This window comes from Henckelia pumila, chromosome 3, assembly GCF_033568475.1.
Source record: "Henckelia pumila isolate YLH828 chromosome 3, ASM3356847v2, whole genome shotgun sequence".
In the NCBI taxonomy this organism is placed as follows: Eukaryota; Viridiplantae; Streptophyta; class Magnoliopsida; order Lamiales; family Gesneriaceae; genus Henckelia; species Henckelia pumila.
Window position 1 is genome coordinate 88178487 of NC_133122.1, and position 72089 is coordinate 88250575.

Here is a 72089-nt window from a genome sequence, read left to right on the forward strand (position 1 = left end):
AACTGGTCAGACATATTGTTCACTACTTTATGTGAAATGATCAGGGGAAAAGGGCAATCCGAGGGATTTGCTCTGCAAATTTGCCACACCTTGAGCGTCCTTGGAGTAGACTTCTCCAAGACTGAGCCTCTGCATCCCACCAAATGGCTCAACAAGTCTACAATCTTCAAGTTTCTGAACAAGAAAGAGGTTGCGGTCGACACTCTGCCTTCAACCGCAAGTGTTGTTGCTGTCACTCAAACGCTTTCAACAGTCCCGGTAGCGGCCAAACCAGCCCATACCAAGAAATCTGCCAAGCGTCAACTTATCATAGAGTCTGACTCTGAAGAAGAATCATGTGAGAACGTTCCACTGATTCAAGCCTTCAGCAAGTCATCTCCTTCTGTCTCCAAAGCAGCTGTGCCATCCATGCCTGCAGGCGAGAAGAAGAGGCAGCACAAGAAGTTAAAGTCCCTTTCTGGACTTGCTCCTACCATTCCAACACCAATTCTGCCAACGGTCGAGACTACTACCACTACTGCTACTACTGCTCCACGTCCTACCAAGGGTGTGATAATCATGGAAGGTGCCTCATCAACTCCAAAGGTCACTCTCGCTGATCCCAAGGACAAAGGGAAAGGTGTGATGATCTACTTACCTAAGGCTCAACCAGCAGCTACTGTAGAGCTCAACTTGATCATCTCTCACGTTCTCCGCACTATCAAGCGTCACCTACAGCGCTTTGACAGATGGCATCATTCCCGTACTCACCTGACGCTTGCTCAAATATTTCCTAAGTGGAAAGCTCTGAACGTTATTGAGCAGAAGATGCTTCTTTTTGCTGACACTGAAGACATCGTGGAGGCTCTGGGAAGAAGACAGCTCATCGACTTGAAGCTTCGAGGAAGCCTGATATCTCTGTTGATTACTGAGCGTGTCAAGAACTTCAAATCCAAGAGTCCTACCGCCACCGATGACTTTGTGATTTTTAATGGACTACAAAATAGTCTACGTCAAATCACTCAACTACTTCAGCACTTCCAAGCTCTTAACAACGTAAAGACGACAGCTTCAGCAGCTTGTATACAGGCTTATGGACTGGAAGCACAGGTGATGATGAAGACTTTTCTTACCCAAGATCAGGGTGAAGAAGACGTCTCTGCTATTACTCTTTCAGATGGGATTCTGACCGGTCTCATCACTGCTGACCTGTTTCAGTCATCCGCTCTAAGATCGATTGTGGCAGCATCTTCATCGGTCGACCCCGCCTCAACCGTAGTCCAAGCAGTAATTCAACCGGAAGCAGCTGTGACTGCTCACTCATCTCCAGCGGAGACCGCTCACACCTCTCCCAGTCGTCTACAAGATTTTTTAGAAGTGATTGAACAAGAAATTCCTGTCACCTCTGTGACAGAGGATCCTTGCAACAGTGAAGCAGTAGTGCCCCCAACAGAGATACCAAGCACTATTGTATCACTTGCACCTCCAGAACAGCCAGTGACTGAAGCTGACCCAACACTTCAATCGTCTCCATCTACTAAAAAGTTTGTGGAAGATCTCCTAATGGATGAACCGAGTGCTGATCCTGCTACTCCACCAACCATCTTGGCTGCAGTCGAGACCCCTACATCTCCAACTGTACCACTATTGGAAGGTACATCAGCTAGCTCACCAGCCAGATCACCAGCATCACATCATCTTGAGTCTGGCCCGGCTTCACCAAGGAATGACACACAGAGTCAAATGCTTCAGACTGATGACTCATATATTGAAGCCATGGCAGCAGCTCTGGATCACACATTGATGAATAGGCTTCATGAGCTCCTGCAAACAGTTCGATCCTTTTCACAAGACATCACAAACACATCCTCATGGGTTGACAATTCACGCAAGACGATGATTCGGCATTTTGAGACCGTGTCTAGAGACCTTGCTCATCTGTCCAAAGAGATCACTGCCCATCATCGCACTCAAATCAAAACGCTCTCTACCGTCTCCGAACAAGTTGTCAGATCCGAAAACCGCCTTCATAGGCAGTTGAATGATCGGATGGACACTATGCAAGCTACTCTAATTTCTCAACTAGATGCAAAAATTGATACTATGCAAGCCTGCCTTGGCACTCAACTCACTGAGATCGTCCTTCGACTCAACCAAGGTGATGCCAAAAAGGGGAAAGAAGAGCAACGAAGAGCAGCAGAGGCAAGAAGACGTGAAGAAGAATCCAGAAGAAAGGAAGAAGCCGACAGAAGAAGAAGAGAAGGCGATAGGTCAGGAGGAGCCAGTTGGTTCAAAAGATGAACAACTTGTCTCTTCTTTACTTATCGCAGCTGTATCTAATTTTGTTTTTCTTCAGTAGGTGTAATAAGAATGCTTATTGTAATTAATGAAATTCATTCTCTCAATGAAGTTCATTTTAATGCTTTCATATTGCTTTCGGAGAACTTAAGTTTTGTCATCACCAAAAAGGGGGAAATTGTTGAATCCGACATTTTGGTGATAACAAACAACAACTTATTGTATAGGAATGTGCTGCCAATCTTTTGTATTTCAGAAATCTACTACAACTCCTACTGCAACCGTCTAAACCCTTCAAGTTATCTACCGGAAGCTTGTCAACCGCCTTTGTCTCTCGACCGGTTGCAGTCACAAGCCTATCGACTGGTTATTCAAACTAGCAGAGGATAAATCTATCTACCGGTAGAATGTCAATTGCTTATCAAGATATCTCAAGACAAATACTTGAGACAAGACGTTCATTGCAAGATCTTGTATCAAAAGAAGAACCGGTGTATCAGAAGATCTGTTGACTCTTGCATCGAGACAACAGGTTGCACTAAAATGGCAAAAACGCAGAATGGCTACAGATAAAGCATTCGACCGTTTATACCAGTTTTGGACCCTGGAAGTTGTCTGCATTTAAAGAAGTGTACGATCTTCATGCAGAATCATCAATGCATTTATGAAGCATTAAATGTGCATTCAATGCAGCATCAGAACGTTCAAAATAAAGACGTTGATGATTGACCTATATAAAGGAAAGATTGCTCAAGAAGTGACAAGAAGACAAGCAACACGAAAAATCTCAATCAACTCAATCACTTGAATACTATCAGAAGTCCTCATCTGATATACTGAGGCAATACTTGAGCACACTTACAAGATCATTCACTTGCTGCTCAAATAAACCCTCGCCTACAGTTTACATATCTGATCTTCAAGGATCATCCTAGGGTTTCCAAGCCTCTCGACCGCTCTGCAGTTTGAGAAGCTCAACCAGACTGTATTCATTATTGAAGAGACTTGAAGCTACTCTGAAAGCTTCCACCAGTCTGATAAGAACTGAGAATCTTATCTGTGTAAATCTAGGAGTTTCGGATTAGGAATTGGATAAGTCCTAAGTCTGAAGTGGGTGTATTGCAAGACGTTGTAATAACCAAAGTCTTCTAGTGAATTCCTTCCTAAGTGGAAGAAGGGGAGACGTAGAAGGATTAAGCCTTCGAATTTCCATAAATCGTGCCTTAGTCTTTACTGCATATTTATCTTATATATTGCTCATACATCGTGTTATAACTTGTCTTTGCATCACTAAAACCTCTGAACTATTTCCGCACTATTTAAGTTGTTCAAACCGTTTTAGAAGTTGAGAAAACAGATTAAGTGAACTAAACTTCACTTGATCATTTTGAAAAGAAAAAAAATAAGTTTCAGAGTGTATTCACCCCCCCCCCCCTCTACCCTCTGAACCGATCCCAACAAAGACCATGAAATCTGGAACTCTAAAGGAAAGAAAACTCCATCTCACCTCATCCAGTGATGCCAAACCTCGTCCGAATCGAATAACAGCAAAATACATCGCCAATCACAAACTTCGTATGTGCTTGACTCAACTTCCTTCCAACCCAAGAGTTTTAGTGACCCAAATAGGGATGTTCACATCACATCGCAGAACCAACCGATTGTGCTGGATATTGACACCCACGAAGGTGTAATAGTTACTTGCCAAGAATCACAGGAGTTGGTTGGGTATCCTCGATGTATGAACCAACTAAAAAAATGAGGCATCTATCATTTACATGTAAAATTTAATAATCAATAATCATGCATAACAAAATTGCATAAGACTGAATGTGGAAACAATAGATCGGAATACCTATGGTCATTGAATATTTTGAAGAATGCAATGAGCAACAATTTAACGTTCTTTCTATGGTTTAGAGTAAGAATTACAAACATCACTACAGATGATATGGTGAAACTTAGGTGTGTATTCTTAGGGACCCAAACTCACTATTTATAGACAACTCGTTTTCATCACTAAGTCAGTTTGAATTGAATGTGGCTTATTATGATTTGATATTTTGGAGTTCAAAAACCGATAAACTTATCCCAATAATATTTAATTTCACGTTTAAATCTCTACAAATATATTGTCAGTAGATAAGATAGAGTTGTGTAATTATGAAAAAAATTTCCACAGTTCGGGACCCCGTGAGGAAAACTCAAAATAAGACGGGTTTGAAGAGCTTTTTCTGGTATTGGTTCGGGTTCTACAAAGCATATTGTGCCGAGTATGGGGATCTCAATCCCCCAACCCGCCCCTATGATAATAAGAATAAGAATAATATTGAAATGTAAATATTTTCATTATTAAATTTTTTAAATCTCGAAATAAGATATACATTATACAAAATTTTAAAATAATAGTCTTTAATTATTTGAATTATTTTTATGTATTATATATAATGCATTATTTGTATGTACTAAACTTCATTTATGTCACATAGAAATAAATTAATTATTATGATTAATCACGTATATTTATTATTTATTTGAAAAAATTATATAATTCTTACTAAATTTTGATATATAATATTTGATTTTAAAATAATAATTTTTTCTAGCTATCAAAAAAATAATCTTGATTGGTATTGATATTTTTTATTTAAGATATTATGATTAATTTAAAAATTTTATTTTACAGTCAAAAAATGGGGCGGGAATGGTGAAGTCATCCCCATGCATCCCGCCCAGTCTCAATATCATCTCAAGAATAATTGTGTATAAATAAATCTTTATAATTATAATATGAGTCATTTTATGTGAATAACTTCACCAACGGTTCCAACCTGATACAGGGGCGGCCCTGCCCAAGGGTGGACAGGGCCCTTGCCCAGGGACCCACCAATTTATTAAAAAAAATTTATTATATATATAATATAATTATTATGTATTAATAATATCAATTAATTATTTAAAAAATATTATATTATAATTATTATTATAAAAAAATCTCAAAATATCGTGCATAGCCTACATCAAAACTGTTCCTTTAACATATATATTCAATCTTCACTATGTGTCTATGTTTATTACCTCTCATTCTGATTTTGTTGTCGTCGACTGTCGCTCCTCATTGTACTCCGTGAGCATCAACGTTTCAAGCCTCAAGTTCTTAGCTTGAGTTGTTCGAGAATCGAGTGATTCATTCTCTGCCTCGAGTTACACTAAAATAATTGACTTATTAGTTCAATTTAATTTAAGTTCATTTATATATATGCTAATACTTGTTGATTTCATGTAGGGATCGAAAATTTATGGATTGGGGCATGAATTTTGAAACCTAATTTTGAAAATTGAAACTTTTGTTGAATTTAACTTTGAATAGCTAAATTAAGTGCTTATAAATGAAATTTGTACCTTAATTGTGAATTTTGATAGTTTTTTGGTAATTTTTTTGGGATAATTCATGATTACGAAATACGAGAGATAATTCGTTATAGATTAATTGTATTTGACTTTTAACGTTAATAAGAGACCACATATTTTAATTTTCGTCTGGGGCCTCATTTTCTGTAGGACCGCCCCTGCCTTGTAACGATAAGTATTTTGGTTTTCTCCGGCAACATAAATATCGAGTGTCATTTGGACCGGTATTTTCACGTTTATCGAGCCTTGTGTCCGCTTTATGGAAAACATAAAAAAAATAAAATTCTATCTTTATTTATTGCGGGTAAATGCACACTCGTTGTGATTTAGAAGTTTCTTTAATTATTTTCAAAATATTTTTTGATTTATAAAAATTAAAAACTATTTATGTCTTATCTTTCTTATTTTTCTACTGATTTTAAAATTTTAAAACTTCAATTATATATGTATATATTATTATTGTATAAATAATTAATTATCGTTAGAAATTAAATTAACACAAAAACTTCTATTAGATTGTCTCATACGATTTAATTTTATGGCATGAATCTCCTACTCAATCATACTTATGCAAAACTACCCTCAAATTAATTAATTAATTTCATATGTCAACATCGATTCTTTACATGGCGATTGAGTCCTTGCGGGGACTGGGATGAGGAATCTCAATTAAAAATAATATAGAATGGGCAGGGATAAGAAAGTCATCTCAGTCCTCTCCCCGTCCCATTGTCTTCCCTAAAGTTGCGTATAAATAAATATTTATAATTTTAATATAAGTCACTTTATGAGATAATAATATTTGATATTAAATTTTCTAACAATACGCAGAGCTCCAACGTGGCATAAAGGATTTCATATTGGTCGTAATGTACATTGAGGCCCATGAGGAAGTTATGGTGTTGCGCGTTCTCTGATAACCCGAATCCAATCGGTGATAACATGAGGCTTGATGGTGAAGATGGTGTGAATAACTGCACCGGCTGCTCCAACTTGGTAAAGATAGGTATCCTGATTTTTTCCAGCAACATAAATATTGAGTGCTATTTGGACATGGTATTTTCACGTTTATGGGGTTTTGTGCCATTTTGGTTTTCTTCGTTGTTAAATTTTATACTTGATTAATTAATTAATTTGCTATTATTTTTTTTTTGGTAGTTTTAATCATTTTTCCAACGTGGTGTTGATGTAATATCTATCACTTCTCGAAACTGAGTCTAGTTGATATCGACGTTATTTAACGTTTTCACATTAAACAATAAGCATACGATTTTCAGAAATTCAAATATCAGTCTATTCATTCATAAAAACTTAAAGGCATTGTCATTCATAAACTGACTTTATAATTTCTTTACAATGCATATTAAACGAATAACATAATTCAATCCATAACTGATCAATAACAGAGTCATAACGCAATCGGACATAATAATAATTATAAAACTAACCAATACTCTTCTTCTTCTTCTTCTTCACCAACCTCGGAACTGAATTTGCTCATTATCTTCTAATTCTTCCTCGTTTTTATTTGAGATGGTTTTGGGTGGGTGGGTGATATGGATGTCACTCAGTAAATGGGAAAATCATCTCAACTTTTAAAATCATTTTAACAGTAATCTCATATACTGAAATATATCCAACAGAATAAAACAAAACAGAGTACGTAGACAGAACAATAATTCAATAGTTCAGTAATCCAGTAATAACAGAAATCAGGTTGATGCACTAAATTGTATTATGAATTAGTGGTAACTGATATCAGTCCCTTATATGTTAACCTCTAAAGGTTGAGGCTAGTCATCAGTAATCAAAGTTCGGTAGTATTCAAAATATACTCCTACCACTAATTCACAAGATTCAGTGCATCAGATATCAGTAGTTTAGTTTTCGTAAAATCAGGATTTTGAATACAATAACACGCTGGAATCAGTTTTAAATCATATAAACATAAATTTGGTACTTTAAAATGCCCACTTACAGTATTGCTAAATTATTTCGGTTGCCTTGGAGTTTTTCATCACTTTCCGAACTGATCGCTGAACTGGACTCTCTCAAATGATTTCTTGATTGCCTACTTTCTCAATTTATGTTGTCTTTTTTCTTAGAGTTTGTGTAACTTGTATCAGAATCTGACTGATATTCATAAGCAGAATTCTAGCTGTTAAGTTTCTTATTTATTGCCCTTAATTGACATAATTGTCATTAATCCGAGTTAATGTGTCAGTTACAAATCTGGAGCAGCTGGACTGATCTTAGTCAACTGGTCAACTCAGTCCGCCTCGGTTCAGTTTACCTCAAATTAGCTTGCCTCATCCAGTCTACCTTAATTCAGTCTACCTCGGTTCAGTTTACTAAATTTCAGTTTATCCCATTTTAGCCAACTGAAATTTCGGGTTCTCACATTATCAATGCAGAGCTAACATGTTTTTTGCATATCAGCATTACTGAAGAAAAATGTGCCAAAAATCAAAAGATACAAAACTAATATTAAAATTTAGTAGCATATATATAAGATCAAATTAAATCACCAAAAACATACATAATCAAAAATGTAAAATTTCCTTAAACTTGTGAACAAGGTTAATGAGATTAATTATTATATTCTTGAATTGAAATATATATATATATATATATATATATATATATATAAGTTAATTAATTTTGTGAATATTCAAGAATCACCAAATAGTTTAATATTCGGGGCCCGGGTGGGATATTACATATAAGTGAAATTGATGTGAATGTTCACGAAATCAATGGCAATTGAATTCAAGATTAGTTTGAATGCCAGAGAAGCTACTAATATGATATATATTAATGTACATATAATTTTGAAAAACCATTAAATTGTTTTTAACATTCCACATCATTACACTAAAATATAAATACTAAATAGTAAGTTTATGCAAGATAAATCTTCAAATTAAAGAGGAGTTGTTCGTATGTGTGTGTAAATGTATATATAATTTATTATTTTGTATATTAATGCATGAAGGGCGGAAATTACGTTTCAAACTACCGAAATTATTTTAAAAGAAAACAATCAAAATATTTGATCGTCAAACAGCGTATAAGTAAATTTGCAATGTCCGAGAGTTGGGCGACCAAAGAACCAAATTAAACTTTAGGACTAAAATTTTTAAATAAAAATAAAATACTCTTTGACCTTTAAGGCTCTCAATCTATGTCGTCAAATAGTTGCTGATTTTCACGAAGTTTCTGAAAGAGTTAATATTTTATTATAGTAATTTGATAAACAATTTGTTAAACAACGATAATAATGTATTGTAGCAATAGAATGAAATTACTTTTCAAACTTTTTAACAATAATAATTAATTATACATATATGTTGTGAACAACAAAATCTCGTCCTTAATTAGTCGAGGCTTAAATTCCTTGGAGCTTCGAATATTTTTTTGTTTTACCTTTTATTCTCATTATCATATCAACAAGAAAATGTATTGGCTTAATTTCGAGTTAGATCGTATCGATGCTACCTAGCTCATTAAGTCTTGACTCACATGTGATTGTTGTAGTCATAACATATTGTTTCGATTCAACAATTTGAACTTATGTCACATGTAGTTTTGATTACCTCGAAAACTATGTTAGCTCTTCGACATTATATTATAGGGAGATTTTCTTAAATGGCCTCCATCAAATTACTATAATCAATTTTGGCCTTCAATTAAGTTAATTTACTAAAATAATCTTTTTTTTTTGTGTCAATTACAATGATATCCTTTAACCCTATGCATCCTTAATTTCCCCATTTCAGACTCAAACAACTTTTTCTCTCATCAATTTCGTGACGGCGTCAGAGCTTGAAGGGCATTCATTCTATTTCTTCGAACAGGTACATATTTCACTGATTTGTCTACTCAATTTCTTTCACACGTTCATTACTTTTATATTATATTATTGTAGATGCATAGACATAGGACAAACATATTTTTGTTTCTGTCATATTGTTAATATATTGACCCAGTAAGTTTCTATAACTTTGATTTTAATTATATATATATATATATATATATATATATATATATATTTGACTTGATTATTGTCATGATTTTTCCATAATTTGTATGTTTTTTTTTTGTTGAAGGATATTTTGAAGTTGAATTAACTGGATATTTGTGATTTAATATTGTAGTTGAAATATAAGTGAATTTTTTGAAGTTTAAATACGTGTGAATAAGTTTGAAATATGAGAGTTGTTTGTTTGAATGTATTATTAAGTGGATTATTTGAAATATATTGATTCCAATAAGAATATTTTGAATATGAAATATGTTTGAGTTTTTTTATTTGTATGTATGAAAGTGTATACGCAGTACACTTATGTGTTTGCAATAAAATAATATATACATGTAAAGATGTAATTTACGTAGAGAGTACAATATTTTAACAAAATTTTGCAGGTAATGAATTCATTCAAAAGACTCATTATTTCTTATTTCGGAAAATTTACAAAAAATGAGACTGGTATTTGGGTTTGGAATGGAAAAGATACAAAGTCTTTGCTTGTACCAGCTACAATTTCATACACGGAGTTGTGCAATAAGGTTCAAGAGATCCTGAGCGTTAATTGTTTGACTCAAAAGATCGTGATGCAATTTGTTGTCCCGGGTATGCTACATGTTCCTATTTCTCCAGTTGAAATCACATCAGAAGATGACCTACAATGGTTTATTTCTATTCATGAACAAGTTCCTCTTTGTATATCTCTTGAAGAAAAAACATCAATTGATTCAACTCCAAATGTTGAACCAATTACTGTTGGTAATCATTCTTCTCCTTGTGTGAATGGTGCATTACAAGATTCTGAAATTGAAAATATTGTGAATTGTTTGGATGTTGAAGGAAGAGGGGTGTCAAATCATGTCTTGGACAATGATCAATTTGTTGAAATGCAACAGGATTATCGAGAATTAGAAGGTGAATTTATTAACTGTGGTAGTGCAGACAACTATTTTACTGGTTATGTGATTGTTTCAGATGCCCACCGAAATTTCATCTCTACTTCTATGCCGATTTCAGGAAACGAAAATGGCATTGATGATTTATTTAAGAATAGCAATGAAAATGCAGCACACGGTTCTGTACCAATATCAATGAATGAGAACATCATTAGAGCTTCATCAAGTTGCTCAAAAACTCATAGAAGGTTAGAGAAAGTGTTGCCATCTGAATCATTTCATGATGAATCTGATGTTCAGGCGGATCAGTTGTTTCAAAACAAAAGAGAGCTGCAATCAAAGTTACACATGCTTGCCTTGAGGAAAAAATTTGAATTCAAAGTTAAAAAGTCTAACAAGTCAGTAATTTCAGTTGTATGTATTGATGATAACTGCAAATGGAGTATGAGGGCAACAAAGCTACAAGATTCGGACTATTTTCAGGTTCGTAAATATACATCTATGCATACATGTTCATTGGATTTTCGGCATAATGGACACAGGCAAGCAAGTAGTTGGGCAATCAGTCAGCACATCATGTCAAGATTGCAAGATCTTAACCAATCATATAGGCCATCTACCATAATTGGTGATATACGCAGAGAATTTGGCATAAACTTGAGTTATCGCAAGGCATGGAAGTCCAAAGAGCATGCACTTGAGCTGATTAGGGGGTCACCTGAAGATGGTTATGGGAATTTGGCGTCATATTGCTATATCTTGGAGAAGAATAATCCTGGAACAACTACATATATTCAAACAGATCAAGGTGACCGTTTTTTGTACTTCTTCTTGTCTTTAGGACCAAGTATACGTGGTTTTCATTCTTCAATGAGACCTGTTATATGTGTTGATGGTACTTTTCTAAAATGTAAATACAAAGGGACCTTGATAATTGCAACATGTCAAGATGCCAATGGACAAATTTATCCGATTGCTTGGGGTATTGTGGATTCTGAGAATGATTCATCATGGTTGTGGTTTATGTCAAGACTGAAAGAACAAATTGGTGACTCCAATCGATTGGTATTTATATCTGATCAACATAAGAGTATTACTAAAGCAATCAGAATGATATTTCCACAATCTCATCATGGTCATTGTATTTGGCACATGGAGCAAAATATTAAGGTAAAGTTTCATACAAAAGGTCTCATACCTTTGTTCAAATCTGCCGCTGAAGCTTATCGAATGTCCGAGTTTGAAAATTATATGACAGAAATATACAAAAAGAATGAGAAACTTGGAAAATACTTGGAGGATGCAGGTTATGATTCTTGGTCAAGAGCTCATTTTAAAGGGAACCGCTATAATATTATGACATCAAAAAATGCAGATTCTATGAATGCTCTGTTAAAATCTCAAAGGGAATATCCGATCACTGCTTTGATTGAACACATACGATCAGTTATGCAAAAGTGGTTTTATGAGCGTCTTGAAGAGGCAAAAGCATGCATGACGCAGTTGACCCCAAAGTTTGAAGAAATCTTACGCAAGACACTTGATGCTTCTTCAATTCTCAAGGTGAACCCTGTAACAACACACGAGTTTCAGGTTGGTTTGGATACAACTAATATGGATGTTGTGAATGTTGCACAACGTACATGTTCATGTAAGAAATTTGAGATATTAGAAATTCCATGTAGACATGCACTTGTTGCTGCAATGTCAAGAGGGATTTCGATTTATAGTTTATGCTCTGAATATTATAAAACTACATCTTGGAGAACCTCTTATGCCGAACCAATTCACCCTATAGATAAACAGATAGATTGGTTGATTCCAGACGAAGTTCAAGGAAGGGTTATTTTACCTCCATGTGTGAGGCGACCGTGTGGAAGACCACGAACAAGAAGGATGAGATCTATGGGTGAAATACCTCGTATGCGTCATTGCTCTACATGTGGTTCTACTGGACACAATAAAAAAAGTTGCACAAATTCTACTCCTACTTTGACTTGACTTGATTACGTTTAGAATTTTTCGAACGGGGTGATTGTTTCACTAGGATTTTGTTTGTTTTTTTAAATTTTAATTTTAATTTGAATTTTGCACATTAATCTTATGAATTCAATTCATCATCCATGCATTTTGACATAGAGTGAAGATTATTTGTCCACGTTAAAATCAGCATAAATTGCTTGGTGGCATGCTCCTATTTTTTTGTTGGTTCTCAATTTCATTTTTGGATAGTAAATGAAGCAATAAATATTGAATGAAGCGAGCCTAAAAGGGCATAAAATTGAGATTAGGGATTGAACAATGATTTTAAAATAAATTAATTGAAATAATGAATAAAAATGTGGAGCAATGGCGAAGAGGAATCAGGTCCACGGAAATTGGCATGCTTCTGCCTTTTTAGAGAAATGGAGCAAATATTTTTGAATTTTAAAAAGGGTATTTTAGGATTTTTTAATTATATAAGACATAATGGTAACTATTTAGTAAAGAAGGCCATTTTTAAAATTTTGACTTTGAATTGGGTTAGAATAATCAATTTCCCTATATTATATGTAAGGAAAAAATTGTTTTTTTGGTCCTTTAAGTTTGTCACTTTGCGATTTCGATCTTCTATATATATTATCAGATTTCAGTTTTAGTCCGCTATCTTTATTTTTTTGACAATATTTTAGTCCTTTTTTTGATGTGACGTTGATGTGGCACCAATGCAGTGCTGATATGGAGCTTACGTGTATAGTGTCACGTAAGCATTTTCGAATAAAAAAACTTAAATTGCCAAAAATCGAAACATACATGACTAAAACTGAAATATGAAAACATAGATGACCGAAATCGCAAAGTGACAAACATACATGACCAAAATTGCAGTTTTCTCTTATATGTAATATAACTTTCTAAACTGTATATATAGGAAGTTGTTTACTAGGTTTATGGAAGGGCTCCTCTAATTACTAGGAATTTGTAGTTTTATATATAATTCATGCATGACGGATGGAAATACTCAAATATTTTTAGTGTCATGCAGTGCACACAGCGTAAATGTAAAGTAAAAATAATTTATAGGATCGATTTGGACTAAAGACCATAACGGCCGGCGCCGTAACGGATACATTAGTTATTGTTTAATAAAAATAATTAATTAAATAATATCTAACATAATTAATTATGCTTTTCATCTATGTCTTCAGGCTTGAAATTAATCATTTTCATGCATGAAGTTTCTGGAAGCGTTAATATATTAACTTATAATTTGTTAAATATTAGTGTTAATTGAACAATTAAGAACGTACAACAATAGTAATAATTAATTGGGCGGAGTAATAATATTCTTGAAAGTGATAAGGGGATCGATATTCAAATTTTTTGTCACTCAGTGATATGGAGGGGGGACATGTTTTCAGGTTCAAAAATATCACAACACTTGTATAAATAAATCTTCTAGTCAAAAACGTAAAATTCGTTGGAGCTTTTCAATACTTATTTTTATAAATTCTTTTGTTCTCATTATGATATTAAGAAGAAAATGCGCTCCCGAGCTTATGTTTTGACAACATATATATATATGTAATTGTTGTATCTCACAATTACTTTGAAAGTTTATTGTTTCGATTCAATATTAAAGATTTTCTCAGAGAAATTTCCTCCTAGCTAGTTACAAACTCGTGAACCTCCGTGGTCAATTTACTTTGAAAAACAAGAGTTACAAGAAATTAACCAAGCCTTGGTTAAAAAAAGCGGTCTTCGGAGAACATTTAGCCTCAGCCATTTACAATTAATTAGCTGGCCCTAACTACTGTCCAATATTAATCAAGTCGAGGGGGAAAAAATCCAAATTTTTCGATCTTACGAACCGGAAAATTTCATCCTACCCCATGGATTTTACCCTATGTGCATATAGATGGAAGCAGATGATTAGTCAAATTATGCGGGCCCCCATGATTTAGACCAATGAAAGAGTTCCACCTACCCCATGAAATAATGCCCATAGGATATGATCGAATATCTATTATGAATCCTTGTATAGTTTTACCTCGAAAACTATGTTAGCTCTTCTACGATACATGCATGTAATAATATAACTTACTAAACGGTAAAGGAATTTGTTTACTAGTTTATGGAAGGGTTCCCTAAAAAACGTATATAGGATATTTCAAACGTTATTTTATTCTTTATATTTTATTATATATATATATATATATTTGAAATAAAGTGTGGGGTTATGTAGGGTTTCCCCACACGGCCACACGCTAGCTGTTAATGTTTGGTCGGTCCTCTTAAAATAATTTAAAGTATGATATATATAGCTGAATTTCCCAGACTTTCATGCATGAATTGTATACAAATCAACAAATACAAGCCCACACGCGAAATGTTGGCATATACATTCTCATGCGAAATGTTGGCATATACATTCTCATTTAGATTCGCATAAGGAGCAAATTAACACAAAATATATATAGCTAGGAAGGATATTAACTAATCACTTCCACATAATATACATGAATTAAAAAAATTGATGAATCCCATCTAGGCCATCCATATATATTTGTAAATTATGAACAAGCGAGCTCTCTACTTCCGAGAAATCTCATGCACGGAAATAAAATTTACAATTTCGTTTTAAAAATATTTTTTGTTCATTAAACAAAAGCTCTACCTAGCTAGGTTCTCTATAAATACCCCTTCACAATCACACCATGCACATTGTGAAAAAGTAACCCAAAGCAAATAAATTAAAGCGCTGCCACCAAAACCAAAAGAAAGAATCAAAAAATTTGTAGGATCAAATCGAGAGGTGTCGAAATGGATCCTAACAATGGAGAGAGTAGCAAGCATCGATCTGGGAAGAAGGGAAGCGTTATTCCTAAAGAAAAGGAGCATATTTCAACAAAGATGGGGAAGAAAATAGCAGAGTATGGAGGAAACAATGTCAAGTCCGCTGTTGAGACTTGAGGCTGTCAAATCTCACAAGAACAAGGGCAAAATAAATCCTCAAGATCAGTGAAGACTAATTAAATGTGTAATATGTGTGTGTGCGTGTGCGTGCATGTATAAATCTTGTGTTTAGGCAACAACATATTGAATAATGTCATGGAATGTGCATATCTATCTATCGTCAATGGTTGCATGTTTTATTGTGTTTAATTCTATTTATGTGTTTAGTGAATTTAAATGTAATAATAAAGCAATTTGATTATTTCAGGTAGCTAGTCATTCTTTTCATTGCACTTTTTTGAAGGGATGAGAAAATGTCTTCAATCTTCTAATAATTCTTCGTACTTAGGATTACTTTAAGACATATATATGAGTGTCACCTCATGGTGGACACATTAGGTGGGCACGATGAGTGGGCAAGATATCAAAATTATATATATATATATATATATCATTTGAAAATTGAAATTGGATCCATTACCCCCGAGAAAATAGCAAATTAAATTTATGAATATGATTAACGATTAAATTCTTAAACTGAAATATATTATATAAATACGTTAATTATATCATTCAGGAAATTATTTAGTATTCAAGATTATTTTGAAAGTCAAAGAATATATATATATATATATATAGTTTTAATTCTGTATGTTTGTCACTTTGCAATTTTGGTCTTTTATGTTTTTATATTTCAGTTTTAGTCCTGCATGTTCTGATTTTTGGCAATTTCGGTCCTTTTTATTCGAAAATGCTTATGTGTCACTGTACATGTCAGCACTAAATTGGTGTCACGTCAGCGCCACGTCGGAAAAAAGACTAAAATTACCAAAAAAATAAAGATAGCGGACTAAAACTGAAATCTAAAAATATAAAGGATTGAAATCGCAAAGTGACAAACATACCGGATCAAAAAAGTAATTTTTCCAAAAAACATTAATTAACTTTGTTTCTAATATTCCACACATCATTTTAATAAAATATAAATTAATGTGTGGACCCATATTAAATATGAGTAAATTTATGTGAATGTACATATGAAAATTAATGGCAGTTTGATTCAAGATTATTTTGAATGACATAGAAGTTAATAATATGATATATACATAGATATGTACACACACACATATATATATATATAGAAATTTTCAGCTGCCCAACCAATGATTCCCAACTCATCACCGACAACTAAAACCCGGTAGTGGGTTTTAGTGATACGAAATTTTTTTAAAAAAAATAACTAAAACCCGGTAGTGGGTTTTAGTGGTCGGGGACGAGTTGGGCAGGAATAGTTGGGCAGTTGAAAATTACTCCATATATATATATATATATATATATATATATATATATTAATTCATAGTATTTTGGGGAAAAAACATTAATTATTTTTGTTTCTAATTATTCCACATCATTGCATTAATAAAACATAAATACTCGTTTTATATGTTGCTGTAAGAGAAATCCTTAAACAATTGTTGTCTTCCCACATACAGGTACATGCATGTCGCATGTGAAAAAAATACGAAGTTTCATTTTTTAAAAAAAAAAAATTGAAATTATCAACCAATATATAGTTTCGCCATAAATATACAGTTCATATATAATCTCATAACCATATAATTGAAAAATACATATGCTAATGAAGTTGATTATAAATCTATATATACTAGAAAACAATTGCATTGAATTTTGCTACATTATAACTTGCACTGTCTTATTTTTAATCATATTACGCATCAATCCACAGTTTTTTCCACAAATTTTCACCTTTTCAATTTTAATTAATCATTTTTCTTTGGATTACCAAACCAGACATCGAAAATGATGATGTGCCACCAAGTATTGATGACATATAGGATGTCATGCATAGCAACACTCCAACTAAAAGGGATTAAATTGAATAATAAAATGTAAATTTATAGATTAAAACCCTAAAATAATATGACCAAAAGTGATAGACGTACACAGGGGTGGACCCAGAAATTTTTTTCAGGAGAGGCGCAATTAAGGACAGAGCTATATATATGTTGTTCCACCCGGGTGGTCGCTTGGGTGACCTTATAATTTTGTTTTCTATTTTTTTATACATTAAATTTAGTCCACTATGTCAATATCCCCGTGAACAATTTTAAAAATAAAAGATAAAATCTCAACACATAAAAAAATAGAGAGCTTAGAAAAATTTAGTTTGGATAGAAATAAAAATTTGATTTCGTTATTGGATACAATTTATAAAACAATCATGAATGTGCATTTTATATCAACTAAAAGACGACCAAAAAAGTTAAAACATTATCATATATTCATAATAATTCATTGTACAATTATTTGATAAGTTGCTAAACATATTTTTTTTAGAATATAATAGATCAATATTAATTAAAATTGACATGTATCATATTTTATTTTATTAAAAAAATAACATAAGTATATACTAATGATTAATTTAAAAATTTGACCCTACATGAGTCCGCCTCTGGACGTACATGCAAGTTAAAATAACCAAAATATAATTTTTCCAGATATTTTTTAAGATTGCTCAAGATATAAATAATGCAATATATAAATATATATGTACGTATGTGTAGGTGTAGGTGTGTGTAAATGTATATATAATTTATTATTTTGTATATTAATATATATAATGCATGAAGGGTGGAAATTAGGTTTGAAACTACCGACATTATTTTAAAGAAGAAATCAAAATTTTTGAGTCAAACAGCGTACATGTAAATTTGTATCTCGAGGGTTGGACGACGACCAAAGAACCAAATTAAGATTCAGGGCTAAAATTTTTAAATAAAAATAAAATACTATTCGAATTGTAAGGCTCGATCAATCTATATATGTCGTCAAATAGTTGCTGATTTTCACGAAGAATCTGAAAGATTTAATATTTTCATATAGTAAACAACGATAGCAATATTTAAACTTTATACACTTGTAACAGTAATTAATTTATATATATTGTGAACGTACAAAACAATTATAATGTACTGATCACCTTAATACATTTTTTGTGAACGTACAAAACAATTATATATATATTCCAATTTCTTGGAGATTGGAATATAATACATTTTTTTGACCTTAATTAATTTTATTCTTATAATTATGATATCAACAAGAAAATGCCAAGAAAATGTACTGGTTTAAATTAAATTATCTCTTGAGCTCACGTTTAAATTCTGTGGTCATAATTAAGTACTTATACATGGTCAAAAGTTTTTCTTGTTCCGATTCAACAATTTGAAGAATCCAAACTTTGATAGAAATTAATGAAATTTCTTCCTGATTACGCAGTTGCGAACCCGTCTGGTCGAGTTTCTTGCAACAAATTAAAGACTTGAGTCCAATTAAATTGATTTGTTTTCTAAATATTGAAAATTAAATTTATAAAATTAATAATTGAATATTAGATTTTTATAATAATAAAACACATTATAGTTGGACAAATTAAAAATAAAAAAAAATTAAATATATAAATATTTTAAAGTATAATAACTTATATGTAAAGTCTAAAAAAATAAAATATAAATTATTTATAATTCGTTAATTCAGTTAACTGATTTTTTTTAATGAAACCAATAATCAAGCTGAATTAATCGAAATTTTTTAGAACTAAAATCAAATATTTGAATTAACCAAACTGATCAATTTTCGAATTCATTCAGTGGGTTAATTCGGTTTAACTAATACAATATTCATTCATAATTATCTTGAAATCATTAATTTCAATAATAATGTATCTACTAAATATTTTTAATCAACTGTCTTTCTTTTTGAAATTATAAAAATGTTAGTTGAAATGAAACAACAAAATATTTGAATTATTTACGTGTGTTTTCATATTAAGTATTAACATTAATTCGTTGGTGTATTATTATATAATATTGAAATTAAATTATAAGAAAAAAATGTTACAAGAAAATAATAAGATAAAATAATAAGATTTTTTTTAAAATTAAAATGTATAATAGAAAGACCTAAAAGTAAATTAAAAAAATAAAGAGAGAAAAACCCAAAAATTTTAGAAAAAAACCTAAAAATATGAATAAAAATAAATAATTAAATATTTAAAAACAAAAAAGAATTAAAAAGGAAAAAAAAAAAAAAAAATTTGGCTGTGGGGATAAACGATGCCCCCCACAGCATCCCCTACTGTGGCTTAGCCACAGTAGGGGATCCAAATCCCCAAATGTCAGCATTTACATTCTCATATTGGATTTCACACAAAGAAACACAAGAAAAATGCGAACTAGTTTTAAAATTTCATAAATTAATGTATCTTAGGACGTCTACAATATTCATAAAATATGAGCAAATGAGCTCTGTTTTCAAGAAATTTCATAGAAATTTACGATTACAATTATAATATATTTTTTATTAAAAAAAAACTAGGGTTTCATTTGCCATGAGTCTTCAAATTATACCAAACGTTTGGTATAATTTGAAGACTCATGAACCCTTCATATTCAGAGACAGTACGTACCTCAAAATAAACACAAGCTACTGCAAAACCAAAAGAAAGAAAGCAAAATTTTGCGGGATCGAATCGAGAGCTACTCGTCAAAATGAATCCTAACAATGGACAGAGCAGCAATCATGGATCATTTTCCAAGCAGGGAAGCGTTATACCTAAAAAAGGGGAGAAAGCCTCCACGAAGGTGGTGAAGACACTTGTGGAGTACCGAGAAACCGCGGCGAAGTCCACTGCTCTGATGCCGTCAAAACTTACAAGAACAAGGGAAAAATAAATCCTGATCGAAACTAATATGTAATGCATTTGAATGTGTTATATATATAAATATATATATAGAATGCATTTCTAGCTAGCAATATGCATATATGTGCATGTGTCATCTGTGTTTGCATGATTAATTGTGTCTCAGTTTTAGTAATATATGTAATGACTTTAAATGTAATAATAATTAATAAAACATGCAGCTTGATTATTTCAGGTATTTTTAGTTTTTATTGCACATTTTTAAAAGGATCGTATCGAAATTGACGTCCATCTTTATTCTTTACCATTTCAGTAAATTGATACGAATAATGGAGCTAGGATTTAAAAAAAAAAAAAAAAAAAAAAAAGCACACACACACATTTGATACACCCTTAGTTTTGGAAGTGCATATATATTTTTTAAAATATATTTAATTAAGCAACAATCTTGATGTTTTTTGTTTTGAAAACTGGAAATTTGGGTATGATTTCTGTAATTTTTTTTTTAATTTTATTTTTTGCCAATTTAAGTAATTTTCTACTAGAGACGCTCCACACGATAGTATTACGTGCATAATACATGCACGTCAGAAAAATGTTTAAAATTCCCGAACAAAATAGCATAATCAACCAAAAATAATTCGACAATATAGAAAACCAAAATCACTAAGAAGCAAACGTAAAATACTAAAATTGCAATTATCTTATTAAAACAAACTAAATTGCATTTTTATAACAAATTGAAGGACTTGAGCACCACACATGATTTTAAACATCACAATAAATGTATTTTGGAGTGACGTCGTTCAAGATATAATATCAAATCAAATGTATGAAGATATTTACATAGAATAGTCTCAAATTTACTTACTTACCCTTTATTTCATTAAAAAAAAAATTTGAATATTAGAATTGTAATTTTTGGCAAATACATGAACACGAGATTTCTTAGAAGATCATCAAGAGTTTACGAATGTGGTTGCTTTATATATATATATATATATATATATATATATATATATATATATACACACACAAAATGTAGAGAATCTTGGGACGATTGGTAACTTAATCATGAAAATTCGTCAAGGTCTTAATTCGCCCAGATTTCTTTCGTTAAATGATCACATGAGACGCACGGCTAATAGGGTGGCTCATTCGTTGGTTCGGAAAGCTTTATGTTCTTTGTCTTTCTTAGAATGGTTATCTGGTGTTCTAATGAATTGGTTGTCTGTATTGGTTTCCCAAGATCGGAGAAATTAATTATATGAATGTTTTTATTCTCAAATATATATATATATATACTAGCGACCGAGGCACACGCGATGCGTGTGCGACATTAAAATTTTAAGTTTATTTTAATACGATACAATGACATTTTTATAATGAAAATTTTGTGTGTGATATTTACTTACATTATTTTAATCCGTGTACTTGACAATTTTTTTAGAACAATAATTATATTGAAATCAATATCACCAACTCACCATCACTATGCAAACATAAAAAATGAATAAATGATTAAAATTGAATATCGATCTACCATTATTTAAAAATTATTGTAAAAAGAAAATATTCAACATCACCATCACATATACATATCTATTTATATGAATCAATTTTTCAAAACTTGTCTTCTTATCTGCGACGCTCGTAAAACTGCAGGAATAACAATTATAAACTGATAATTTATTCTATTACATTGAAGTAATATTTAGTAAGAATAATATGTAATTTATGTAGTACCGTTTTTATGTCAATATCATTGGCAGGTCTGATTTTTTTCCTGTCAATATATAAATAAAGGTAAAAATGCGAGAGTATAATGAAATAATAAGTAAGGTTATTATTAATTTTTCCTTTAAACTATAAGCGCATATGTACCTGAACAATTTTGTTTCTTCTATCTGCCTTCGTTTTGCTATGCCTTTCTTTAAAATTAACGGGATTAAAACTTGTAAAACTTAAATAGACATTAAACACACTGCATCTAAAAAATCTTAAAGAGTATATGTTGGCATACCTTCGTTAGATCCCAGCCTTCAATCCAACCAATTCTCTTCATACTATAAAAAAAATTAAAAAATATATAATCTTAACTTTCTACGTTAAAATAAAAGATAGACTGTATAATAAAGTTGCTTACGTATGTCTCTTAATTTTTCGAAATATTTTTAAAATCAAACGTCCGAAGTCAATTATCTTCATTCCAATTGTGATTTTCCAGCCCAAACCAATAATCCGCGTCCTTGTGGGCTTTAAATTTATCAAAGTCAATGTTAGATGAGAATTATTTATAAAATTATATGTAATTAGAATTAAAATAAAAATTAATTAAAATATACCATATGCAACATAGCATTCAACCGCAATAAATTTTGTTGATATATTGTAATAGCATCCACATGCATGAACTGAATATTTCTTGTTGCGCCAGTGTTGTACTGCATCTTGAGCTTTATGATGTCGCCTGCTATTAAAAAAAAAGAGTTGTATAAATTAGTAAATAGATTTTTTAACGAAAATATGAAAACAAAATAATGATATCTCACATTCATGTTTTTCTCATCAATTTGGAAGCAGTATGTCTCTGTACACAATGTTTTTGGTGTACACCCCTGATCGATTTTGTAACTTTCCATCTTTTACTAAAATTTTTGTTGATCTTTGAGAAATTCCTCTAGAAAGTGCGACATACAGTTGACCATGACTAAACACATGATTACGCAAAAAAATACCAACATTTGGTATTGTTTGACCTTGTGCCTTGTTTATGGTAAGAGCAAAACTTAATCTTATGGGATATTGTCTGCGTGTCAGTTCAAATGGCAGTCCTGAATTTTCTTCACTTTTCATAGGCATTCGATGAAGAAAATATCGTGTACCCTTGTGAGGACCTGTTATGATTTCTGCATCTATGAAGTTCCTCCCAAGATTGCGACATATTAATCTTGTTCCATTGCAGAGTCCGAGTTCAGGTGCAACATTCCGTAAGAGCATAATTGGACATCCTACTTTCAATGTGATTCGATGAGGTGGCAAACCACTCGGACAAAGAGAATTCAAAAACTCTTCTTGAAAAAGATTGTTGTTATCATCTTCTACGGAGTCCCAAGATGTGTATAATATTTCTTTTCCGGGAAATTTTAAAATGAGAATTTCATTGATTTCATCAACATCTACATTTTTTGTAGTGATAATAGCTCTGTCAACCATGTAATTTGCATCATGTACATGGGCTGACATATTTGGAAAAACAGAATCAATCAATTGCTGAATTGAATTTTCACTTTCCCATGGTATGATCATCGAATTCGGCAACTTTATAAAATTACCACCTACGTTTTCTTCTAAACCATCACCAACCCGTAAAAGAAATTGTGAGAACTCAATATCTTGGGCAGATCTCATATTTTGTTGTAAGTGTAATATCTTCACTGAATTCCAAAACGATGACCTTGAAATGCTGGCAGCAATTTGATCTCTCATTGATCCTCGTTTAACAACTGGTAATACTTGCCTAAAGTCACCACCAAAAATTATAGTCTTTCCTCCAAATGGCAATTGGTTATCCATTATATCTTGGAAAGTTTGACTGACAGCTTCAAAAGCATAACGATTTGCCATTGGAGCCTCATCCCATACCACAGTTGTTGCACGTCTTATTAACTCTGCAAGATCTGACTGCTTGTTAATCTTGCAAAGTGTTGATGTTGTGGGTCTTAGTGGTATTTGGAGGCGTGAATGTGCAGTCCTACCACCGGGTAACAATGTTGCAGCAATTCCAGAAGTTGCTACTGCAATTGCAATTTTACCATTTTTTCGTAATTGTGCCAAAATTGATCGATAAAGAAAAGTTTTACCAGTTCCACCTGGACCATCAATGAAGAAAAGGTTTGAGTGATTGCACATAATACTTTCCATTATAGTATCAAAAGCCATCTTTTGATGCGCATTTAAATGTATGATAGATCTCAAATCTTCTTCAGGTATTTCGATCGATAGCTCATCCTCGATTATTCTCGGCAGTGGGGAATCTCCTAAGAAGTCGGTACTTATTGGTGGCAAATCAAAGTCATCCAATTTTTTTTTATATTGATGCAGCAATCGTCGTATCTCAAGAAGCAATTTATTTGTGATAAATAAACTAATTCCTGAAATAGATCTACCATAATCTTCAGACATATATAGGTTAAACTCGTCCCAAAGTTCTCTAACTCCTGTTGGTTGGCAGAACACTAATATGGACACAAACAACCTTCTTAATGAAGATGGCATGTTAGAAGAACATGCTTCCTGCAAGCATTGACGAATATAATCATCTTGTTGGAGAAGACCCCTCATTTCAGCTGCTTCTTTGAATGTTGTATATGTAATCCCATTTACTTCTCTAAGTTCCTCAAAAGAACTTGGCCCTTTAACATGGTTCAAAAGTATACGGAGGTAAAACCTGTCGCCTTCAGATGGTGAAACAACATATATCCTTCCAACAACTTTATTTTGACTACGTCGACGTGTCCAATTTTTTCCAGATTGTATCCACGCATAATGTTGTGGAAACTCCCGATATAAGTACTTCTCAACCATGGTAGGATTAGAATTCATTTTGAAAAATTCAGTAAGCATAGTCTTCGAATTGTCGTCATTTGCAAGTATATCGCCTAATGATTGCTCTGGATTGAAACGGATTAACTGCTCATTTGGTAAATGTATTTGCAACCGAATAACTGAAGGATAAATCCTACTGAATTCAAATGAATAAATTCTCCATAGTGCCTCAGGAGGGCAAATCCACCTTCCATCCACATACTGTTGGATTTCATCACAATTTTGTCTATTACGTAACTCTAACGCAACACGATCAGGTCCTTTGTGAATGTATTTGTATATGTATTTGACACATTTAATACCCCCACATACTTCAACATTAATATGGCAATCATATTTCAACAGAAGCCACGGATTGTAAGGGACAACCCAACCATTGTCAATGATGACTTGATCGTTGTTGTTAGATACAACTCGCATACCTTCACGTCTCTGATACAAAGGATATGAGTCATTACCTCGAGAAGTATATGCGACAAATGGTTTTGGGAAGTTCTTTTTGCACTTACCATCTTTCATACATGGACTATGAGGATTGATTAAACCACACGGTCCATGTATCATATGGTGTTTAACAGCTTCATATAGACTGGGTTCATCTCTTTCTGAAGGTATTTCTGCACGCACAATTGAGTCAAAGTCGTTTGGAGAATGTAACTTATCAATGTTGTCAAATATAACCAACATGTGCACATGAGGCAGTCCCCTCTTTTGATATTCGATGACATATGAGTAAGAGCGAACTCTTCCTACAACTCCTCTATCCACCACATCTTTCTTAAATTCATCGAATTTTATTTTGAATATCCTTGTAATCAAATCTGGACGATCTTGGGGAGATTGCCCGGGAAGTAGTTGCTCTTTTATTTCATGCCAATTAGGATTGCATGTCATTGTAATCATTAAATCTGGCTTCCCATATGTTTGTACCAAAGTCATTGCATCTTGGTATCGTTGATACATATCGCGTGGGCTTCCAACGAATGTTGATGGTAGTACTATTCTGTGACCCACATTTCCTGTATAATATATTTGTTAGCACATCAGCAGTAAATATTTTTTAAAAAAAATGTTAGTTTGAAATTAAATTTTTATACCTGCGTTATTCTCTCCCCCATTTAAACAATCTTGTAGCCCTTGATAAAGGTCAGAACGGATGTTGCTTTGATTAGTACGGATCCACCTTAGTCTATGTGTTTCAATCTTTACGTAGTTGTCAACTACGTATTGTTGTAGGAGCCGACCTCCGCGAAGTAGTAATGATGAAGAATTATCTCGTATCTAGAACAAAAGGATGGTTTTCATAACTTTATAGATATATCAATATTTGAAGTTAAGAAATAATTTATTTGTTGATTAAGCATAGGGTGGTATGTTATTCTGCTAACCTGTAGCATATATGCGTAGTAGTTTAAGCATGTAACCCGGGAACCATCGTTGTTTTTGCTGTTTGTATCCCAACCATACGTACCATATGGCAAAAGGAGAGGATACTGTAGGGGATCATAATAACCAACAATATCTTGGATATTCATAAGATGACCACCAATTCCTTGTATAATAATGTCACGACTACTCAAGTTATAGGAACATTCATTGTCAACGATAACAGCAGCAACCTGAGATGCCGTCGGTAAATTGTATTGACGTTGATTAGGTTGTTGTTCCTTTATGATGAGCTTGCAGCTAGGTATGTCTTCACATCTGCCAATTTGCCGAAATACATGCACGAATGGATTGTATAGATCGAGGATGTTTTGTATTTTTATGAGCACCTCTCGTCGTAATCCTTGATTTTCTTCAAGTCTATTATTTATTTCATGATCTGTGTCTACAATCCACATCTGCATGTACCTCGGCCTAGAATTTTCATTTGGTAGAAGACTTCCGATTGAGTGATATATTGACCCATGAGCACGAAATGTATAAATTCCATTTGAACCGGTTGCCAAAGATTCATCTATACTGACTCCCATCGATGTGAAAGAGAAAACATGATTATAAGCTCTAATATGCTGTCTGAAATGTCTACTCTGTTCATTGTTCTCATTATATAGCTCTTGCAATTCAATTGGAGATTGTATAAGATGTAATTTGGTACGGCCATTTCTACAGCATAGTTGAGATGTTTCACTATGGAACAATAAAGCTTCACAATATGGACAATGGGTTGGATTGGGCAAATTCCATTGACCATTATGTTGACTCTCATGGACATTTCTTGCCAAATTATGATATCGACGTGGACGTGAACCTCGTCGATCATTAGCAATTATGTTGTTTTCACTATTTCTTGTTCCTGTAGTCATATATAGCTCAATGTAGTAAAATATACATATATGCAAATAAATTTATAAAATAAATATGTGTGGATCCAAGTATTTCACTTGATTTCTCGCATTAATTTTTATATCTATGTATATATATATATATATATATATATATTGTGACAATGAAAATTAAATAAAATGTAGAGTGATGATAAATTTTGTGTTTCTGATTAGACTGATACTTAAATTAAATAATGATTGATAATTTTTGTTGGTGAGAGCATTATTGTTGTCATTCTATATTTTGTTGTAGCCAATAAATTATAACTGATTTGTTTGATTTATAGTAAATTCAATCATAATTTCAATTTTTAAAATAAAATATAACTTAACTTGTTATTAATTTCATCCCGCGAAACAGTAAATGAGTTTAATTTTGAATATAAGAAAATAAACAACTCAAGTATTGAATTAAAATTTTTATAATACATAAGTGATTAAATAAAATGTTGAGTGGTCATAAATTTTGTGTTTTTTTATATGTAACCACATTTTTAGTAATTAATTTTATTTATTGAAATACACTTAAAGAAGAAATTATGTTTTTAATTAATAAAAAGCATAATACGGTGTAAAATGATACAATTTCATTAAATAGATTAACATATAAAAATAGGAGAAATGAGCACATAAATGCCTGTTGTATTCTGCATCAAACCGCTAGTGGTCAATTGGAAATTGAAAATAACTGGCCAGATGAGGAATAAATTTTCCAGCAATTACAAATGACATTTCCAAAATCAACAATCAACAAACAAAAAAAATCGAGAAATTAGCACATAAATTTTGAATCGAAAATTCAAGAACACCATAAAGTTGAATAACCTAAATGCATATTTAATCTCGAATATCCGGCACATAAGAAGAGAAGCAATGAAATTGTGTAAACATAGAAAAAAACTTAATCCACGTATAATAAACAAACAGAAAAGAAATAAACAGAAAATTAATTCATTATTCAACCACAAATTAGTCAAAAATTAGTGAAAGCTGACTGAAGTAAAGAGAGTAAATGTCGGATTGCTGGGAAGAATCGATTAACTCAGAACAAAAAATGGAGAGGCAGTTGGCCGATTATATGGTTCCAGAATTTTTTATTGCAAGAAAAGGCCGATTAATGGGTTTTTTCAGTGCTACAAAAAAACAGCAAAAAAATAAATGAAAAGAAATTACAAACATCTGCTATGCATCTATCAATCGGGATAAATGAAAACAAATTACAAACATCTGTTACGCATCTATCTATCTGCCCATCGATCAATCGGGATATGATATGAAAATATTTTTCAAATAGAAAATAAATTTAGCAGCTCACACAAATGGCATGTTTAGAAATAAAAAATAAAATGAAAGAAAAGAAAAATAATCACATAAATTTCAAATCCAAAATTGAGAAACACTTGATGTTGAATAACATAAAAGCATATTTATTCTCAATATCCCAGACATGTAAAGAGAATATATCAAATTGCTTTAAAAAAAAAAACAAAAAGCAAACTTATCACTTGACTATCAATCCCCCACTCCCACAACCTCTATCCGCATACAATGAACAAAAAAAGTAGAGAAAAATTAGAAAATAAATCCCATCTCCAGCCATAAATAAGCAAGCAAGAAGGTCGTAAAAGGTCACTGTATAAAATAATGTAAATATCGAAAGAATTGTATTCACAATAGAAGGAATTCTAATTTACCTTGAAATGATTAGAGATTTTTACAATGACGGTTTCCCAGTGTCATTTGAAATTTAATGGAGTGTGTACGTGTTGGTGGTTGCCAGACGATGGGAAGAGAATATGAATGAAAGATATTAGACCTTATTCCTCGGGATTTTTCTGTTGGAAAAATAATTCAAAAGAAAAATGTGAGAAAAAATTGAAGAGATAATGGGTCATCGAAAACGATCAAATCCAAAGTTTATAGCCCATTATCAGATTAATTGAAAAGATAGTAGACATCGAAGTTAACCGGAAACTCAATTTTTGGTGCCATCTAACAAACTTGAAAAGGAATCAAACTTTTTACCTTGAAACTTAATAGAAAATCTCTCCGGGACAGGCCGACGAAAATTAAGCAATGGTATGAAAAATTAATCTGCAATTATAGTCCCTTTTAGAACAGAATGAATTTTTGTTTATAAAACAACGATAATAATTGGCACTTTTAAAATCAACAGAAAGAATCGAAAAATGAGAAAATAACAAACATTTGAAGGAGTAAAATTTAAATTACCTTGTAAACAAATGGAAATTCTCACTATGAAAGATTCTTGAAGTGATTTTGAAACTGTTAAAAGGAAAGGTTCATCACTCGGTGGTTGAGAAATGGGTGGAAGGAATAACAAATGAAGAAGAACCGTTTTTCAAGATAAACGTGGGTAGAAAATCTGATGCACGTATTGTGTAGTGGTGGAGTATTTTTCCTTCTTTAGCCAGCAATCATGAGAAGTTACGTGTATTTTGAAGGTTAAAAAGGTAATAACACTTTGGTGTAATCAAGTCAGACCAAATAAGTTTTTAAAGGGTACGAAAGTTTTATAAAATAGTAAAGATAGTAAAGATATATATATATATATATATATATATATATATATATATAGACTCATGCACGCTTGCGCGTGAGTGTGTAAATATGTCTACAATTTAATTTCATTATTTTTTATAATTCATGCTGAAGGTTGGAAATAATTAGAAGGGGAAAACTGCAAATTTGGTTTTGTATATTTGTCACTTTGCGATTTTGGTCCTCTATGTTTTCATATTTCAGTTTTAGTCCTACATGTTCCGATTTTTTGCAATTTCGGTCCTTTTTATTTGAAAAATGATTATGTGGCACTGTACACGTCAGTTTCACATCAGCACTGAATTGGTGTCACGTCAGCACCACGTCGGAAAAAAGACTAAAATTGCCAAAAAAAAAAAATAAATATAGCGGACTAAAACTGAAATTTAAAAATATAAATGACTGAAATCGCAAAGTGACAATCATACATATATAATAGATATATATTAATTAATGAAAAAAATCGAGACATCCACATTTAATTTGTGCGTAAATTATGAAGAAATGAGCTCATGAATACTTCTGAGATATCTCATAGAAATTAATAATTTTTTATTATTATTCTTGCGTCTATATATAGATTTGAATAATGTCTTGTAATAATTATGTGCATTTGTAATTGGTTGCATGGTTGATTGTGTTTAAGTTGTATTTATATTTATAGTGAATTTGAATGTGATAAATACAGCAAGTTAATTGATTATTTTAGGTTTTAGTTTTTATTGCACTTTTTTGAAGAGATGAGAAAATGGCTTCCACCTTCTTGTAACATTAGGATTACTTTAAGACAAAGATATATGTCATCTGAACATTAATGAAATTGGGATTCATGCCCCAAAGACAATAGAAAATTAAATTTATGAACAATATCTATTATTATATTCTTCAACTGAAATATAAAATATAATAAAAAGTCAATTAGTTTTATGATTCAGAAATAATTAAGTATTCAAGTGGCATGGGGCTATTGCATACGTGTTCCTATTTTCCATGGACGGTGGACGCATACATACTGAGTGAAATTTATGTGAATGTACGTACGAAATTAATGACAGTTTGATTCAGGATTATTTTGAATGTCATAGAAGTTACTTATATGATATATATTATTATTAATGCATATAGAATTTTTGAAAAAAACATTCTTTGTTTTTATTTCCATATCATTGACATGAAATATAAATATATACTCAATCGTGTTATAACAAGTTTCTATTAGAAAAATCTTCGAACAATATAACGTGAAGGTTATTTTAAAAAAATAATTAACTTATATCACGATGATATATATATATATAAGTATATATATCATGCGGGCTTATAATCTCTTAACCATATTATTGAAAAATGTGTATGCTAATGAAGTTTATTATAAATTTAGAGGCTACAAAAATTGCATAGATTTTTGCTGCAAATCCAGCCACAGAAAGTGAGATTATGATATAAATTAAAATGTAAATTTTAGGTCATATATGTAATTTACACAGTCTCTAGTTTTGATTATGTTATATTAGTCCACTCACAATTTTAGTTCATTTTTGTACTTTTTTTCCAATTTTAAATTGAAAAAAAAATGCATGCAAATTAATTAATAGGCTAAAATCTTATATTGACCAACAGCGTGACCAAAGTGAAAATCATATAAGTTACAAGACCAAAAATATATTTTTTTTGTAACGCACGTTTATTTTGATGGAGAAAATTTGATTGGGAGTAATTTTTAAGAATATTTTTTTGCAAATTTGATTGTTCTAGATATAAATATTACTGTAAAATATATGTACGTGTGCGTAAATGTAGGTATCTAAAATTGAATTTATATGATTATAATTTATAAATGCACGCAGCAGGCTGGAAATTAGGTTTGGAAATTAGCTACCCACATTATTATTTGAAAAGGAAAAATATAAAGTGTAAATGTAACAATTTACTAGGGTTGAACGTCCAATTAAAGGATCAAATTAAGGTTTAGGGTTAAAGTTATTAAATAAAAATAAAATATTATTTGACTTCTCAGGCCCTTATAATCTATGTCGTCAAACTGTTGCGAATTTTCACGAAGTTTCTGAAAGATTTAATGTTTTATAATAAAAAATTTGTTAAACAACAGTAATAATAGTTGTAATAGATTGAAACTTTCAAACTTTTAACAGTGTTTAACAATAAACATATATATATTTATTGTCATCAAAGTCGTTAAACAAATTCTCGTCCTTAACTAGTCGATGGTCAAATTCGTTGGAGCTTTGAATACTTATTTTTGACTTCATATTCCCATTATGATATTCTTGACCTCACATGGATCGAATAGTTGTGGTCACATATATGAAACCCTATATATATGGTGAAAAAAGTTTGAATTTTTTATTGTTCCGGTTCAACAATTTGAAGAATTCAAAATTTTCAAAGAATGCCAACTGTCTAATCTTGAAATAATGCCAACTGTCTAGAGTCTCTAGACATAAGTCACATAACGTCCACAATGAAATAAATTCATTCAAATTAAATCGATTATTTACTAAAAATAATTTTTAGCTCGCCAATGCGTTGCGTGTCTTCTATTATCTATTTTTTTTAATTAAAAATAAAAATAATAATAATAAATAGTGAAATTAAAAAAATGACATTTTTTTGTAAATAAATATTAATGAAATGACAAAATATATAACGAAAATGACATATTCGTAATTACATAACCATTGAATGACAAAAATTAAGAGGATGTCTATACCAAGAGACCAGTTGCTCTTACATAATATATACTAGCAACGTGTTGCACGCATTGCGTGCTAAATAATTTGTTTTTATAATAAAATTATATTTCAATTAAAACTGTCAGTTAAAATGATTGTATTATATATTATATACAAAAATTGAGGTGAAAAGAAAAAAAAATAGTTAAATTAAAAAAATAAATAAATCATAATGCAGGGAAAAAAATTGAGATAGTGGAGGGAACCGTTTTTTTTTTTTCAATTTACTGGCATACCAAGAGATCATAAGACCTTCTTACTTAATATACTATCATATTTGCACACACATGACGAAAGTTTTTTTATATACTTAATTTCAATAAAAAAAATCTAATAAATTTATATCAGTAAAAATAAATTTTTTTTTTTTGTTAAGAATGATAACCATAAGTAGTTAAAATATCAATTCTTCTATTAGGTATTTTCTATTCCATTAGTGTTTTAAAATAATTAGGAATTTGAAAATACATAAATAAAATGATTGTATTATATATTAAATAAAACTAATTAAATAAAAAAGAAAAAAATAGAGATAGTGGAGAGAAACAGTTTTAGTGTGTGTATATTTTTTAAATTTTTTTTAATTTCTTGGCATACCAAGAGACCAACTAAGAGTCTCTTGCATAGTAATAGTAATAGATGTATAGATTAATAGAATAGAAAGATGTACATATATATATATATATAGAAGTTTTCAGCTGTCCAACAATTCTTCCCCACTTCATATCCGACCAATAAAACTCTGGATTTTAGTTGTTTTTGTTTTTTATTTTTTTCACCATTATAACCCACCACGTAGATGAAGTGAGAAGGAATTTGTTGGGCAGCTGAAAACTTTTATATATCATTATATATATATATATATATATATATATATATATATATATATATACTAGAAAATCTATATACACACACACATCCACGTACCAATTAATTACTCCACATAATAGATGTTAGTTTTAAAATATCATATACTTTTTTCTAGGGTCGATCTCTACATTTCTAATTGTATGCAAGTGGACTCTTTCCTTCTGAGAAATTTCACAGAATTTGCGATTAAAATTATAATATATTTTTTTCAAAAACAAAAAAATAAAAATAAAAATAACTAGGCTTTCATTCACCTTGAGTGTTCAAATTATACCAAACAAATTAAGGCCTATGGGCTATGATCTATAAATACCTTCACATGCACCATGCATATATATTCAGAGACACAGTACTACCCGAAAATAAACACAAGCTATACCAAAATCAAAAGAAAGAGGCAAATTTTTGTTGGATCAAATCGAGAGCTAGTCGTCGAAATGAATCTTAACGATGGAGAGAGCAGCAAGTATGGATCATTTGGAAAGCAGGGTAGCCTTAACTCAAACACACGTTAAGATTTCGAATTATTCCACTAGAAGAAATGAACGTACATTAATACACACAAAAATAAATTCCATTTTTCACCAACGAAACTACATATGAAAACTCAAGCAAGAGCCAATAGTGTCACCAAGTTCACTGGTACAATGACATCCAGAAATTGTTTTAGTTCTTAAGAAGAGAACGAGAAGAAAAATCCCTTCTTGTTTGGCCTTTCTCCACAAAGCGAGGGATGGGATACCGTTATCTTCAACCTCTAGGGAAAAGTTTTTTAGGTTTTTCATAACTATTAAGTAATGGCAAGGTAGGCTTGTTTACATTGATGGGAAGGATATTATCTAATACAGACACGAATTTGAACATTTCGTTTCAATCGCTTATAGCGCCAGTATCCTCATTGTCACTTATATCACTATACACTTGAGGCTCTCCACCATCTAGAACACTTTCAGTTTCCATGGAATCTTGAGATCCCTCGTCATCACTGTCATCGTTGTCCTCGAATATAACAGGTGTTACCATATCGGTATCTTCTTCTCCATCATCAACAGTCTACAATAAAAAAAGAGCAATGTTACCTAACTCGTGTGTTCTAAAATTACAATGATTCCGCAAGTGTGCCTACCGATGCGTAAAGAATGTCCAGGCAACTTGAGAGTTGCAGAGCCTGATCAAATAATGAGGTTCGGGATTCTATGATCTGCAAGCCCATTAAAAAGTGCAATCAAGTTATTCGGAATCAAACTCTACAATCATGTTGAACTTAAATGACAAGTTACATTACTTATTTAGTCATTTCCAAGTGTATCAATCTGTAAGAAAAATGAACTATTTGAATCCATAAATTTACAGACTGACACAAACACGCTAAGTAGCATTCACAGATCATATCAATTAAACATTTTTTCTATGAAATTATTTTCGAACCTGATATAACGAGTTTAATGCTACAAAAGAAGATTCTTGGGAAATTATACTGGCAGCATGCAGAAGCAGTAAACTTCGGAGCCATGGAAGAGCACAAGCCAACACAGCACCCCTATCAAATTAGATGCACAAGAAAATACACAAATTGATGAGACTGTAATTATGAGTTAAAGAATTTAAAATAGACACTTTTGTCTATTTGACATTTCATATACTAAAATTAAATTCATCCAAGTTACAGCCAGATAATGACATTCAGGAACGAATCAGGTACAGACATCCAAGAGTTTGGCCAGACTCATTTTTGCATATAATAAAAATTTATCAGAACTACTTTTTCAACAGGTTGAAACTTTTTCTGCTCATTCTCAAGTTTCCATCTGATGCCAATTATGGAATTTCTTTCTTTTTGTTACCTCAACCCAACAATTGATAGGAGAGATTGTAGGAGCTTAAGGACATCTGATGGATTCAACGGCGACAGTGAATTTGTAATTACCTGCAGCAGAATAATCCATCATAATCTATTAATAAAAATGAATGTTTTGCATGAATAAATAATGTTGAGAAAAAACTATGACAAACAAAGACCGCATTGACCGAAACCTTCTCATCCTGTCTTTTTAAGCAATCTATAAGAAGTGCCTGATCATCAGCACGAAGTGCTTGCTTGAGTAAGATATAAACTGAATCCACGGTAGGTGGCTTTGTGCGAGAAATATCTACAAAATCATTATTAGTTGCTTCACTGTCTTCAGCCAAGTTGAGGCTCGCGAGTTTTTCACCCATGGTTGGTTCATTCAAGTCATCCGTCACCACCACACCATCTTTATCTCCAATAACTATTACCACAAAGGAGAAGGGAAAGAAAGAAAGGAAATCCTGAATGATTCTTTATGCCACAACTGATTTTATCCATAATCCATAAGAACAAAAAATGATGCTCGGAAGTATGTTAACTAATTGCATGATTGCATACTCATGTCATTTTTTCAATGATACTAGTTATACAAGCACATGACAAGACAAAAAGAAAGTCAAAGGTGGTAAAAATTACTATTTTAAATCAATCTAGTATTGGTTCACAGTTCATTTAAAAACTAAGGAGTGAAATAACACATAAATTTCTCTTCTTTTAGCCTGTGGTAGAAAAGGGAAAGCCTGAGCCTCTGCACAAATTTCTGGTAAATAGACGGCAGAAGCTGAAAATTCAAGGTTCTCTCTCCCATAAATTAGTTGAATTATAAGCATAAAATTCTCAAGTTATCAAGCAGAATACTGCAATTGAAAAGCAAGAACGAAATGTTCAGTATCCATGTAGCTTTCGCATTTCTTTCTTTAGTGTGTTCCCACGATAATTTCGACATCATATTGTTAAAAGCACTGTAAATTAACACAGAAACACGTTTATAAACTACCCCAACTACAACTACAGAAACTTCTGTACAATTTTTCTATTGATGTCAAAACAGAACCAGCGAATAATACATTACTACCTGTATTAAGAAATCGGGAAAATGAGGAAACTTGAATAAAAACCACACCTTTAGACGAAATAACCTCAGATTCAACTCCATTAGCAATAGCTGAATCGTTCTCTCTAGATTTCCTTTTCGAAGATTTATCTTTCCTAGCCATCACTATTCCTGCAACCGCAAAATCGGTCATTGTTTATTAACAAAAGCAGAAGAGTTTATGTAATTTCACATTAAGATATCGCAAAATTATTGCAAACAAATGAAAATTAAACGAAGGGGATACAGTCACTGTTTTCGGAGCTTACCAGAGAGAAATCGACCTTCTTTTCTAAAGCAAGAAATCGACTTTTTTGAGAGATCAACGAGCGCAGAGTGATGAAATTGAAAGCTGCGACAGGGCTGGATGGGTGTGGGCTTTTTAGTGTTTAAGTAATTTTGAAAGCCCATGAGTATTGACTCATTTTATTTAGGGCTGGCTAGCTGTGGGCTTTTAGGGTTGAATTAATTTTGCAAACCCATGAGTAATGGCCGATTTTATTAAAAGCTATATAAAAAGATATTTTTAAAAAAAATAAAATCGTTCGGTTTCGATTTTTATTTTTAAAAATCGACCGAATTTCGAATTAGAGAGTTAAATCGGTAATTGGATTAATGCTCACCCTTAATACTAGACCTGGCCACGGTCTGGTCCAACACGGACCCTTAACTGGCCTATTCGTGGCCGATTATGGTCTGGGTCGCAAAACCGGCGCAGGGTCCGGTTAACCGCCGGTTCCAAGTTCGAACTAGCCGACACTTTTTTTTTTTTGAAAAAATTTAATAAATATATAAAAAATAAAATTTAAAAAAGATTGCAAAGTTGAACTTTTAAAAACACTATCAAATATTTGATTATTTCAATAAAAAATTCGATTACATTTTTTTTTTGACTGAAACCTTATAACTTTATTAATGAAGGATATCAGTCATTACAAGATTAACCAACCAACTATGAAAATTTTCAAGCACCCAACAAAAAAGTGTAGGGGAAGAACAAGCAAATGTCTTGTCACTTGGGAGTATAAGAATTTTTTTTGTTTGATTAGTAGATCTTGTAACTAAATACTTTACTTTGGTTCAATAATATTACAAAATTTACTTGTCAATAAACATTTAATTTAATTAAAAAATATTATAGTAATAAAAAGAAGTTAAAAAATTTAATAATGTTATTAATATTATTTGTCTAAACCATAAAAAATCTAATATTTTTTCCATCTCGATTATATAGTCTTACTTTCTATAAATCTAGAAAATAATATAATATTATATAAATAATCTCTAGTTGTGAATTACTTTTTGGTTATGTTCTAATTAGTTTTCTAAATGAATCTCATTTATTTTACGTACACATAACTATAAATATTAATCTATGTATATTTGTTATTTATTTTGATAAATTTAGAAAAATTATATAATCTTAATAAATTTTTTATACATATTATTTTATTTAAAATAATAATTTTGATTGTTTGAAATATTTGTTATTTAAAATATTTTTATTAATTTTAAAAAGTAATTTTACAATAAAAAAAATTTACTCAAAATATTTTATTTATTTTATCATAAAATTTACTAATATCATATATATATATATATATTATAATAAAATTTATTAATAATATATATTCGGATATGGGGACAGAGATGAGGACTTGGTCCTTGTGGGGATTGGGATAGGGAATCCTCGATAAGAAATTATGGGAATCGGTGTGGGTATGGGGACGGAGATCGAATTCGAGTATGGGGATGGGGAAGACATTCCGTCCCCGCCCCATTGTCATCCCTAAAAACAAATGGTTACATATAACTTATTTATATCTAAAAAATAATCTTCGTGTCACGTCTCTCCTCCCAGTCACATGATTTTAATATTATGCATATTAAACAACATTTCTATTGCTGAGACATTAGTGAGAAATGCACAACTTTCAATAGAACCCTGATCATGAACTAGAGATAAAAATCGTGCTGAAAGAAAAATGTACTCCACGACTCCAATTCCATTTATGAACTAGTATCCAAGCACGTAATGATAGATTACTTGGTTAAAACACCTTAAAAATTTATTTTTTTTAAAAATCAAATATAAGTATAAAAATTATTTAAAAGTAATTTGGGATGACAATAGGACGGGGCGGTGACGAGGATGCCACGTCCCCGAATACAAAATCTATCCCCATACCCGGCCCATTCTCGTTTATTTTTAATCGGGATTCTCCATCCCCTTACCCGAATGAACTTAATCCACATTCCCGACCCCATACCCGAATATATATATATAAGAATATTTATTTTTAGTTTTATTTATATATATATTGTTAGTAAATTTTATTGTAAAATACATTAAAAAAATTTGGTGTAAATAATTTTTATTGTAAAATTAAAATTTAACATTAATCAACCTCTCAAAACAATCATATCAAATCTAGCATAATAATTAATACCTCTCCAAAAAGACCGCAAGATGTGAAATTCAATGTACTAGTCCTTGCTTTCTTTCGTATTGGCTATATTGTGGTACCACCAAATGAAAGATTATTAATTCTTGAATCATAATGGGCAACCAAAACGTTATGAACAAATGTTCACAATCCAACGATAAAAATATAAATCCTTGTAAGCCATTATCCCTGCCATAACTATATATTTTCAGCTATAAGATATTGTCTTAGTACCCCCTTTTCTTTAGTATGGTGATTCCCACGATTAAAATAGAATGTCGACTACGCGGCTTCTTCATTTCACTTGGTGATTGGACCATGATAAATAAGATTACAATTAACATAATATTATGCTATTATATAATCAAAAAACAAATAAATAAACAAATATGTATTTATTTAACTCGCGATAATGAAGGAGACTCCCATAAAAATAAAGCCCTGCAATAACGGGATAGAATTTTACACATTTCAATACGTGTTATTTTTCCAAAATCCTATAAGATTCTATGTCATATCTCGTTTCCTATAAAAACAAAAAATTTAATCAATTAACTATATCTTCATAAAGTAAACTTACTAAAATTATATCATCTCATCGTAATTAGACACCAAATTTTTGAGCAACAAGTTTGTACAAACTATCATTCATCGCAACCCGAAAGTAGTTATATAATTCAGATATGTTATTGAATAGGTCCTAGTGAATCATTGGATCCTGATATAACATGCAGGCGTAGGTAACACCCGTCAACTCTAAATAAAAATGGTTATATTACTTATTTACATCTAAAAAATAATCTCCGCGCGGCCGCGCCACGTCTCTCTTCTCTGTTTCATGATTTTAATATTATATATTTTAAAAAACATTTCTACTGCTGCAACAACAAAGACAAATGCGCAAGTTCCAATAGAACCGTGATCACGAACTAGAGATAAAAATCATGCTGAAAGGAAAATGTACTCCACGACTTCAATTTTGTCTCTGAAATAGTATCCAAGCACATAATGATAGATGACTTGGTCAAAGATTTTTTTTTTTTTTTAAAAATCAAATATAAGTATAAAAAATATTTAAAAATAATTAGGGATGAAGATGGGACGGGGCGAGGACAGGGATGCCCCGTCCCCGAATACAAAACCCGTCCCCATACCCGCCCCATTCACTATTATTTTTAATCAAAAATTCTCCATCCCCATACCCGAAAAAACTTAATTCACATTCCCGAACCCATATCCGAATATATATATATATATATAAATAAGTATATATATTTTAGTTTTATTTTTATATATATTGTTAGTAAATTTTATAGTAAAATTCATCAAAAAAATTTGGTGTAAACAATTTTGATTGTAAAATTAAAATTTAACATTAATCAACCTTTCAAAACAATCATATCAAATCTAACATAATAATCATTACCTCTTCAAAAAGACCGCGGGATGTGAAATTCACTATACTAGTCCTTTCTTTCTTTCTTATTGGCTGGCCCTATTGTGATACCACCAAATGGAAGATTATATTATTAATTTTTGAATCGATAATGGGCAATCCGAATGTTATGAACAAATGTTCACAATCGAACGACAAGAATAGAAATCTTTGAAGGCCCTATCCCTGCCATGACTATATATTTTCTACTATAAGATATTGTCTCAGTATCCCCCTTCTCCTTACTATGGTGTTTCCCATGATTAAAACAACGTGTCGACTCCGCAGTGATGGACCATGATAAATAGTATTACAATTTACTTAATATTATGTTATTATATATACAAAAAAATAAATAAACAAATATGTATTTATTTTACCTTACGATAATGAAGGAGACTCCCATAAAAATAAATCCCTGCAATAACGAGATAGAATTTTACACATTCTATTATGTTTATTTCTCCAAAATCCTATAAAATTTTATGTCATATCTCGTTCCTTGTAAAAACAAAAATTTTAATCAATTAACTATATCTTTATAAGGTAAAGTTAATAAAATCATAATGTCTCATCGTAATTGGACACGAAATTTATGAGCGACGGGTTTGTACAAACTATCATGCCTCGCAGCCCTAAAGTTGCTATATAATTCAAGATATGCTCTTGCATAGATTCTAGTGAATTCATTGGACCGTGATGTAACATACGGGCGTAGTGAACACCCACCAACTTTAAATACAAATAGGTATGAAAATTTTTCCGCGGGTTCGGATGAGAAATTTTGGGTATGGATTCGGGTTCGGAGATTTTTACAAATCCCTGCAACAATCAACATATTGGGGCGGGTATGGGAAAGTTATCCACATCCCTGAATCCGCCCTGATATCAATAATAATAATGTAGTATATAAATATTTTAATTATAAAAATTTATTAAATCTAAAATATTATAAAAATTAAAATGAAAATTATTATTATTCTTTGGTTTCTATATATTTTTTTTATGCATTTTATATAATATATCCGCTTCTGATAAAGTACTTTTTTATAACATAAAAATATTATTTGAATTTCATTCATTTTACATACACATAACTATAAATATTAATCTATGTATATTTGTTATTTATTTTGATAAATTTAGAAAAAAATATATAATCTTACTAAATTTTTTTATACATAGTATTTTATTTAAAATAATAATTTTGATTGATTGAAGTATTTGTTATTTAAAATATTTTTATAAATTTTAAAAAGTAATTTTATAATAAAAAAGTTTACCCAAAATATTTTATTTATTTTATCATAAAATTTAATTATAATTTTTATAGTTTATATAATAAAATTTACTAATATCGTATATATATATATATATATATATATTATAATAAAATTTATTAATAATATATATTTTCGGGAATGGAAACGGGGATGGGGACTTGGTCCCCGTGGAGATGGGGATTCTACGATAAGAAATTATGGGGATCGGGGATGCCTTCCCCCACCCCGTTCTCGCCCCGCCCCATTGTCATCGCTAATTATGACTCTTGTCAAAATCTTCCCGTCACTTTGGAGCTATGCGTGAACCATAGTTGCATCATTTACCAGTTGGTTTATACACCGAGAATTCCCAACAGGCTGCTGCGATTTTTGGCCAGGAACTACTACACCTTTGTGGGCGTCGATATCCAACGCAATTTAATATGTTGCTGGAGTATCAGAAAATGGGTTTCCGATCCGTAGTCGTTTACGTGAGAGATGTAGCTGTTGAGTCTTACCACCGACTGGAGCTGAGGCACGCTCCGGTCAGCCTTCTGTCTCGGTTGTTTCTGCTATGTGATTTGAACATGTCTATCTGGGTGGCTAATAGCAGTTGGGACGGCCTAATGTTGAGTCATCAACAGGTGAAGTTCGCCACTGCTGAGGTATTTGCTTTTTACTCCATTGGAACAATGTTTCATGTCACTGGATGAGGTGAGTGTATTCCCTATAGATTTTTTGTGGTTATTTGCTTTTCCTAGTTAGGCTAGTATGAAAGGTGCAACTGTCAATGCTCGAAAGCAACCTAACATGGTTGCCAAGAATTTCGGAAAATTAGATTTAAATCTTGAGTTTAGCAATGAAACTGAGGAGCTTGCGCCTAAGGTGATTCAAGGAAATGAATCTGACCGTGGTGAGGATGATAAGTAACATTGAAGGGATTGGCTTTTTTGAGGGTCTTCATAAATTTCTAAATAGTCTCTTGATTCTTAATTTTGTTGGTGATAATAATGTCGTAAAGGCTGCTTAGTAAAGCAAGACGTTGTGGTTTTGTAGCATTTTGGTAACTGCAGGTTCTTGAGGACAGTATTTTGTAGAATTTTTTTTTTTTTGAAAAACTCAAATACAAGTATAAATATTATTTTAAAATAATTAGGGATGGCAATGGGACGGGGCGGGGACAGGGATGCCCCGTCCCCAAATACAAAACCTGTCCCTATACCCGCCCCATTCACTATTATTTTTAATAAAAAATTCTCCATACCCATGCCCGAAGGAACTTAATCCACATTCCCGAACTCATACCCGAATATATATATATATATATATATATATAAAGTTTTATTTATATATATATTGTTAGTAAATTTTATAGTAAAATTCATTAAAAAAAAATTGGTGTAAACAATTTTGATTGTAAAATACAAATTTAACATTAATCAACCTTTCAAAACAATCATATCAAATCTAACATAATAATCATTACCTCTCCAAAAAGGCCGCGGGATGTGAAATTCACTGCACTAGTTCTTGCTTTTTTTCTTATTGGCCTTATTGTGGTACCACCAAATGGAAGATTATATTATTAATTTTTGAATTGATAATGGGCAACCAGAACGTTATGAACAAATGTTCACAATCGAATGACAGGAATAGAAATCCTTGAAAGTCACTATCCCTGCCATGACTATATATTTTTTGTTATAATATATTGTCTCAGTATCCCTTTTCTCCTTACTATGGTGTTTCCACATTTAAAACAGCATGTCGACTCCGCAGTGATGGACCATGATAAATAGTCTTACAATTTACATAATATTATGTTATTATATATATAAAAAATAAATAAATAAACAAATATGTATTTATTTTACCTTACGATAATGAAGGAGACTCCCATAAAAATAAATCCCTGCAATAACGAGATAGAATTTTACACATTCCAGCACGTTTATTTCTCCAAAATCCTATAAGATTTTGTCATATCTCGTTCCCTGTAAAAACAAAAATTTTAATCAATTAACTATATTTTTATAAAGTAAAGTTAATAAAATCATACTGTCTCATCGTAATTGGACACGAAATTTATGAGCAACGGGTTTGTACAAACTATCATACCTCGCAGCCCTAAAGTTGCTATATAATTCAAGATATGCTCTTGCATGGATTCTAGTGAATTCATTGGACCGTGATGTAACATAAGGCGTAGAGAACACCCGCCAACTTTAAATACAAATAGGGATGACAATTTTTCCCGCAGGGTCGGGGAAGAATTTTTGGGTATGGGTTCGGGTTCAAAGATTTTTACAAATCCCCGCAACAATCAACATATTGGGGCGGGTATGGGAAAGCTATTCACATACCCGATTCCGTCCCGATAATAATAATAATGTAGTTTATAAATATTTTAATTATAAAAATTTATTAAATCTAAAATATTATAAAAATTAAAATAAAAAGTATTATTATTCTTGGTTTCTATATATTTTTTTTATACATTTTATATAATATATCTGCTTCTGATAACGTACTTTTTTATAACATAATAATATTATTTGAATCACATTCATTTTACGTACACATAACTATAAATATTAATCTATGTATATTTGTTATTTATTTTGATAAATTTAGAAAAAATATATAATCTGAATAGTTTTTTTATACATAGTATTTTATTTAAAATAATAATTTTGATTGATTGAAATATTTGTTATTTAAAATATTTTTTTATTAATTTTAAAAAGTAATTTTATAATAAAAAATTTAACCCAAAATATTTTATTTATTTTATCATAAAATTGAATAATAATTTTTATAATTTTATATAATAAAATTTACTAATATCGTTTATATATATATAATAATAAAATTTATTAATAATATATATATTTTCAGGTATATGGACGGGGATGAGAACTTGGTCCCCGCGGAAATGGGGATGGGGAATCCCCGATAAGAAATTATGGGGATCGGGTGGGTATGGGGACGGAGATCTAATTCGGGGACGGGGATGCCTACCCTATCCCCATTCCCGTCCCCGTCCCCGTCCCGCCCCATTGTCATCCCTAATTATGATTCGTCTCAAAATCTTCCAGTTACTTTGGAGCTATGCGTGAACCATAGTTGCATTATTTACCAGTTGGTTCATACACCGAGGATTCCCAACAGGCTGCTGCGATTTTTGGCCAGAAGCTACTACACCTTTGTGCGTCGATATCCAGCACAATCTGAATATGTTGCTGGAGCATCAGGGAATGGGTTTCCGATCCATAGTCATTTACGTGAGAAATTTAGTTGTTGAGTCTTACCACCGACTGGAGCTGAGGCACGCTCCGGTCAGCCTTCTGTCTCGGTTGTTTCTGCTATGTGATTTGAACATGTCTATCTGGGTGGCTAATAGCAGTTGGGACGGCCTAATGTTGAGTCATCAAGAGGTGAAGTTTGCCACTGCCGAGGTATTTGCTTTTTTAATCCATTGGAACAATGTTTCATGTCGCTGGATGATGTGAGTGTATTCCCTATAGATTTTTTGTGGTTATTTTCTTTTCCTAGTGAGGCTAGTATGAAAGGGGCAACTGTCAATGCTCGAAAGCAACCTAACAGGGTTGCCAAGAATTTTGGAAAATTAGATTTAAATCTTGAGTTTAGCAATGAAACTGAGGAGCTTGCGCTTAAGGTGATTCAAGGAAATGGATCTGGTCGTGGTGAGGATGATAAGTAACATTGAAGGGATTGGCTTTTTCGAGGGTCTTCATAAATTTCTAAATAGTCTCCTGATTATTAATTTTGTTGGTGATAATAATGTCGTAAAGGCTGCTTAGTAAAGCAAGATGTTGTGGTTTTGTAGCATTTTGGTGAACTGCAGGTTCTTGAGGACAGTATTTTGTAGAATTTTTTTTTTTAAAAAAATCAAATACAAGTATAAAATTTATTTAAAAATAATTAGGTATGGAAATGGGACGGGGCGGGGACAGGAATGCCCCGTCCCCGAATACAAAACCCGTCCCCATACCCGCCCCATTCACTATTATTTTTAATCGGAAATTCTCCATCCCTATACCCGAAGGAACTTAATCCACATTCCTGAACCCATACCCAAATATATATATATATATATATACAAGTATATATATTTTTAGTTGTATTTTTATGTATATTGTTAGTAAATTTTAATTATAATTCATTAAAAAAAATTTGGTGTAAACAATTTTGATTGTAATATTAAAATTTAACATTAATCAACCTTTCAAAACAATCATATCAAATCTAACATAATAATCATTACATCTCCAAAAAGACCGCATGATGTGAATTTCACTGCACTAGGTCTTGCTTTCTTTTTTATTGGGCATATGGTGGTACCACAAATGAACAATTATATTATTAATTTTTGAATCGATAATGTGCAACCATAATGTTATGAACAAATGTTCACAATCGAATCAAATGAATAGAAATCCTTAAAATCCACTATCCCTGCCATGACTATATATTTTATGTAAAAGATATTGTCTCAGTATCCCCCTTCTCCTTACCATGGTGTTTTTCCACGATTAAAACAACATATCGACTCCGCGGTGATGTACCATGATAAATAGTCTTACAATTTACATAGTATTATGTTATTATATATAAAAAAAATTAATAAACAAATATGTATTTATTTTACCTTACTATAATGAAGAAGACTCCCATAAAAATAAATCCCTACAATAACGAGATAGAATTTTACTCATTTCAGTACGTTTATTTCTCCAAAATCCTATAAAATTTTATGTCATATCTCGTTCCCTGTAAAAACAAAAATTTAATCAATTAACTATATCTTTATAAAGTAAAGTTAATAAAATCATACCGCCTCATCGTAATTGGACACAAAATTTATGAGCGACGGGTTTGTACAAACTATGCCTCGCACCCCTAAAGTTGCTATATAATTCAAGATATGCTCTTGCATAGATTCTAGTGAATTCATTGGACCGATGTAACATACGGGCATAGGGAAAACCCGCCAAATTTGAATACAAATAGGGATAACAATTTTTCCCGCGGATTCGGGTGAGAATTTTTGGGTATGGGTTCAGGTTCAGAGATTTTTTTACAAATTCCCACAACGATCAACATATTGGGGCGGTTATGGGGAAGCTATCCACATCCCCGAATCCGTCCCAATAAACAGAAGACGTTAAAACAAGATTGAACCTTGCATTAATTAAGTGAACGAATCAAAGATTGAGCAAAGTTGAAGGATCCTACACGCCTAATAGAGCTGATAAGCACCTATGAACAAAGCAAAACACATTTCGAAGAACATAGATACAGACAAGAAATAAAAAGGCGACGAGAACAAACCCGTACGAAAGTTTTCAGTCCGAACAAACCCGCTTGATTAACAAAAGAAAAACACAGAGAGAAGCAGGAGATCCACGATAAGCTGTAATCACCGATCCCCTCCACCACTTTTCTTGTGACGCGTTTGATCTCCTTGGGCGTTGTAGAACAATGAGATGACACGCGTTTTTTTTTGGGACCTACAACCGGCAAGAAACTGGCCACTGCTCACTTATTCGTTCTTTAATAATAGTATAGATATCCACTTATGATAACATACTTTTTTATAACATAATAATATTTTTTGAATATCATTAATTTTACATACACATAACTATAAATATTAATCTATGTATATTTGTTATTTATTTTGATAAATTTAGAAACAATATATAATCTTAATAAATTTTTTTATACATAGTATTTTATTTAAAATAATAATTTTGATTGATTGAAATATTTATTATTTAAAATACTTTTATTAATTTTAAAAATTAATTTTATAATAAAAAATTTTACCCAAAATATTTTATTTATTTTATAATAAAATTGAATAATACTTTTTATAGTTTTATATAATAAAATTTACTAATATCTTTTATATATATATATATATATATTATAATAAAATTTATTATATATATATATATATATATATTCAGGTATGGGGACGTGGATGAGGACTTGGTCTCCGCGGAGATGGGGATGGGGAATCTCCGATAATAAATTATGGGGATCGGGGTGGGTATGGGGACGGAGATCGAATTCAGGGACGGGGATGCCTTCCCTTTCCCCATTCCAGTCCCCGCCCGCCCCATTTCCATCCCTAATTATGACTCGTCTCAAAATATTTTCGTCACTTTGGAGCTATGCGTGAACCATAGTTGCATCATTTACCAGCTTGTTCATACACTGAGGATTCCCAACAGACTGCTGCGATTTTTGGCCAGGAGCTACTATACCTTTGTGGGCGTCGATATCCAGCGCAATCTGAATATTTTGCTGGAGCATCAGGGAATGGGTTTCCGATCCTTAGCCATTGACGTGAGAGATGTAGCTATTGAGTCTTACCACCGATCGGAGCTGAGGCACGCTCCGGTCATCCTTCTGTCTCGGTTGTTTTTGCTATTTGATTTGAACATGCCTATATGGGTGGCTAATAGCAGTTGGGACGGCCTAATGTTGAGTCATCAACAGGTGAAGTTCGCCATTGCCGAGGTATTTGTTTTTTACTCCATGGGAACAATGTTTCATGTCGTTGGATGAGGTGAGTGTATTCCCTTTATATTTTTTGTGGTTATTTTCTTTTCCTAATGAGGCTAGTATGAAAGGGACAACGGTAAATGCTCGAAAGCAACCTAACAGGGTTGCTAAGAATTTCGGAAAATTAGATTTAAATCTTGAGTTTAGCAATGAAACTGAGGAGCTTGCGCCTAAGGTGATTCAAGGAAATGGATCTGGTCGTGGTGAGGATGATAAGTAACATTGAAGGGATTTGCTTTTTCGAGGGTCTTGATAAATTTCTAAATAGTTTTTTGATTCTTAATGTTGTTGGTTATATAATGTCGTGAAGGCTGCTTAGTTAAGCAAGACGTTGTGGTTTTGTAGCATTTTGGTAACTGCAGGTTCTGGAGGACAGTATGTTGTAGAAAGTCATATTTTGTGCCTTGTGGTGTTGTCTTAATATGTTTTAGCAAGTTATTTAGATCTACCTAGGTATATACCTCTTTGTGGCTAAATTATGTGAGTATATTTGCTAAGTATGCTTTCTTGACTTTTTCTCTAGTTGATCCTGGTTTTTTTTTTTTTTTTTTTGTGATTGGGTAACCTTGAAGAAGGTACCTTTTGTGGCGAATTACTTTTTGGTTATGCTCTAATTAGTTCTCTAAATGATTAAGTTTTCTGTCATATTTTTTTATATGGCACCTGGAAGGTTTGTATTTTTGGATATTAAATAGCACCTAGTCTGCTTGAGTTTTGCAAAGTTGTACCCTCGTCGTTCAACATTTATGAGTTTCTTTTAGAAATCATCCTGGCATGTTTGTGTTACCAGTGAAATCTCATTATAAATATTTAAGAACATTTCAATACATTATTCCTGCCAAATATTTACTATAACTTCAACATTTCGGTTAGTTATGTGTGAGTTATTTCTCGTGTGTGAAGATAATATGCTCAAGTTTCATTGTCACTATCTCCATCTAATTATTTAAAGTTGCATCTTGTCTCCACCCTGCAATTTGTTATTGTTAGAACCTAATGGGGGGGGGGGGGATTTAGGTTGTATTGGCAACTTTAGCAATTTAAAGCGATTATGCAAGTACGCAAGCGGAAGACTTAAGCAATCAAATAATAAGTGCGGTAAATAAATGCGTAATGTAAATAAAGCAGTAAAAGGGATAAGAGATGTTTATGGAAGTTCGACGATAAATCGTCTACGTCTCCCCTTCTTGGTTAAGTCGATTAACCAAGGATCCACTAGCACTTCGAACGTCTTGGCCTTGATGGCTCCAAGGATAGCCTTACAACTTGACACGATCACCGCGCCGATACAACTCAACACTCTTGGCCTTAAGGGCTCCAAGGATAGCCTCAACACTCGTAAAATACACTTGGCTTCACACACAAGTGTTTACAAAACCGAGCAACCAACTCACAAACTAACAACCCTCGATATTACAACCCCGAATACAACTCGATATGTGAATATATTTTGAACACTCAAAAGGGGCTACAAATTGCTCAACAAATGGCTTGAATGATGCTTGAGAGGATTGAGAGACTTGAAGATGTTGGGATGGATTGAATGGCCTCGGAATGCCTCCTTTTATAGCTGAAATTTTGGCATCGATTGGAACTTCCGATCCCTGCATCGGAGCTTCCGAAATTTGAATTCTGAGACACGCGGGTGTACTGGATCGAAATGTCCGATCCACTTTGGAGCTTCCGATCGGCGCAATAAATATGGTGTCGGGCAAAAGTCTTCCGGACAAGATTATCAGGCGGCCGTTCAGGATCGGAACGTCCGATCACGTTCGGTGCTTCCGATCGGCTTCACTTCGTTGCCTCCGATCTGCTTCCGAACAATATAATATTCCATAGAAATTGATCGGACCTTCCGATCATAGATCGGAGCTTCTGAACCTCTTCTTCGTAGCTTCCGTTCTGCATTCCGAACAATATAAAAATCCCTGAAATAGATCGGAGCTTCCGAACCATGATCGGAGCTTCCGATCCACCCTTAGCTTCCGAAGATGCTTCTGATCATGATCGGAGGTTCCGATCTCCAATCGGAGCTTCCGATCCCGTAGCAGTAAACTTCTTCGAATTTTGTTTCTGATCTTGAGTATGAATTTAGTCTTAATTCATCTTGAAAATTTTAACTCTGTAATAAGCTCAATGTAAATATTAGTAACATTTTAACCTAGTTTTGTTAATCATCAAAACATAGAGAAATAAGACTTGTTAATGCATTAAAAACATTAATCTCATAATTCGAGATTTATATGCGTTTAAGGCGTAACAATCTCCCCCTTTTTGATGATCACAAAACTTGGTTAAAAACAGGAGATAAAATATACGATAATTATAAACAATTTTTATAAGCAACAGATTTTAACGGATAAACAAATTTTATCAGATAAACAAATTTTATCCCAATTAATATTTTATCAGATAAACAAATTTTATTCCAATTAATATTTTAACCATTAATTCTCCCCCTTTGTGATAAACAAAAAGTAATGAAACATAGAATTAAAAAAGTACTCAACAATTTCATTTACAATAATAAATTTTTAATACAACGCAAAAAAGAAAAAAATACAGATAAAAATAAAATAAAAATCTAAGAGTCATCATCATGCTGCGGAGGAGGGTAGCGAGCGGCGAAGTCATCAAATCGAGTCTCCAGAGAGGCAACTCTAGCAGTCAACTCGGTAAAATGAGTGTGCATACTCGTCTCAATGCGATGAAGAGTCTCGAAGAGTCGGTCGCTAGGAAATTGGTTTATTGGTGTAGGAGGAACCTCAGGAGCCTGGAAAGGAAGATCACCAATGGTAGACGCAAAGGCCTCAAAACTGGAAGAGGATGGAATATCAGTGTTGGGCGGACCAGTCGGAAAGCCTTTGGTTTGGATAGAGTGAGGAAGAGAAGAAAAGTCTCGATGAAAATCAGAAATAGGAGAAAATCTAAAAAAAGCTCGACTAGGATCATCAACCCATCGAGAATACACAGGATTCCAAGATAAATCCATCCTGATAATAGACTGATGGTTGATGATATGACTCGACTGGATTTCAAGAGAAGGGATCCCCTCAAAATCAATATCAAAACGACTCAAAATCCGGTTAATAAACCGGGCAAAAGGAAAGGAAACCTTTTTAGCCGTCTTTGCCGTGTGATGCATAGTCTGCATAACAAGGCGCGGAAGGTTAAAAGGTCGAGAGGAGATGATATGAAAAAGAATATACAAATCCAGATATTTGCAAGTGGAGAGGTCTCCACTGCGGGGAACTATGGATGTGGTGATGAGTTTTTGAATGATTTGGAAATCAGGACAAAGACTCTTGAGATGGATTCGATCGTCAGCAGCAGTGGCTTGACGACCGAGAATAGTAGAAAGAAAGAGATCACGATCAAAGTTTGGATCATTTTGTGGCCAAGTTTGGGAAAAGTATTCACCGGGTCCATTCCTGGGAAGATCAAACCAGGAGGACATATCAGCAGAAGAAAATATGATATGCCTACCTTGAACGATGGTGGCAATGGTGATATCACCATGCCCTAATTCGAGTTCAAGGTTGGCATAGAACTCGTGAATCAGTGGAGGAAAGATTCGGTCGGGGACAGATGGCTGGAAAAAGGATTCCCAATGTTGAGCATTGATTAAGTTCAACAGTAGAAGATGGGATTGGGCCAAGTAGGTAGTATCTAAGATACGACCCGGATGAATCTGACGATGTAAATAATCATCAGGAATGGGCCTAGAAACAGCTGGTTGGGTAGGATCACGGACAATGATAGGGCGACTAGAACTCGCCTGATCGCGACGGCGTTTGACAGGCATTTTTATGTGTTGGAATCGGATAAAATAGAGATAAGAGAAGAAATTTAGGTGCAAGAAATCGGAATGAACGATCTGATATTTATAGGGGATGGAACGATCGGAAGCTCCGATCTGGATCGGTCGTTCCGATCGTGCGGTCCACTGAGGTAAGGCCATGTGTCGATCGGAAGCTCCGAACGGGCTTCGGACGTTCCGATCCTGAGGCGGTAATTAAAGATAAGGCGGTGAAAAATAATTTGAAAAGTCGGATTAGATGGGGATCGGACGTTCCGATCGTGATCGGTGGTTCCGATCGGCATCTTGGAGGGAAAAATTACCGCGCAAGATGAAAAGTGGCGGGATACAGATCGGAGGTTCCGATCTGGAGCGGTGGTTCCGATCTGCCTTAGGAAGAATGCATGATTTCGACTCTTTAAACTTTATTTTATTTAACATTTAAGCAAATAATTCACATAAAAATGTGAGCTTCTTAATTTTGAATAAATACAATTGATTTGTATTATCCAAAATTAATTTGCTCGAATTTAATATTAAGCTCCCCCTTAATATGACATTAAATTTTAATTTATGCCTACAAGTGATTACAACTCAATCATGCCATGTTCACCACGCAAACGAATAAAAGTATTTTCATCTAGTGATTTTGTAAAAATATCAGCAATTTGATTAGTTGTGTCAACATATTGAAGTTCAACTTCATTTCGTTCGATGTGGTAATGATGACGAATGTCAATATGTTTGGTGCGCGAATGTTGAATCGGATTCTTTGTAAGACAAATGGCGCTAGTGTTGTCACAGAAAATAGGGATTTTTGAAAAAGAGACGCCATAGTCGAGCAATTGATGCTTCATCCAAAGAATTTGCGCACAACAACTACCGGCAGCCATATATTCGGCTTCGGTCGTTGATAACGCAACACAGTTTTGCTTTTTGGAAAACCAAGAAACTAAACAGTTTCCTAAAAAGAAACAAGTTCCACTAGTGCTTTTTCGGTCCACCTTATATCCACCAAAGTCGGCATCGCAATAAGCTTTTAAATCAAAGAAAGAATTTTTCGAATACCACAAGCCGAGATTTGGAGTATTTGAAAGATATTTGAAAATGCGTTTTAAGGCGAACAAATGTGATTCCTTTGGACATGATTGAAATCGTGCACACAGGCAAACACTAAACATAATGTCCGATCTACTAGCAGTAGCATATAATAAGGAGCCAATCATACTACGAAAGGAAGATTGATCTACAGATTTACCATTTTCATCCTTGTCGAGTCTGATTGCTGTGCTCATAGGTGTGGATGATGATTTGGTGTTCTCCATCCCAAACTTCTTTAGAATCTCCTTAATGTATTTGCTTTGGTTCACAAAGAACCCATCTTTACACTGTTTGATTTGCAATCCGAGGAAATAGTTAAGTTCCCCCATCATGCTCATCTCAAAGTGTTCCTGCATAAGCTTGGAGAAATCTTGACAAAGAGTTTCGTCAGTAGAACCAAAAATTATATCATCAACATACATTTGCACGATCAAAAGATCATTTTTGACATTCTTGGTAAATAAGGTAATGTCGATCTTTCCTCTTGAAAAACCATTTGAAAGCAAGAAAGTAGACAGTTTATCATACCAAGCTCGAGGAGCTTGTTTCAAACCATACAATGCTTTGTTTAGTCTAAACACATGATCAGGCAAAGAAAGATCAACAAAGCCATCAGGTTGTTCAATATAAACCTCTTCTTTCAATTCACCATTAAGAAAGACACTTTTGACATCCATTTGAAATAACTTAAAATTTCTAGAGCAAGCAAAAGCAAGTAGCATGCGAATGGATTCTAGTCTAGCAACAGGCGCATAAGTTTCATCATAATCTATGCCTTCTTCTTGACTATATCCTTTAACAACAAGTCTAGCTTTATTTCTAGTAATAGTGCCATGCTCGTCAAGTTTATTCCTAAACACCCATTTAGTACCAATGATAGATCTATCATGCGGCCTAGGAACAAGAATCCAAACATCATTGCGTTTAAACTCATTCAACTCATCTTGCATCGCAATTATCCATGCATCATCTAAAAAAGCATCATCTATGCATTTAGGTTCAACATGCGAGACAAAGGCAAGATGATTACAAATATTATTAAGAGAAGAACGAGTGGCTACTCCCTTTGAAGGACTTCCGATGATAAGATCCATTGGGTGATCTTTGTGAAGCGTCCAATCCTTCGGAAGTGGTGTTTCCTCAACAGAAACATCTATATCATTTAGGCTTGAGGAAGCCAACTCTTCTTCGAGTAATTCTACATCATCAATGTTAGTGCGAACAATAGTAGACATAGATTCATCAAAAATAACATGCATAGATTCTTCAACAAGTAAAGTGCGTTTATTAAAAACTCTAAAGGCCTTACTTAAGGTAGAATATCCGAGAAAGATACCTTTGTCGGATTTGGCATCAAATTTGCCAAGGTTGTCCTTACCATTGTTATGTATGTAGCATTTGGAACCGAAAGCTCGAAAGTAAGAAATGTTAGCCTTTCTCCCTCTCCATAATTCATATGGAGTTTTCTTGAGAATTGGCCTTATTGATACGCGATTGATAATGTAACAGGCAGTGTTCATTGCTTCAGCCCAAAAGTATTTTGGTAAAGAATGCTCACATATCATGGTCCTCGCAATCTCCACAAGTGTCCTATTTTTCCTCTCAACGACCCCGTTTTGTTGAGGAGTCCTAGGACAAGAAAAATTATGACCGATGCCTTTCTCTTCACAAAAGTTTGAAAAACTCTCATTTTAAAATTCAGTTCCGTGGTCACTACGGATCTTCTTTATTGAAAGATTTTTTTCATTCTCAACACGTTTCACAAAAGTTTTGAAATAATCAAAGGCATCATTTTTGTGGGCTAAAAACAATGTCCACGTGTAACGTGAAAAATCATCCACAATGACAAATGCATAAAGCTTCCCTCCTAGGCTAGCGTTCCTCGAGGGACCACATAGATCTAGGTGAAGAAGTTCAAGGGGCATAGAAGTAGATATAAAATTTTTGCTTTTAAAAGATTCCCTTGTATGTTTGCCAAGTTGACATGCATCACAAATAGAATCTAATTTTAAATTTAGTTTTGGCATACCAACAACTAAATCAAGTTTAAAAAGTTTTTCTAAGGTACTAGGACCAACATGACCTAGTCGTCTATGCCAAAGAATGTTGTCATCAACATTCAAGGATACAAGGCTTTTAATATTTGATAAAGATAATTTGTTTAAAGAAACCTTGTAAACATTTTCACTTCTATATCCTTTGAAATTTATGGATTGTCACTAATAAATGATACAGTGCAGTGTTGAAGAGTGAATTTGACTTCATAACCTCTATCGCACAATTGACTTATGCTTAGTAGATTATGCTTAAGTCCTTTCACTAGGAGTACATCATCAATTAGGCAAGAATTAGATATACCTATTGAGCCGATGCCTTCAATGACTCCTTGGCTATTGTCTCCAAAGGTGACTGTTCCCTTCTCCTTAGGTTTGACTGATTGGAGTAGATCCTTGTTCCCCGTCATATGTCTAGAACATCCACTGTCTAGATACCATATGCTAGGGAGAACAGTTTTCCTAGTTCCCTGAAAAGAATTGTTTTGGTACCCTTTAGTTCTTTTGGGTCCACAATGTTAGAAAAGAGAGATATAAAATAGACTTCTAAAAGTTCAGTCTCTCATAGAAACATCATCGCCACTTTCTAAGAGTGCTCCCAGTAGTAGGTAGGGCATATGGCCACTTTAAAAACCTATTTCCTTGGACAGAGCAACGTTCAACAGGGAGACCAGCCGCAAGTCAAGGCATTTTTAAGCCGGTCTATATTGAACTCCCTTAGATTGTGATCTCATAATGCCGACTAATGAGTTGTTAAGTACTCTTAGGCCTCCATTTCATATAGCTCTTTTGAACATATTGATATTTCAATGATCTGCATTTATGTCTAACATGACCAGATTTGCAACAATAAGAACAAGTAGGGGGTGATCTCATCTTAGCCTTAGCTATTAGACTAGCAAAGTCTATAGACTTCTTACCATAGCCTATTCCTCCCTTATCAAAGCTACATTTCTGCATGCTAAGTAGGTTGTTCAATTTATTGCTACTCACATTGAATTTATCGAATGATTTTTCTAGGTGATCTAGGTCATCCTTAAGTCTAAGGTTATCATGCTCCTTAGTTTCTAATTCCTTTTTAAGATTTCTATTCTCTTTTCTAAGAACCTTAGCCATATCAAACATATCTTTATAAGCATGTAAGAGTTCATCGTAAGTAGGTACCTCGTCATCGTCGTCAGAGACGATGTCATCACTCTTAGCCATGAAGCAGAGGTTTGCTTCCTCGTCGTCGTCGTCGCTATCAAATTACATTTTGTTGTTGACAACAAAAACATTATAAGCAAAAGGAGATAATTAGATTTTGAAAAACAATAAATTAAAAAGAAAAGACGTTGTCCAAAAATTACATCAATCATTAATGCTATTGACATACAAGTAATAGAAGACGATACATACCAGAATGTAGTTGGGAACGATGAAATTATTGTTATTCTTGTAACTAAAAATTTTTATTAATAAAAAAAGTATGTCCAACGAAAAAAATAAAATAATAACGATAGCAAAATGTAATTTGATAGAAAAAGACATCATCACAAAAATTCTATTAAGATGATGTGTACATTGATTCTTTCATGGATAAATAAAAAACGGATGGTAAATGGGGGGAAAAAGTGAGAGAGAAAAATTCAAAATATAAAAGGAAAAAATAATTGCGCAATAATTTAAATTAAGGTTTATAATGCATTATCCATATTACATTTGTTTTCCATAAATCAATAGTCACAAAATAAATAATCAACACATAAGATAAGAAATTACAAAATAAATATTTAATTTAATTAACTTATCTCACTTATTAACAAATTAACAAATACAGAATAAATAATATTCCTTGAAAACATACATACATGAGTTAGAAAATAAGATGAATTCATGATAAGAAACAGACCATAATTGTACAAGAATAATAAAAAAACAATAAAAAAAACACTAGCTGTAATAATTGCATAGGTTTCAATATCAATATTGTGACAATGTAAAACTACATTAAATACTATATTTATAATCTTACATTAGTTATTGATAAAGTCTTATTCTAAACTATTAATGTAGATATAAAATAATGATGACCATAAATGAAAAAATTATTGAAACTCGGAGGTTACATTGTTCGAAAATATTGTAATTTTTTTTATTAGTTGCAATATTAAAGATTATATTGATTCCATAACTAAACATGTAATAGTTTTTCTTTCAAATAGTACATATATTACCGATTATTATAAAATATACTTTATTTAAAGAACGACGACACTTCAATAAAGGAATGATAATGGACCGGTTCTAAACTTATCCTTGTATTAAACCTGCCCCAGAGAGACGAGTTTAGACTCGCCCAAACGTGTTCACAAACAGGTTCGCGTGGGTCTTGGCGTTTGGCCAGACCCGCCATAGAAATTGCTATTAATAAAGATGATAAGAATATTGATTTTTTCATAGAAAAAAAATAATGCATGATAAATGGAAAAAAAATCGTGAAATAGATAAAAATTCAACATATAGAGTTAAAATATTATCAATAATTTAAATTAAGGTTTAGAATGCATTATATATGTAATAATAATAATAATAATAATTATTATTATTATTATTATTATTATTAAATACTCGTAAAAATAGTAATTAACACATAAATTAGAACATTACAAAATAAATATTTTATTTAATTTGATTGACATATCTCACTTATTATCAAATACATAATAAATCATATTGATTCAAAGCATACATACATAAAAAAAAAAAAAAAACAAATGCATGGTACCAAACATATCATACTTGCTCAATATTAATCAACCAAATGATGGAAACTCGAGTTAATAATTGATTCTTTCACACATAAATAAAAAACAGATAGTAAATGGAAAAAAAATTGAGAGAGAAAAATTCAAAATATAAAAGAAAAAAATAATTGCGCAATAATTTAAATTAATGTTTTGAATTAATTATCTACATTACATTTATTTTTCATAAATCAATAGTCACAAAATAAATAATCAACACCAAAGATAAGAAATTACAAAATAAATATTTAATTTAATTAACTTATCTCACTTATTAACAAATACAAAATAAATAATATTGTTTGAAAGCATACATACATACGTTAGAAAATAAGACGAATTCAAGATACGAAACAAAACCATAATTGCTTAAGATTAATCAAGAAAACAATAGAAAACACTAACTATAATAATTGTATATGTTTTAATATCAACATTGTGACAAGATAAAACTACATTAAATACTATATTTATAAACTTAAATGAGTTATTGATAATGTCTTATTCTAAACTGTTAATGTAGATATAAAATAATGATGACCATAAATGATAAAAATATTAAAACTCGGGGGTTATATTGTGCAAAAATATTGCAAATTTTTTTATTAGTTGCAATGTTAAATATTATATTGATTCCATACCTAAAAATGTAATAGTTTTTTTCAAATATTATATATATTACCAATTATTATAAAATATACTTTATTTAAAGAACAACAACACTTCAATAAAAGGATGATAATGGACCGGGTCTAAACTTATCCTTGTATTAAACCTGCCCCGGAGAGACGATTTTAGACTTACCCGGACCTGTTTTCCCACTATATAAATTGCTATTAATAAAAATGATAAGAATATTGACTTTTTTCATAGAGAAAAAATAATGCATGATAAATAAAAAAATAAAATCGTGAAAGAAATAAAAATTCAACATATAGAGTAAAAAATATTTATTATTAATTTAAATTAAGGTTTAGAATGCATTATATATTATTATTATTATTATTACATAAATCAATACTTGTAAAACAAGTAATTAACACATAAATTAGAACATTACAAAATGAATATTTTATTTAATTTGATTAACATAACTCACTTATTATCAAATACATAATAAATCATATCGATTTAGAGCATACATACATAAGAAAGAAAATAAAACAAATGCATGGTACCAAACATGTCATACTTGCTCAATATTAATCAACCAAATGATGGAAACTCGAGTTAATAATTGCATAAGAATCAATATCAATATTGTGCCAAAATAAAACTATGTTAATATTATATCTATAAGCTAATATGAGTTATTGATAATGTATTATTTTAAACTGTTAATATATATAGCTATAGAATAACGATGACTGTAAGTGATGAACATTGAAACTGTAAGATTTTGGTAAAGTGACAAGCGATCGGTCCTACAATTGGTATCAAAGCTAAGGTCATGAGTTCGATTCTCATTGATTACAAGGAGTGTAATGAAGATTGCTGGGTAAAACAATCAAACCATGACGCTTGGCTGCTGTGCGGTTTAAAAGATTTGAGTTGTACTATTACCACCAGTTATAGCTTTTGGTAAAACAGCAAGCGCTCGGTCCTATATATTGTTACAAATTATTAATAAAATCTTATTTATTTATAGGACAACATCACTTCAATATACTACAAAATTTTAGAGACACAAAATAAAAAATATATACATTTATTCTCAAAATGAATAAGACGGTTGAAATACAAGACAAAATGTTAACATTTTTAATCAAAAGCATTCAAAATTCGAGAAAAAATTTAGCAACATAAAATATTGCAATAGTAGATTTCGAACAACTTAGCATGAAATTAAAAATAGAAAAAACGTCCAATAACACATTGACTATTAACGATATTGACTTACAAGTAATAGAAGATAATAACACAAGAATGGAGATTGGAGACAATGAAATTATTTATACTCTTGCAAAGAATTATTTCAGCATGATCCAACAAAAAAATCAAAGAATAAAGATATAAAAATAAAAATAATTGATAGAGAAAACATCACAAGAAATATTATCGAATATGATGAGAAAATTATTTATTTAAGAATAAATAATGGATGGCAAACGAAAAAATCGTGAAAGAAGAAAAAATGGTTATGTAAAGAAAGAAAAGACGTTGTAATTTAATTTAAAGTTTAGAATACATTATCTATATTATTATTGTTTTCTCAAAATCAGTAGTGGTAAAATAATTTTTCAATACTATGTATTATTTATTATATTTTTTTCTTAAATTTTATTTATTAAATATGTCATGACATCAAATTATATATTTTCCTCAATGTCTAATATATAAAATTATAGTATTTGTTACAACCATTATTTGCAATAACATCTATAAATTCAATTAGACTTGTAACATATAAAATATTTAAACAAAGATTATTCGTACTCATTTTATAAAAAATGTTGTAAAGATCATATTACATTGAATTTAATATTTACTAAAATATCATGAAGATTATTAATTAATTTCATGTTTATCTCTTTTCATCTCAAATTATTTATTTAACAACATTTATCGATAATAAAAAGTTATTCCCACATGCAACGCACACGACTTTTACTAGTTAGATAAAATATCCCAAAAGTTAGGCTCTAGCCCAAGATTGTGAATGGGCTTGGGTCGGCCTCGAATCACTATGGAGCTGGATTTTTCTTGGGCAAATTTATTCTAGCCAGGGTCTCAAAGTCTGAATGGGTTATAGAATGAGTTTGTATTGTAAATGAGCTTGGGTCGGGCTAGGGTCTGAAATTCTGAATGGGTTCTAGAATTAGATTGTATTGTAAATGAGCTTGGGTACCGTGCCCCATAATTTTAGGGGTATCAATACACTTAATAATATTTTTATATACCCATCAAATAAATATATCCATGCGATCATATTCATGGATTCCATACATTTAATTATGAATTAATATTTTAAACTTTTTTCCATGTTTTCGGTAATATATGTACCAATCATATATCTAGATATACTGTTTTTAAAGCATTATTCTATTATTTTTCAAAAAAAGAAAAATGAGAATGGAAATGTTAACGTTATCAGGGAGTGTTTTGGAAAGCTTTTACTTATTTAAAAGTGATTCTAATAGAGATTATTTTGAAGTTGGTGAGAAGCTAAAGTAGAGAGTGTTTGGAAATAGAAGTTGAAAGCTAATACAAGCTAAAGTAATTTAGTGTTTGGAGAATAATTGCTTCCAAGCTTAATTTTTTAATTAAATGACAACCATACTCTTATTTGATTATTTAATTTTTGATACTCACACTAAAAAAATTAGTTTATATATTATTTTACATTATGAATTTTGTATCAAAAATATTTAATTTTTTATAAGATGAATACTTGAAAAAATATATATGATTAATAAAAATAAAAATATTAAAAATGAAAAAATTTATATAAATATACAAGATATGTACAAAAATGTATGAAAATGCAAATATATATATATATATATATATATATATTTAAACAAATGCTTTGTAATAATACTGTAAAATTTTAAAAATATTTTTTTATAAAAATGCTTGTAATAATAATGTAAAATTAAAAAAATATTTTAAAAAAATAATAAAATCATATGTAATATGACAAGTTTATTAAGAGTATATATGTCAGCTTATACTTTTATACCTTAAACGAAAAAGCAAAAGCTAAAAAAAGCATCAAATTTTAGCTTCTTGCTTTTGGGTAAAAGTTGTAGAAGCTAAAGCAAAATTTAACATTCACAAACACTCAAAGCACTTCTATGCAGCTAGAAGCTAAGAAACACTTTATATAAGTTCTACCAAACACTCTTTTAATGTTGGCAATGCAATGGGGATATATACACTGTTTGTGCAAAGGATTGGGATTTGGGCATGAATATCATCATCAATTATACATAAATAAATGGTCAAGAAAGTTATATGTGTCAAATTTATTGTGAAATCGATTCAATTATATATAAAATGTATTATCGTAGTTGGTAAAAAAATATTTTCAATCATGTGCATTTACATTTGTATTCCTTGACCATGCTTCTTCTGTCTTTAAAATTTTTTTGTGACTGGTCAATTTCTGCGGCGGCTTGAAGACGAGTGATACGAGTGATTTTTGTATGATTCGATAAGAGATCTGTTTTACAAAATTGACTTGTGAGACAATATCGTTGGAATTTTGTGATATACAAACAAATTTTTGGTTCTAAAACACATGTTGAAGCGTGAAGATTAAATTTCAAGTTTTTCAAACTTAAATAGATCACTACCAGCTTTTGAGTGTAAAAAACCATTACATGATAATGTGCTGCTTGAATATGCAAATTAAAAGTTTGGTGATTGCATCCTTCTAAGTTCTAACCTATTTTTTGCTCGCTTCTTAGGTGAAGCTAGATTTTGTATTGAATAGTCGATGTCGGGTAGGTTCTAAGAAGATTTTTTTTTTTGGGAATCGTAAATATTGTAATTTGCATGAATATAGTAATTGGGTAATGTCAAAAAAAAGAATTTCTTGATTTTTTTTTAAGAAAATTTAAATAAGTAATAGAAAGTACTAAATTCAATATAATACAACTTATGAATGAATTATTAATGTCCAAATATTATCCGATATAAACGTACACCATCCAGAAACTTTTCGTATTCTCAAATATTGTAGCGAGGCCGACACCTACAAAAGTGGCCTAAGCCACCACTCATCTTTGCTCCACATATGTAACAGAAGGAATAGCGACACCTGAACACAAAACAATAGAGAACATCATGAGTTAGCAACTACGTACTAATTACTCCAAGAAACATGCATGCTGCATGTATCAAATTCTATATATATATATAGTAGCTAGGACAATAATTTATTCATCTGATCATTAGAATAAACACTTACTCTCTCGTGTAGATGGATTTGACAAGAAACAAAATAAACAAAACAAACAAGTGATATAGAAAAGAAAAAAGAACCTGCATGTCATGAGTCAATTGGCGGAGCCACACTTATTGCTACTCGGGCTTTAGCCTGGGTGGCACAAAATTTTTAAAAAAATTTATATATATTAACTTTGAATGATTTTGGTGAAATTTGATGGTAGCCCTGGTAGTTAATTCCAAAATATTGAATGATTCAAGAGGTAAAAATTGTAGCCTGGATAGATTGAAATTTCTGGCTCCGCCATTGGTCATGACTGAGCAACCAGATTTCTTCTCAACATATATAGAACCTGCACTTTGGACACCTTTTCCATTTCTTTTCCTTGGCCAGATTCACCAACATTATATCCTCGTGACTCCTTTCGTCACTTCTCAACTTCCGAAACTCCGCGCGCACGTAGCCCCCGAATGCCAAGGGACCTTACACTCTGGCACAATAGTCTGTTACAATGAGGACATTCAGATTCCATTATGGTGCTGCTTCTGTTTCCGGTGGCTTCAAACTTTTCGTAAATCCATATCTCGGGAAAAATTTAGGAAATGCAAAATATTTTTGAAGAATAGTTTAGGGAAATTATATGTTTTACTTTTATTTATGGAAATCGAATCATTATGCAGATATCAAATCATATGAAATATCAAATACTGTATGTTGGAAGAATATATTAATTTAGGATGTAAAACAAGCGTTGATTTTTTTTAAAATTTTTTTTTTCCTTTTGAGAAATCTAATCATACGTTTTTTTTTTTGAACGCACAGAAGTAGTTTTGCTTTCCCGGTCGAGCTTTCTAAATCTAATCATTATTTTGGTATAAAATCTATATTTCGAAGAATTTAAAATTGAGGGAGATATATTCACGTTTGATTTTATTTTTGGGAAATCGAATCATCAATATTGGCATAATCTTGGGACCAATCCATCACCCTTTTGGACATAAGACCATATATAATTATTAAATAGGAATTTGTTACCACAGATTTTCAGCGATTTAGGGATTTCTTTGAAAGGATAATGCATATAATTGGTTCTATAATTTTTTTTCAGAAAAGAAGCTTCCCTGTAAAAAGTTTTACTATTCTATATAAGTAAAAATTTAGCATGACCGCAAAAAAGAAGAACAAAAAAGTGTAATTCAACATCATGTATGTCCATCAAGGTTCCAATACGACCCACTTTGTTTAAATATAAAATGCAAGATCTAAACTACGACCCACTTCCAACACGAACATTTTTTTAGGACCAAATTTTAAAACCTAGTAAGTATAGAAATAATTTTGAGGCTTTAATTTCATTGATATTGGTAATTATTTTGTAATTAGTTTTTAGACAATATTTATCAGCGTTCTAAAAATCCTCGCCTAGGGCGCCTCCCACCGCCTCGATTAGTGGTTGGGCGACGCCCGATTAACTGGCCGCCTAGGCACCTGCTGTCTAGGCGGTTTACCCATTAATAATAAAAAAATTTAATTTTTTTAAATAATAAAGCAAACTTAAAAACAAGAGAAAGGACCACAAACCCACAATTAAGAGAGAGAAGAAACAAAACAAAAAGAAATTAAGTGGAAGAAACAAAGAAAAGCCGCCGTGAACTTGTCGTCAATTTTGAATCTTCTTGTTGCTTCCCCAACTTTTGAATATTGACTATATTAGTACTATGTTTGGTTGGATTATTAATAATCCTTGTATAAATTTATCCTGTCTAATCCTACGTTCTTCTCATCATATTATTTATCCATCTATTAATTATAATTTTACATCAATCAAATCATTAATTATTTATCTTACATCAATCAAATCATTGAATTTAAATTACTATATTACCCCTTATAAATAAGGGAGAATTGGAGATAAATCCCCAATCAAAATCAAAAGTTTAAAATCAGTCCCCTTGTCATAACTTTTTATTCTGCACTCCCTATTGACCCAAAAAGTTTAATTATACTCCCTGTTTCATGTTTTATCCCATTTTCCCTTTTAATTCTATTTTTTTTAATTTTCTTTTCCCATTTATTATTATTATTATCTCCTACCTTCACTTTAGTTTTTTCCCCAATTTCACGTCTCATGTGAATCCCTAGCCAACCCCACCGATTTCCATCGCCTCTCTTCCCTCCCAATTTCTACGATGTCCAGTGAAGAAAACTAAATCTTGTGCCACCAATTTTCTCATCTTCTAGTCAACATCAAGAATCCACCGGCAGTAGGAACCCACCAATTTGTGACACCTACGGGAAACGATAGAAAGCAGGCGACAAGGGACAACGATTGGAAGCAAAGAAGTGAGGAAAGTGAGTTTCTTGTTATCTACTTGTTCGATTTGTTCCATATCTTATGAGATTTGTGCTTAATTTGTTTAATCAGTGTTTCGCTTCAAATCCTCTCATTTTTCTGAATCGATTTTATGACAATCATGTCAAAATATCAATTTTTTCACCTATCCTAGTGTATCAACCAGTGTCAATATCTTTATTTGGAATTGAAACTTGGAAGTCTTTTTATTTGTTAGTTAGTGCACATGTGAGGACGATACTGGAAGTAACTTCGGTTGAGCCTAACCCGACCTTTTATCTCGTCTCTGCCAATTTCCATTCACTGTAGTCGAGGTAAAAAGCTTGAAATTTACTTAATATTGCTTGTTACAGTCATATGTTTCAAAGTAAGTCAATCTGCTCATCTGTTGAGAATTGAGGATAGCTTCCGAAATTCTTCATTGGCTTAACCTTGGGGCTCAAATTTTTATTCCTAGCATTTTCTTTCTTGAAAATGTAAGGGAAGGATGAATTTGGGTGCTAGAGTGTCAGATATTCTAACACATTCAAGTGGTGGTGAACCTGTTTTTTGCTTCAGTAACTGAAAATCCCTTTTGTTGATGTTTCTAGTGTGTGAGTTGGAGAGAATTCAGTGTCAGCTGAACATGTTTTTGTTTTTTTTTTTTTTATGTATATTGAGGTATAGTTATTGATTTTTATGTTGTTTTTCGTTATGACTTATGACTTTACACTGTTTTATTTTTTTTTATTTAGAAATGGTTCGAAAACAAGTAGGATCTGAGGTGAAAGCTAATACCCGAAGGCCGTATGAGGCACCAAGCCGTTGTTCTGCTTCAGTATTTCGGAATACGATGGAAGACCTTTCGCCTATAATCGAGAGAAGACAACTACAGTGGATCAAAGATTCTCCATTCTCGGAATGGTTGAAGATTCCAAACCTTAGCTTTAGTTCATTGAAGGTCGAGGCAGTGTTAAAAAGGTTTGATGTTCAGTCTTTGTCCTTCAAATTTGGAGATGGTAGTGTATCGGTTCCTTTTAAGTCGTCGGAGTTTTCCATTGTGATGGGGTTAAAATATATTGGACAGCCGGTGAATATTGATTTGAAAATGGAATCTTCCTTCGTAAATCGTTATTTTGGGGGTAATGTAAGCAAGGTGATCCGGTCAAGTATTCGTTTGAAACTTCTTGAACTAGCATGTAAGAAGAAGAAAATATATGTTGAGGACTTTGCGAGGATGTTTATCTTATATTTATTCAATTGTGTGATATTTCCGTTTGGAAATTATTCGACTCCACGATTTATTATGCCATATCTTGATGATCTGGATCATTTTTTTGATTACTCGTGGGGTGATGCTGCTTACCGATTCCTTTGCGAGCAAATTGCTGCCCATATCGGTGATGGACAAGGTGAAGTGGAACGAAAAAAGTACTTAGATGGTTGTTTAGTCGGGTTGATGGTTAGTATTTATTGTACTTAATACATTAATCATCTAACATTTTCTTCTTGTTCATACTTAATCTAATAATATTTCAACGTAGGAATGGTTGTACGAGAGTGTACCTTTGTTTGCTATATATTCAGGCAAGTTTTAGGAAATTTCCCCGTGTTTTTCGTTGGGCAAAGTGCAAAATTCCTAACAATGCCGATTCTGCCGAAGAATTTTTTAACGCAATTACGAGGATGAAGGTCCTATTTGATATGTTCTTTTTATATAATATTATCCAAAATAATTATAAGGTTCTAGCGTTGAAATTTTATGTTATAAATAGGTTGTTCCTGTAGTTCATTCCCTGAAGAAAGAGTGTTTGTTGAGGAGCTATTTTCCAGCGGTGTGGTACGTGAATGTGATGCGACTTTATAAATTGTGCAATTAATTGTAATGTTCTATTGTTTGTTGATGAAATGTGTGATTGATTTGTTATAGGTAATGTCAACAATGAATAAGTATGTTCTGAAAACTGATGTCACTCGTTTGGAGAAGATTGTTAGGGAACAGTCATCTGAGATTGAGAAGTTGAAACGCAAATATGGTTCGAAGAATGTTGCTGGAAAAAGTAGTGGTCATAAAAATTCTTTTGGTAAGGATCTTGATGGTAATTTCAATGACTTATATAGTGTGCAGATTGAGACACAAGTTCCAATAAATCATGAAGATTTGAATGATGCTGCGGATGAAATGGATGGTGGAGTTGGTAAGTTAGAGGAGACGGAAGGTGAGAAAATGAAAATAGAAAATGAAATTGAGAAGGAAATTGAGAATATAGTTGCTGATGTGAATGTGGATTCTAGTAAAATGACCTTGAAGGACGATGAAGAAGCCTCCGGCCAAAATATTGATGACCATGTTTCAAAGTTGCTGGTTGACGAGTGCGATGCTGCAAGTGGGTTTGATCCGAAGAAGATCACAAACATGAGAAAGAAAGTAGAGCGCGCTAGCAGGAAAAACAAAGAGAGTTTGATGAATGTTCCAAGAAGAACTTCAAAACGATTGAGAGAGAAATCCAGTATTTTGGTTGGTAGTACGACAGAGGTTTGTTGTAATATATTACCTATAGTTGTTTATTTTTCTTTATTTGATATACGACTTATATTGTTTATGTTTTAATTGTTATGTGTTTCATTAGGATGACTACCACGTAGATCTTGATTGTATTGTTGAGCAGGTCACGTTGGACGTTGGACAGGTCGTTAAGGATCCTTTGCAATTATACAAGGATCGGACAGATTTTCGTGGACATAATTTTGTGACTGAATCGGAGAGAAATGTCATTTGTTCTTTCCTATCAAGAGAAAAATTAGAGTAAGTCTTCATGTTTATTACATTGTTATTTTAATTAATGCACTGATTTCTTTTGCAAAGTTGCATGGTGTGGAATGACTCGTACCTATCAGTGGAAGGACCTCAATTATGTGATATGTTATTTGGAAAAGATGTACGAGGAGAGATAATAGAATGCTACCTGAAAATTCTGTGTCGCTCCAATAACCATGATCTCCCCATTTATGCGGTTCAACCTTGGGTTCAGGTTATTATGAGCTATCTTTTTAGTTAATTATATTTCATCTAGTGTTCTTTTATTTAAGTACTTAAGCACCATAAAAATTGATTGTTGACAATTTAAATATTTTCGTAGCGTGATGTATTACATGTACTTGGTAAGCACTACAATAACAAACCGCTTGAGGATCATCAATATGTGGACTTCCTCTCCAAGTGTACAAACAGTACTGTGGTGAAGCTACACGATCTAGAAAAGGAAGTAATGGAGATATGCAGATATGTCTTATTTCCTATTGGTGTGAGATCTCATTGGTTTTTGCTTGTGTGGAATAATACAAAAAAGGAATTTGTGGTGAGGAACTCAATAGACAGTCCATATGACAGGACAAGTGCGAGACAGTTTGTAAGTAATGCATTATTTTACCTTCCTTATTATGTGATGCAATTAGTTTTAATATTACAATAATTCGTTTTTGTCCAAGTTGAATTTCTATTAGGATACTTGAGGATTTTCAAGAATATTGATCTTTCCAATTGCAACGTGGGATTTCCAAAGTGTAGAGCCCAAGAGCCTAATCCAGATTGTGGTGTGTTTACTTGCCTATGGGTAGAGTGCTATGCTCGTGATGACCCTTTTACATGGAGTAATCGGAGTGAATGAAACATAGACGGTATAAGGGCACACATTGTCGCAACCATCCTAAAAGATGAATATGGTTTGATTGGGAAGAACTAATGAAAATGAAAATGAAGTGAACAATTGTGTTGGTGTATTCTGTACTATACTTTGATCGGATGGATAATTTTGTTGATGAAGTTGGTATTGTAATTTGGTAGAATTGATGTTTAATTTCTATTTATAACTATGTTGTTGAAGTTGGATGTTTGATTTTGGTTGAATGGATGTTTAATTTTGGTAAAATTGATGTTCTCATACAACAATTAGGCTTTATTATACTTCATTTTTAAGCAAATGGTATTGCGTTTCTGATCACGCATCAACACCACAATATAAAACATGCATGAAAGATGTACCAAAATTAACAGATTCTCATACCAGAATAAGAGGTTATTATACTTAATTTTCAAGTAAACATACTACGTATTGATACAAATGTTACTGCGTTTCTGAACCACGCACCAACACCAAAATGTAAAACATGTATGAAAGATGTACCAAATATAACAAACTCTCATACCACAATTAGACGTTATTATACTTCATATTCAACAACATGTACTACTTATCAATACAAATGATACTGTGTTTTTGACCACGCACTAACAGCATAATATAAAACATGTATGAAGATGTACCAAATTTAACAGATTTTCATACCATATTAAGAGCTTATTATACTTTATTTTCAAGTAAACCTACTACGTATCAATACAAATGGTACTGCGTTTTTAACCACGCATCAATATATTATGTGGTATACTTTAAAATACGATACGGTACAACGTAAGCTAGTTTGTGGTACATTAAACATATGGATGTGGTACACTTTCACTTAAATTTTGGAAATACCATATCATACATAATTCTATAAGTCTAAAACATATGCTACCATACCATTTCTATTAACAATGTTCCAATAATTTGCACATTTCTACATATACTCAAAATAAGATACGGTTCCATATGAATTTAGTGTACTATATCATACATTAAGTGGTACAATTTAACATAACATACAGTACAAAGAAAGAATGATATGTGGTACAATAAACACAAGGATGTCATACTCTTTTAAGTTAAGGTGGTAAAAACTCTACATGAATTTGTGGTACTATATCATATATTACGTGGTATACGTTAAAATAAGATACGGTACAACGTAAGCTAATTTGTGGTACAGTAAACATATGGATGTGGTACACTTTCACTTAAATTTCGGAAATACCATATCATACATAGTTCTATAAGTCCAAAACATATGCTACCATACCATTTCTTTTAACAATGTTCCAATAATTTTCACGCGCATAATTTCTAGCGCTCTCTTTGGAAAAGAATACTAAATGATAAAAATATTTGATTTTTGAAATATATCACATGATTAAGTGATAAAATAGTTATTGATAACTTGTCAAATTGTAACAAATGGAGAAACTACAACTTAGTCTATATTATCTTATTTGATATGATTACGTGACATTTTTATTTAATACATGTACTGATTATATTGTCATTTGATAGCATCTTGGTATAATGTAAGTTAAGGTGGTAAAAACTCCACATGAATTTGTGGTACTATATCATATATTATGTGATATACTTTAAAATAAGATACGGTACAACGTAAGCTAATTTGTGGTACAGTAAACATATGGATGTGGTACACTTTCACTTCAATTTCGGAAATACCATATCATACATAGTTCTATAAGTCCAAAACATATGCTACCATACCATTTCTATTAACAATATTCCAATAATTTTCACGCGCATAATTTCTAGCGCTCTCTTTGGAAAAGAATACTAAATGATAAAATATTTGAATTTTTGAAATATATCACATGATTAAGTGATAAAATAGTCATTAATAACTTGTTAAATTGTAACAAATGGAGAAACTACAACTTAGTCTATATTATCTTATTTGATATGATTACGTGACATTTTTATTTAATACATGTACTGATTATATTGTTATTTGATAGCATCTTGGTATCATGTAAGGTAAGGTGGTAAAAACTCCACATGAATTTGTGGTACTATATCATATATTATGTGGTATACTTTAAAATAAGATACGGTACAACGTAAGCTAATTTGTGGTACAGTAAACATATGGATGTGGTACACTTTCACTTAAATTTTGGAAATACCATATCATACATAGTTCTATAAGTCCAAAACATATGCTACCATACCATTTCTATTAACAATGTTCCAATAATTTGCACATTTCTACATATACTCAAAATAAGATACGGTTCCATATGAATTTATTGTACTATATCATACATTAAGTGGTACACATTAACATAACATACAGTACAAAGAAAGAATGATATGTGGTACAATAAACACAAGGATGTCATACTCTTTTAAGTTAAGGTGGTAAAAACTCCACATGAATTTGTGGTACTATATCATATATTACATGGTATACTTTAAAATAAGATACGGTACAACGTAAGCTAATTTGTGGTACAGTAAACATATGGATGTGGTACACTTTCACTTAAATTTCGGAAATACCATATCATACATAGTTCTATAAGTCCAAAACATATGCTACCATACCATTTCTATTAACAATGTTCCAATAATTTGCACGCGCATAATTTCTAGCGCTTTCGTTGGAAAAGAATACTAAATGATAAAAATATTTGAATTTTTGAAATATATCACATGATTAAGTGATAAAATAGTCATTGATAACTTGTTAAATTGTAACAAATGGAGAAACTACAACTTAGTGTATATTATCTTATTTGATATGATTACGTGACATTTTTATTTAATACATGTACTGATTATATTGTTATTTGATAGCATCTTGGTATCATGTAAGTTAAGGTGGTAAAAACTCCACATGAATTTGTGGTACTATATCATATATTATGTGGTATACTTTAAAATAAGATACGGTACAACGTAAGCTAATTTGTGGTACAGTAAACATATGGATGTGGTACACTTTCACTTAAATTTTGGAAATACCATATCATACATAGTTCTATAAGTCCAAAACATATGCTACCATACCATTTCTATTAACAATGTTCCAATAATTTGCACATTTCTACATATACTCAAAATAAGATACGGTTTCATATGAATTTATTGTACTATATCATACATTAAGTGATACACATTAACATAACATACAGTACAAAGAAAGAATGATATGTGGTACAATAAACACAAGGATGTCATACTCTTTTAAGTTAAGGTGGTAAAAACTCCACATGAATTTGTGGTACTATATCATATATTACATGGTATACTTTAAAATAAGATACGGTACAACGTAAGCTAATTTGTGGTACAGTAAACATATGGATGTGGTACACTTTCACTTA

General features: G+C 31.9%; 3 protein-coding genes across 3 annotated transcripts; 1 reads left to right on the top strand and 2 right to left on the bottom strand.

Moving 5' to 3' along the window:
* Positions 1-9483: 9483 nt before the first annotated feature.
* On the top strand, positions 9484-12612 carry LOC140889162 (uncharacterized). The gene is made up of 3 exons (XM_073296869.1): positions 9484-9545; positions 10114-10630; positions 10733-12612. Exons 2-3 carry the CDS (start codon positions 10117-10119, stop codon positions 12610-12612), a joined length of 2394 nt encoding a protein of 797 aa, XP_073152970.1. The 5' UTR covers positions 9484-9545; positions 10114-10116.
* A 10228-nt stretch (positions 12613-22840) lies between these two features.
* On the bottom strand, positions 22841-26856 carry LOC140889163 (uncharacterized). Its single transcript, XM_073296870.1, has 4 exons — positions 26735-26856; positions 26269-26584; positions 25978-26161; positions 22841-25899 (listed from the first exon to the last, which is right to left on the bottom strand). Exons 1-4 carry the CDS (start codon positions 26854-26856, stop codon positions 22841-22843), a joined length of 3681 nt encoding a protein of 1226 aa, XP_073152971.1.
* A 7071-nt stretch (positions 26857-33927) lies between these two features.
* On the bottom strand, positions 33928-36705 carry LOC140892651 (U3 small nucleolar RNA-associated protein 5-like). Its single transcript, XM_073301596.1, has 7 exons — positions 36607-36705; positions 36368-36469; positions 35430-35665; positions 35240-35322; positions 34824-34935; positions 34522-34596; positions 33928-34448 (listed from the first exon to the last, which is right to left on the bottom strand). Exons 2-7 carry the CDS (start codon positions 36459-36461, stop codon positions 34266-34268), a joined length of 783 nt encoding a protein of 260 aa, XP_073157697.1. The 5' UTR covers positions 36462-36469; positions 36607-36705; the 3' UTR covers positions 33928-34265.
* Positions 36706-72089: the final 35384 nt, after the last annotated feature.

What these genes read in the sequence shown, in the direction of transcription:
- LOC140889162 (XM_073296869.1), top strand. Translation starts at nt 10,117, where the DNA reads ATGAATTCATTCAAAAGACTCATTATTTCTTATTTCGGAAAATTTACA. An exon ending in GGATTATCGAGAATTAGAAG is followed by an intron (nt 10,631 to 10,732) that starts GTGAATTTATTA and finishes TGCCGATTTCAG; the next exon opens with GAAACGAAAATGGCATTGAT.
- LOC140889163 (XM_073296870.1), bottom strand. Translation starts at nt 26,856, where the DNA reads ATGGGAGTCAGTATAGATGAATCTTTGGCAACCGGTTCAAATGGAATT. An exon ending in AATGAAAATTCTAGGCCGAG is followed by an intron (nt 26,585 to 26,734) that starts GTACATGCAGAT and finishes GCAAATTGGCAG; the next exon opens with ATGTGAAGACATACCTAGCT. An exon ending in TGGGGGAGAGAATAACGCAG is followed by an intron (nt 25,900 to 25,977) that starts GTATAAAAATTT and finishes TATATTATACAG; the next exon opens with GAAATGTGGGTCACAGAATA.
- LOC140892651 (XM_073301596.1), bottom strand. Translation starts at nt 36,461, where the DNA reads ATGGCTAGGAAAGATAAATCTTCGAAAAGGAAATCTAGAGAGAACGAT. An exon ending in TGAGGTTATTTCGTCTAAAG is followed by an intron (nt 35,666 to 36,367) that starts GTGTGGTTTTTA and finishes TTGTGGTAATAG; the next exon opens with TTATTGGAGATAAAGATGGT. An exon ending in TAAAAAGACAGGATGAGAAG is followed by an intron (nt 35,323 to 35,429) that starts GTTTCGGTCAAT and finishes ATTCTGCTGCAG; the next exon opens with GTAATTACAAATTCACTGTC.